This window comes from Saccostrea cucullata, unplaced genomic scaffold, assembly GCF_032062105.1.
Source record: "Saccostrea cucullata isolate Sc308-1 unplaced genomic scaffold, CSIRO_AGI_Scuc_v1 ctg7864, whole genome shotgun sequence".
NCBI classification, from domain to species: domain Eukaryota; kingdom Metazoa; phylum Mollusca; class Bivalvia; order Ostreida; family Ostreidae; genus Saccostrea; species Saccostrea cuccullata.
Window position 1 is genome coordinate 1 of NW_026932993.1, and position 54332 is coordinate 54332.

Below are 54332 nucleotides of genomic sequence, written 5' to 3' on the forward strand. Positions count from 1 at the left end.
CTCTGAAGATCTTGACAAAGATTCTCCAAATTAAAGTTAATGAAATATTCATCATCTTATTTTTAAGGAAAAAATGAACCGGATCCTTGATGACAGATTTTCCTGCACTCATATTTCCTTTATTTAGTCACTGCATGCAACACAATGTTAGGATTTTGCTGACAAAGTGTTCACAACAGTCTTGTCTTCGTTGTCCACTATGAAAGATACAACAATCACGAAAAATGATGGAAGTCAACTGCGGATACAATGTCAGCCAGAAGTTTTAAACATGTTACTCTCAAAGGCAACAGGTACATGTACATAAAATGATGGAGGCTTGGTATATAAATAACATTAAATCTATAAAGTTAGATTTTAAGCAGTAAGAATGTCATGTTGGACTCTTATTAGGGCCCCGCTTGGCGGGCGCCCTATAGTGATCAGTCTGTCCGTCCGTCCGTCTGTCCGTCCGTCCGGCTGTCAGTCCGTCCGTCCAAGATCTCTTGTCCGGGGCACATCTTCTCTCTCCTTGGCCCAATCTTGCTCATACTTCACCCACAGAGTGCCTTTGGGTAACCGGTGTGCAGTGACCTTGAACCAGGTTCTAGGTCAAAGGTCAAGGGCATAGCTGAATTATATGAAAAATCCTTGTCCGGAGCATGTCTTCTCTCTCCTTGGCCCGATCTGGCCCATACTTCACCCACAGAGTGCCTTTGGGTAACCGGTGTGCAGTGACCTTGAACCAGGTTTCTAGATCAAAGGTCAAGGTCATAGCTGAATTATATGAAAATTCCTTGTCCGGTGCATATGTTCTCTCTCCTTGGCCCAATCTGGCTCATACTTCACCCACAGAGTGCCTTTGGGTAACCGGTGTGCAGTGACATTAAACCAGGTTTCTAGGTCAAAAGTCAAGGTCATAGCTGAATTATAAGAAAAATTCTTGTCTGAAGCATATCTTCTCTCTCCTTGGCCAAATATGGCTCATACTTCACCCACAGAGTGCCTTTGGGTAACTGGTGTGCAGTGACCTTGAATCAGGTTTTTAGGTCAAAGGTCAAGGTCATAGCTGAATTATATGAAAAGTCCTTGTCCGAAGCATATCTTCTCTCTCCTTGGCCCAATCTGGCCCATACTTCACCCACAGAGTGCCTTAGGGTAACAGGTGTGCAGTGACCTTAAACCAGGTTTCTAAGTCAAAGGTCAAGGGCATAAGTGAATTATATGAAAAATCCTTGTCCGGAGCATATCTTTTCTCTCCTTGGCCCAAACTGCCTCATACTTCACCCACATAGTGCATTTGGGTAACCGGTGTGCAGTGACGTTGAACCAGATTTCTTGGTCAAAGGTCAAGGGCATAGCAGAATTATATGAAAAATCCTAGTTCAGAGTATATCTTCTCTCTCGTTGGCCCAATCTGGCTATTACTTCACTCATAGAGATCCACTGGTCAATGGATGTGCAGTGACCTTGGTCAAAGTTTCTAGGTCATGGACAGCATTACCCTTTCTGTTTAAAATCTTTGTTTGGTGCATAATTTTTTGCCTTTTAATTCCAGTAAATTTATATAACTCAGGATACAAGATAACTTCGATAAATAATATTAGTAAATTTGCAGTATCCATGAAGTCGTACTAAATCACTTTTACTGTATAACACAAATGTTCCTCTACAAAATAATCCCTTTTAAATGACCTTACATTTTCATGTTCATTGTTGAATGCGGGGCCCTTTGAGATGGCCACCATCTCAATGATATCTAGTTATAGTAATTGTTTTGTAATAATTTAAGGCCAGTGACATATTCTTCACAGCAATTGAAAGCAATCTGCATTTTTATTTACTTCTTTCCTTCAGATCCATCAGTCAAGAGCTTGGTTATGTTGAAACTTCTTAATCAAGAAACATCATGTTCACCATCCATCCATAAAGGGTCAGGTGACCAGCGCTCAAGGTCAAACTCTTCTGACACTTCACCATCATTAACTTCACCACCAGTGTCATCCACTTCAGCACCATCTTCATCCACTTCAGTACTCTCTTCATCAACTTCAGCACCATTGTCATGTCATCCCCTTCAGCACCATACAAGTCATTGGCTACATCTGAATCCCCCATTACATCTAGTGAAAGTAGCTCCAGCACACACACTTGGAAGGCAGAGGAAGAAGACTTATTGGTAAATCTGAGGCATGATAAGAATGACAAATTTTTGCAAAGCAAAAACCATACTGCCTTGTGGAAAGACATTAGTGCTCAACTGAATGAAACACTGAAGTGCAATGTTTCCCCAAATCAAGCAATGAACAAGTACTACAGTATGAAAAAATGGTGGAAAGAAATTATTGATGCACCAACTGGAACAGAAAGGAAATATTTTAGGCAGAAAGATCAGTTTGATGAAATGTATGGTACAAAAGAAAGCACAAAAACAACAGTAATGGTAGACACATTGGAAAAGAAATCAGAGACGCAAGGGCAAAAAAAAAAATAAAGTCTGTATAAAGTGTTAAAATTAAGCTATTCATTCTTCTTTATGAGGACATCTGCACAAAAAAATGTTTCCTTTAATACTAGAGAGGCAAATACAAGGAGTTTAAAAAAATGGAACAGATTCACTGCCGATAAAATGGCAAGACTATTGTAGACTTGAAATTTTACAATCTTCTCTGAAGCAGATATATTGAAACAAAGCAAATCCGATTTAAATAAATGTTGTCTGTGCATCTGTCTGTTTCATAACAAATTTTTGTGGCACATTTAACTAAAACTATATATGTAGATGCTTGATTTTGAACACAATCTTCAAGTTGAGGCATGCCATATGTTGTGATACATTCTTTTTCAAATTGGATATCAACTGCCATGTTTTTTTTTCCTTTTTCACAAATAAGTTGATATAAATTTTAATAGTTTCTCACTGTGCCAAAAAGCAATATGTTTTGTGATTTAATTTTTTTTGTTTAGGCATGCTACAAGGATTAAATAAAATGTTGAATCTGATATCACCTTCCTATTTTTCTGTGCATCTACCTGTAATTGAACTTGTGTTTATTAACATGATAGTGCTTATTTACATCAGAGCGGGGGTATTACTAGTGAGCATTGGCTCACAGATTTCTTGTTGACTTAGTGGGTGATATGCCATTATGGCATATTTAGTCAAATATGAACGCCCTACCCTATGTCATTTCATAGTAACCAAACATGAGGGTCAAGGCCAAGGGATAAAAAATCAGAATGCTCAAACACATCTTGTCTCAGAAAGTTCACTTGTCAAATATGATATCCCTATCTCTTCTCAATCAAAAGTTACAATGAAATATTTGTAAATTTTATTGCATTTGAAAAAACTCTTAATATTTCAATTTGTTTATTGTACACTGTACACCACTCTTGCACAAAATGTATGCAATATACCTTACATTAAATAATCACTTTCATATTGGCACAGAAACAATTCAATACAAATGTTTTGGTTTGGGCCATTGATATCGGCCTGGATAGCTCAATCGGTAGAGCACCTGACTAGTGATACAGGGGTCCCGGGTTCGATTATGCCAGCCATGCATTTTCTCCTTTCCTGTTACAGATTTGGTGCCGGACCACCCATGGAATTGCAGGTGAAAGTCCTGCTAGGGGCAAGTAGAACTTTGGTTTTGTCTTCGAGGGCGAAGACCACTCTTGTACAAAATGTAATTGTTTGCCTCGGAATATACTCAATCGGTATAGCAATAAGATAATCACTTGCATATTGGCAGCCAGAAACAATTCCAACACAATAATGCAGCAATTTGTGTAACCATGAAAACTATTATCAAGCTGCATTCTCCTTACAATGCCATTGTGTCCGTTTTGGTAAATATTATCACACTGGCAGTCATTTGGATCCTGTAAGTGTTCTCCACTGATGTAGTCTTTAACTTCTTCATCATTAATGATGCACTTGTTGTGTAATATACAGGCAGCCAAAATCATTTGGCAAATTTCTGTGGAGTTGTGTAATGGAATGTCCTGCAGCCGACGAAAACGTCCTTTTAAATGGCCAAAAGCACGTTCAACAACTTGTCTTGCACTTGACAGTCTCTTGTTGAAACGGACTTGCTGTGGGGTAAGATTTCCCAAGTTCTTAAAGGTGGTTATTTACAGTTCCTGAGAGGATACGCGCTGTCAGCAAGAATAAATTGATGAACAACGAGTACAAAGTTTCCTGCCGCAGCCTCTGTGTATAGAGATGAATTTGTCAAAACGCGAGCGTCATGCACACAGCCTGGCCACCAAACATAAATAGTTAATTTCATCTCATGGTCTACTACAAACTTGCAAAAATATTACATATATGTACATATAATCAGGAGAATGTTTGCAAAGGAGTGGAAAACATGTTTTTTTAACTGCCCTTAAAGAAAATCTCTTCATTTTGGTAGGCATGGACTTTATTTCAACATACTTAAATTTATTTTTTCAGGTAATCTATTTGAAGAATCACTAAAATTTTTACCGAAAAGTTGATGGATCATATATGTGATGTGTAGGAGATTATCAAAATGATCATTGATGTCAAAAGATGAATTTCTAGGGTATTATCATAGTACCATTGTTTTTTTACATACCGGTATTCATCTTTTGACATCAATGATCATTTTGATAATCTCCTAGATGATCATTGATGTTAAAAGATGAATATCGGTATGTAATAAAACAATGGTACTATGATAATACCCTAGAAATCACTTCTTGCTTATTTTAAGCTTATGCAAGTTTATGACATTAATCATTTATGAAAGCAAGATATTTTTACACTTACTGCTTACCTGTAAAAAAAAATCTTAATTCCAAATTCGAAGACTTCAAGAGGCACGATGTTCATGTTGATAGCTATTCTGGTGATACAAGTTGATGCGCGGTGCGGGGTGACAGAGGGGGTAGTGCAGTGTCGAGACTGGAGGGAGTTTGAAGGGGGGAACTACGTCATGACCAACGTCCTCATCCTGGAGAGGGCCATAAGAGAGATACACATTGAGGACTATCCAGCACTGACCAGGCTGATCATCCACGACCAACAAGCCAGTTGCAACGACATATCAGAAAGCCCCTGGACGACGGTCCGCATAGGCTTCCGCACTTGTCAGGCAAATACCAGCGAAAGTGGCGAAACTACCAGTACGCACCATCCGAACCATGGGAAGGGAGACCTTACCATCCTGCCAGCTATGGCTATAACTACAATTACTAAATTTTCTTTTTTATCACCATATCAGATGTTACTTATCAATTACACTGATGATATATAGAAACAATGCCATTCTCTTAATGATTATTTCAATATATGAAATTCATTCTCGAATATTGTACCACTTCCACTTATTGGTGCACCTGTACTCATAAATGTCATGTTTATTTGCAACTGATTTATATATATATATATTTCTTCTCACATATTATTACTACTGGATTATACATTGTATAAGATGTTTTGAAGGAATATTGTTACTACTAGATTATACATTGTATTAGATGTTTTGAAGGATGTTGTACCTTTTCTCTTGATTTGGGTTTGAAAATTTGTTTTTTTTTGTCTTAGAATGTATCAGATGTACAGAAAAAAATTTGTTAAATGTGCTTTTTGGAATGTTGGAGGATTGATATCAAAAGGTATGAACAAAATGGATGACGAGCTTTTCCTATCAAAAATTATAGATAACGATTTAATATTTCTTGTGAAAACACACATTGGACCAGATACAGTTGTATTACATGATGATTTTTACTGCCACACAATTTGTAGAAATATATCTAAAAATGGCAGATACTTTGGAGGGATATCAATATTAATTAAGCATGAGATTAAAGATCATGTTTCTGTAATTAAAAATACATGTAGTGAGTATCAATGGATCAAATTAGAAAAAACTTTTTTTAATTTTGAGAAGGATTTGTATATATGTACTGTTTACAACCCCCCTGAGGGATCACCTGTAATAACACAAAATAATGTTAATATTCTGGAACTCGTACAGAAGGATATTAATCAATATAAAGATTTAGGAAGTATAATGCTTTGTGGAGATTTTAATGCTAGAACAGGAAATGCAACTGATTATATACTAGATGATAATAACCAATATTTACCCTTATTTGAAACATATAAAATTGATAATGATATTTTCAAAAGAGTTAATAGAGACACTTGTGTGGATAAGAGAGGAAAAGAAGTAATACATTTTTGTATTGGAAACCAACTTCGTATTATGAACGGAAGATGTTTTGGTGACATTTTTGGAAATTTCACTTGCCATAATTATCATGGAAGTAGTGTTGTTGATTATCTTTTAACTGATGAAGAAATTGTACAACGTATTTTGTTTTTTGATGTATCAGATTTTATTTCCACATTATCTGACTGCCATTGTATGTTATCATGGAATATTTTTTCTCAACATGAATCTTCTAATAGAGAAAATAGTATAGATAATAATAATTACAAGATCCATTCGTCCTTTAAGTGGGGGGAAGACTCTGCTATTAAATTTATAGAGGCATTACATTCCCCCAAAATAAAATGCAATCTTGATAACACCATGAGCATCAATGACATAGAATCTATAGAATCAACAGTAAATAGATTAAAAGATTCCCTGGAAGCTGCAGCCATTATGTCATTAAAACCAAACTTACCTAAAAATAAAACATGTAAAAGTAATAAAAGCTCTGCTAAACATAAAAAGAAATGGTTTGATAATGAGTTGATAAATATGCGCTCAAAACTAGTTAGGAAGGGAACTTTATTTGGCCACTACCCCAGAGATATCAATATTAAGAATCAATATTATTACAAAGCATATAGAATATATAACAAACTACGAAAACAAAAATTCAGAACATACCATTCTAATATTATCAACAACCTAAATGCTTTAAATTCAACTGATCCAAAAAAATATTGGAAACTTATAGGCGAATTAAGAACTGGAAATACAAAGACAATTGATACATCAATCTCTAATAATGAGTGGTTAAACCACTTCAAAAAATTGAATAAAACTCATGAGGATTTCGTCGATCGAGATCAGTTTCTTAAAGACCAACTAAAACAAGCTGAGAAAACAACAACACCCATATTTAATGAACTTGACTACAAAATATCTTTCAATGAATTAAGTAAAGCAATCGGTAAACTTAAAAATGGTAAGGCAGCTGGTACTGATAGAATATGTAATGAAATGCTTAAACATGGTCAAACGGTCTTGGTACCAATATTACTGAAAATCTTTAATGGTTGCTTAACTCATGGATATTATCCTTCTTCATGGTGTGAAGGATACATTACTCCAGTATACAAATCTAACAACACTAATGATCCCAACAATTATAGAGGAATCACAATAACCAGCTCAATTGGCAAACTGTTTAATTATATTCTTAACTCAAGATTAGATAAATATTTAAAATGTAATGATAAAATCAATCCTTGTCAAATAGGATTTACAAAACAAGCTAGAACTTCAGATCATGTTTTTGTCTTGAAAACACTTGTCGAAAAATACTGCAAATCAAAACAAGGGAAGCTATACGCTTGCTTTGTTGACTTTCATAAGGCCTTCGATAGTATAAACCATGCTGGTCTGAAGCTTAAACTACTAAAAGCTGGTATTAGCACTAAATTTTACTCAATTGTTCAGGATATGTATTCTAAAAGCTATTCTTCTATTAAACTGGGTAACAAATTAATCGGTCATATCCGTACCTACAATAGGGTAAGACAAGGTGATAACATGAGCCCAAACCTATTCAAGATTTATCTCAATGATCTATCAAATTATCTGTCAAATTCTAAAAGTTTTGTAAAATTAAACAATGATTCATCTATGTCCATTCATTGCCTAATGTATGCTGATGACATGGTACTTCTCTCCCCAACTGCTGAAGGTCTACAAGAAAAACTCGATATACTAAGTAAATACTGTAAGGACTGGTGTCTCAAAGTAAATACAAAGAAAACAAAAATTATAGTCTTCAATTCATCTGGTAAACACGTTAAAATTCCCTTCCATCTGGATAACAACAATATTGAATGTGTTAAACAATACAAGTATCTGGGTCTGACTGTTAATGCATCTGGAACACTAAGTAATGCTAAAAATGATTGTTGTAACAAAGCCAAAAAAGCCTCTTTCAAACTTCAAAAAGACTTTCTAACATTTAATCCATCAATTAGAACTGCTTTAAATGTATTTGACCACACTATTAAACCCATTATCCTGTACGGTTCGGAGTTATGGGGTTCTTTTGACCCAACAACCTCTAAATTTAAGAGAAATCCAAATATAACACTAGACAAAATATACCAAAGCTTAGAAGGCGAAATTTTAAATCTTAAATTTTACAAACATTTACTAAGGGTTCATGGTAAAAGCAGCAATTTTGCTGTAAGATCTGAGCTAGGACGTTTGAATTTACATTTTGATGTCATTAAAAATATGTTGTTATACTGGCATAGATTAGAGAATCTACATGGTGAATTTCCCTTGCTTAGTGAGGCTTTTAACTGCTCTAAAACACTACACCAAAATGGTTTTACTTCATGGTATTCTTGTGTTAACTTCTTACTTAACCATATTGATATTAAAATTAGTGATTTCCTAGGTATGTCAACCCCACAATTTAAAATCAATTTGAAAAGAATATTACTGAATTTCTATAAATTAAAATGGGAAAAAGACATGAATTTACATAAAGATGGCAAATTGTCTACCTTTACCAGCATAAAGACTATTTTTTGTTTTGAACCTTATCTAGATATTCTCACAAACAATCAACATAGATCAGTTTTAACAAAGTTAAGAATATCGGCTCACAGGCTTAAAATTGAAATTGGACGTTACCAAAAAATACCTAGAGAGGAACGAATTTGTTCACTTTGTCATCACAACGAGATTCAGGATGAAATTCATTTTCTCCTTGTATGTCCTCATCTTAATGTACAAAGACTTGAACTCATAAATAATTGTAAAATTAAATGTAAAAATTTTCAGTCTCTATCTTATGATAATCAATTTTATTGGCTCATGACTAATGAAGACCCAGACATCCTTAGATCACTTGCTGGATTCCTTAGTAATTTACCTTAATTGAAGATATTGTGATAAGGATAAAAAAAAATATATACCTCTTTCCCAGTTTCTTGCCTGTAACTATATATATATATGTATAAATTATATATAATAGAATGTAACTTACAATACAATACATGTATGTATATTCAGTATATCTCTTATATACTTTTTTGCGTATTTGTGGTTGTTTTTTTTTTTTAACAATTGCTCTTTATTTGTAATATCATCATCATGTTTTTCTATCATTTGGATCCTCCTCCTTCTATTTGTAAATCTTTTTGCTCCTCCGGGGGCCCAAATTGGATTAATAAAATCTTGTATCTTGTATCTTGTATATTTGATATATATATATATATATATTTAGTTTTGTTATCTATGTCATAAAAAAAACAATAATTTTAATTCTCAAAAGAAAACTTGTAAGGGAAATCGTTAAGAATTTTTAATTGAATCGATGTTATTTTAACAAAATTTAAAAAAGTAAATTAAATTTGAAATTTAGGTTTCTATCTCTTTTTTTTCAGAACGTCCAGCACAGCAGTGAACCCAAAGACCACGCTCAGAACCACTGAATTGGCAGCTTTAACCTTCAGTAAGTTTTGAATTAAAAAATAAATAAATTTGAATAAATAGTATAAAGGATTATTTAAATTACTATTACATAGAAGTTGTTTCTAAAGCCACCCTATGTTTATTTAGACACATCTTAGATATATGTTATCCTTGGAGGGACGGGTGTAGTGATACTTATATTCATAGGGATGATCGTTTGTATGGTTAAAAGAAGGTGCCAGAGGAGACGCGTGGATCTCGAATCTCAATCCCTTACAGAATTCGATAAATTGTCATGCGGGATTTCAAGTGTGATTAACCTTTTTTTAGTGATCATTCTAACGGTTTGTGTAAAGATAAGAGGCCGTGAAGTACTCCCCCAGTCATGCCAGCGCTTCAACCAGCTCTACTCAGACGCTCAACCAGGCAGAGGCGCCCACCCATCAGACTGTCATATTGATTTGTAGTTGTCAATATATTTTTTCATAAACTTGTTGATTTTTTCTGAAATTCTTTATGTATTTAATAAACGAAATATAAATATAAAAATTTGAATTATTTGTAATTTTTGTATTATTGTGTCAGTGGATCTTTTGTAAATTTTGAGTACAATTTCTACAGTCTGTTTCAACCGTTTACAGAATTGAAAAAAAAACGACAGGTTGCAACTTAAACATTTTTATTTATACAAAAATGACAAACATTTAACTTCCGGGGGATTCTCCTCCCTGCCACCTCCTTTCTCAGCGCCTCCAAACTTTCTTCGAGTCTCTGCAGGCGTTGGTGTAATGAAGCCCCCTCCTCCCAGTACATCTTTTAAGGCCACGGTCCTGATGAGGGTTAGGGGTGAATCCCTCGGAAGCTTACACATTATTTTAAGGTCACCTGAGTAACTCAGGTGACCTATTGCTATCCGTTTTCGTCCGTCGTCGTGTGTCGTGCGTCGTGTGTTAACATTTGAACATTTTCAGCTTCTCCTTTCAAACCGCTAAACCAATTTCAACCAAATTTGGTATACAGCAATGGGTAATGGGGAACAAAAATTGTGAATTTCATGGTCCCTGCCCCCCAGGGGCCTGGGGGCTGGGGCAAAAACCACTAAAATAAGTGCAATCTTAAAAAATCTTCTTTACTCCTGGACATCAAGCAGGCAAATTGTTGGGATGAATGTAATGAGCATTGAGTCTTCTACTTAAATTGAGAAATTCGTGGCCCCAGGGTCAGGGGTTCTAGTGCTAGGGCGGGGCTTGATTATATAGTGAAAATGCATTTATTCTTTGAAAATCTTCTTCTCTGCTCCTGCGTATTAAATAAACTAACCAAGCACATAGTTATGATGAGCAAGGGTGCCTCTTCTAAAGTTGTGAATTTTATGACCCCAGGGTGAAGGGTTCTGGTGTTAGGGCGGGGCTCTATTGGTCATATAGTGAAAATGCATTTATTCTTTTAAAATCTTCTCTACTTTTTGGTATTGAATAAACTAACTAAGTACAAAGCTATTTATATGAGCAAGAGAACCTCTTCCAAAATTGTGAATTTTATGACCCCAGGGTCAGGGGTTCTGGAGTTAGGGCGGGGCTCTATTGATTATATAGTGAAAATACATGAATTCTTTGATAATCTTCTTCTTTGCTCCTAGGTATTAAATAAACTAACCAAGCACATAGTTATGATGAGCAAGAGTGCCTCTTTTAAAATTGTGAATTTTATGACCCCAGGGTTAGGGGTTTAGGTGTTAGGGCGGGGCCCTATTGATTATATAGTGAAAATGCATTTATTCTTTGGAAATATTCTTCTCTGCTTCTGTGTATTAAATAAACTATGTAATTAAATAGTTATGTTTATCAAGATTGCCTCTTCCAAAATTGTGAATTTTATGACCCCAGGATCAGGGGTTCCGGTGTTAGGGCGGGGCTCTATTGGTTATATAGTGAAAATGCATTTATTCTTTGAAATTTCTTTGCTCCTGTATTTTATGCCAATGATCCAAATATATATATTCATAATGAAGAAAAATGCACCTAGCAAAGTGGTTATTTTGTATGCCCCCGCCCCTTCCCTGGGTAGTGGTGAGGGGGGGGGGGGTTAAAGTCTGAAAATAAATTAATGCTTTGAAATTTGCTCTTTGGTGTTATTCAACCATTTTATGAAAAAAATTGCAAAATTTTGAAATATGTGGCCTCAGGTTTAGCGGTTTCTTTGGGATGAGGTGTACAACTGGTTATAAAGTGGAAGTGCATTTTCTCTAAATGTTACTCTGATCTACCTCTGTGTAATAAGTAAAAAGAGTAAGCATGCTTAGTCTATATTTATTCAAGCAATGGTACCTCTTTCAAAATTGTGAATTTCATGGCCTCTTGTTTAAAACATGAACCAAATTTAATTGTTTGAAAGTTGTTGCACAATACTCAGGTGACCTATAAGGCCCGTGGGCCTCTTGTTACATATAAGAAATGTTATTCCGGTGCGCTGTCCCTGGATCCGTCACTGTTTACTTTCGGATAACACATGATGAATTCAGTCATAACCCGGAACTCAGTCATAACCAGGAAAAAGATTATCAATGTAAAATAATGTAATACATGTGTATGACTAATGATGTACTATATAAGATAAGGCAAATGTACTCATTATTTAATTAGGTGTTCAATGCTCTTTTCCAATGCTCGCATTGCTTATCTTTCCCTCTGTCGTTCCCCTCCTTCAAGTTCCACCAGTCTTCGTTTGGCTATTTACCTGGCCCGTCCAATCTGATCCATGCTATTGCACATCCATGCCCGCAGCTCTTCTTTGCTGTCTGGCAGGGTAGGGAGTGTAAGACTGGCGTAGTCTCTCCAAGAGGTCTGAATGGACACGGTGGTTCCTGAGACTTCCTTCCTAGCCTGGTAATCATCCAGGGAAATCCTCCTCCTCTTCCTGGGCCCTCAAGGTTCCACACTGGTCGACACTCTTTGCTTGATCATCCTTGGCAGTATCGGGAGCCATCTCCTCAATCTCCTCCACTGTCGGGAGGACAGTCTTATTGGTCTCCGTGACGGATGCGCCTTTGAAAATGAAAGTCCTGGGTCAACGTAACCCCTGTTCTCTCGGACCACTGATTCACATTTCTGTAGTATATTCTCCACGCGTCGGGGATCCCTCTCATGCCTAGTCCACAAGTGGGCTCTCATATCTGATTTACGTCGGCACTCGGCCAGACACGCAGCCACCGGACACGAAAACTACTTGGACTGAAATCTGTGCCTTTCCTCCCAGTGTCTACTGAATTTTGTTTTTAAAACGTGGGAAACTTTATCCCTTCGCATCTTATCACCGGGCACACCATATCCTTAAGGTTGAACTTTACTTTCATAAAATTTGTATCACATTGTTTCAGTACTTCGTTGACCTCGTCTAGATCTGCGAACAGGTCAAGGAAATCATCTGCCATCTAAAATGAAGATTATTTTTATAATTTTATAAGTTCATTCATGTAAAATTTTACATGCTGAAAGAAATACTCAAGAGTTATATAAGTATACTACATGCATTACATGAAATGTGTGCTCAAAAAAGGTTCGCTGAAATCTTCGTAAAGTTGATTGCATCTAGCTATGTATTTTTTAATCTTACTCAGTCAGTCTTACACTGATTATATTTCATTTTACAATTCACATCATCGTTTGAATATTGGAATAAATATGACCTATATTTTCTGTCAATGATTTTTCATTTTTTTTTTGTGTGTGTTAATAAAATCACCTTCTTTCAATATATTTTCCCCTCCAATCTTCACTTTGTACGTCTGAGTTTGCAAAGTATTTCGGGTACATGTGTGCAAAAAAAAATTGTAAATCATATTTCATTTCAAAGCCGCTTACACGAAGATTCTTTTTTTCCTTGTGATATTCCTGTCCTTTTAAATCCTTTTTACCCATCTGTATTTTTTCCTAGTTTACAGCCCACTATCCTCGTTAAATGCTCTAAAGGATTTCAGTTATATAATGTACTTTAATTATTTCTCGTAGTTCATTTCCCCCAAAACTCTTACAACTAAAAATAACATTTACGTACAAAATTGTACAAACAGTAACGACTGTCAAATTTATAGAATGACTGTAAATTTTTAGTCTTAAGACGTTTTGTGGAAAAAAGGACTACTGAAAAAAGTTTATGCCTTCCGAAAAGAAGAAGTCGATGTATTTCAGGAATAATCTTTATCAATCTATATTAAGAAAAAAAGCAAAAATTCAGCTCGGTCCCTCCCTCAAATCCAGAATACACCCCCACATTTCCCTGTTAAAAAAACAAAAAAACATATTTAGTTGTATTTTAAACCCAGATTTTTAATTTTCATGGGAAATGTGATCTTTAATGTAACACGCCGTATTTTGGATCTTTCACTCTTTATTTCATTACAGAAATTTAAATGCTGATGGCCTATAATATAATATGAAAAGTAACAAGAGGCCAACGGGCCTTATAGGTCACCTGAGCATTATGCAACAACTTTCCAGTTACAGTGTATTGAATTTGATTCAATAACATGTTTTAAGCCAGATGCTATATGGCATTCACAATTTTGAAAGAGCACCATTGATCATCATAACAATAAATTAAGCAGTCGCTTAGCTTGGTTACTGAATACCCATATGCAGGGTAGGGGTACAAAAATGCACTCCAACTAATCAGTAATATTCATCAATAATCAGTAGTTCCCCTAACACTCTGACATAAACCCCTGACCCTAGGTTGCACAAATTTTTAAAAGGCATCCTTAAAATTGCCTATCAAAAGTAAATAAATGTTTTATAAATACAAAGGACCAGATTTCAAACAATTAATTCATTTCCAGTATATAAGTAGAGCCCCCCCCCCCCACCCCTGACCCTGGGGCCTTGAAATCCACAATTCACAATGCAAGATTAAGGCTTTTGCTCATCAGAACTATAAAGGTAGTTCATCTGCTTCATACCCAGAGACAGAGAAGAAAATTTTCAAAGATTTAATGTATTTTCACTATATAATCAATAGAGCCCCGCCCTAACATCAGAACCCCTGACCCTGGGGCCATTAAATTCACAATTTTGGTAGAGGCACTCTTGCTCATCATAACTATGCACTTAGTTAGTTTATATAATACCTATGAGCACAGAAGAAGATTTACAAGGAATTCACATATTTTCACTATATAATCAATAGAGCCCCCCCCCCCCCATATCACCAGAACCCTTGACCCTGGGGCCATGAAATTCACATTCGTATTTGAGGAACACTTGCTTACCATCACTATGTACTTAGTTAGTTTATTTGATACCTAGAAGCACAGATGAAGATTTTCAAAGAATTCATGTATTTTCACTTTATAAACAATAAAGTACCCCCCCCTCCCTGAACCATTGATGCTGGGGCCATAAAATTCACAATTTTTGTAGAGGCACTCTTGCTCATCATAACTATGCACTTAGTTAGTTTATTTAATACCTAGGAGCAGTGAAGAAGATTTTCAAAGAATTCATGTAATTTCACTATATAATCTATAGAGGCCCACCCTAACACCAGAACCCCTGACCCTGGGGCCATAAAATTCACAATTTTGATAGAGGCACTCTTGCTCATCATAACTATTTACTTACTTGGCTTATTTAATACCCAGGGGGAGAGAAGAATATTTTCAAAGAAATCATGTATTTTTATTTTTACTATATAATCAAGAGAGCCCCACCCTAACATCAGAACCCATAACCCAGGGGCCATAAAATTTACAAATTTGGTAGAGGCACTCTTGCTCATCATAACTATGTACTTAGTTGGTTTAGTTAATACCCAGGAGCAGAGAAGAAGTTTTTCAAAGAAATAATGCATTTTCACTATATACTTATTTAGCCCCGCCCTAGCACTAGAACCCCTGACCCCAGGGCCATGAATTTCACAATTTTGGTAGAGGACTCAATGCTGATTACAATCATGCAAATAGTTTGACTGCTTGATGTCCAGGAGGAAAGAAGAAGATTTTTAAAGATTTCATTAATTTTAGTGGTTTTGGTCCCACCCCTCAAGTCCCAGGGGGGCAGGGATCATGAAATTCACAAGTTTTGTTCCCCTTCACCCATAGATGCTTTGTGCCAAATTTGGTTGAAATTGGTTTAGTGGTTGCAGAGAAGAAGCTGAAAATGTTCAAATGTTAACACACGACACACGACGCACGACAACGGACGAAAACGGGTTTTCTCAGGTGACCTAATAAAATCTAACAACAATCATTATTGTGAAAATTGCATTAACAATTTGTAATGCAATTGCACAAATACATAACTTTCATTATACACAGGCATTTGTATAAATTGTTATGATTCCAATATTATATATGCCAATATTATATATAACAATATGCATGATCTTATTCATGGATAAAAACATACCCTAAGTAAGGGAGTAATCAAAAAATCCATGGATCTGGATCCGTCATATATCTGTTATTAACCTAATATAATAATATAACAGACCTTCAATGCATATTCTATTACTGATCATTATATTCCAAACTAAGTGTCACAATTACATAATTTAAAAAAATAATAACTAGTCCATCGATTTATCAACACTACAGTATTGTTTTACTATTCTATAATATTTGAAATAATAATCATTTAACAGAAATAATAAATTTGATCAATAATTTCTTTTGTAAAGAAGAGTTTCAATTGTAAACAATCAGCTCGATCATTGAATATACAGAATAAACTCTCAATATACTATAAATCAAACATGATTTTACAAGATACTGAATAGACAAATAATTACATAACTTGATATAACTTCTATGAAGATAAACTTTGATTAAATTGAATTTCAAATGCTTTTTGGTACGCAGTTATGATAAGGCTGTCCGAAGGCTTTCAATGCCTTAAAAATATACATTTTATTTTGAGCTAGATTTTCATTTCAATATGTAACCCTTGTTTGGAATTGCAGTCAACTTGAGATAATAGTTTAATTAGGTATTACAATAAAGTACTTTTGTCATGTCACATGACTGTGTTGATCACGTGACGGAGATTTCTGTCATTCCTAATTGGTGGACAAAAATCGCTTCGGCACAAGTGCAAAACAAAAATATTTTGCAAAGTTTGTTACATAGATCGATTCACCGTGATCTCTGGTACATAGAATGTGCTGGGGCATATTTAATTTTTACTCGTTAAGAAAATATTTTACGAGAAATTCAACTTCCCAACATAAGAGGGGTTATTCCCCACGCCATATCGCAATTTATACAAAAATGGATTATCTACACACAATCCCCCAGCAAAATTCAGTTAGAGGACATACTTGTCTTGAGATTCACGCAGAATATCTTCAATTTATCCTTGTCTTTCACTTGTGCAAGTCCAATACGATTCTTAAATTCTAACGCTGTCTACGGACGTTTCAGGGGAGCGTTTCATACATAATTTTTCTCTATTGTTTGATTATGTGAATATTAGACAAGCAAAAGAAATAAGAATATTTAAATTTCAAATGTTCCACTTCATAATAGCACATCGGAGCTTAAAAACAATCCGAACACTTGAATTAAACAACAAGGTCCCATTAAAATAAATCCTCATGCCATGTACAAATTATGACAATTTCCCCGTCATGTCAGCTCAAGTATGAAGTGACTTGACGTCATATTCTATTATGACGTCATATCTAGGTAGTTCAGAGAAGTTACTACAGTTTGAACAGTATGATATTTTACGGACAGCCTTATCCTAGCTGCGTATTAACAGTGCTTTTTATTGCAATGGCGTGTCTTATAATGAACAAAGGACGATTCAAACAAAGGAATAAAAATTATTATTTTAAGGAAACATTATTATTTCATTATTTTCCTATATTGAGATGGACATTTAAAATAAGAAACTTACATCAATCCAAAAATAATTTTTACATAAAATATTTATTGAAGAAAGTTTTAATTAATATCATGTCTATTTAAATGATTTATGACTGAATGGTCATATGACTCCGTGGTCCAGCTGATAGGCAGCTCGTCTCACAATCCAAAGGACCACGGTTCAAACCCAACCATGACCAAATTTTTTTAAACAAAAATTATTTTGTTTAGATACACATTATATAAATATAAAATGCATTAAAACAATTTTACCATATCACATACGGAACATATTTCAATTCAAAAAATGTTTTAAATACAATTAATTTGTTGAATCGTTTCTCATATTAATTCATTGAAATAGAGATATAATGAATAAACGAAAGAGATTTTATTTACAAAAAAGCCTTCCTTGAAGGTCTAGAGATGCAATTGTTATAGAAGAGTTTGATTTAACACAAGTAATTCAACAACCTACTAGAATTACAAATACATCAAGAACACTGATTGACCATGTTTACACTAATTTACCTGAAAACATGTGTGAAATTCAAGTGCCCCCCATAGCTCTGTCAGACCACTACCCAGTGTGTTTCACAAGAAAAACAAATAAATCCTTACATAAAGGAAAACACACTGAGATAACATACAGATGCTTCAAAAACTTCAATGAGCACAATTTTTTAAATGATTTAAATAATGCTAATTTTACAACACTGGAAAGCATATGTGACCCAAATGAATTTTTGAGGAAATTTTACATCCTATTTAACAAAGTTTTGGACAAACATGCAAAAATTAAAACTAAGCGAGTAAAAAACGACAATCGCCCTAAATGGCTAACACCAGAAATCACTAAGGCGCAACATACGCGTGACAGTTTCCATCAAAAGGGTGACTTTGAAAACTTCCGAATCTGGAGAAACAAGGTCACGGCACTTATAGACAGCGCAAAGATCAAATATTATTGGTCAACTATAGAGCAAAGCAAAAATCCAAAACAAATGTGGAACACATTGAATAAACTAGCATCAAAATCACATAATTTTGCACCGATAACTTTTTCTGACAAAAATAACACCACCGAGGACACGCAAGAAATAGTTGAGATTTTTAACAATCATTTCACAGGTATATCAGAAAAACTTATCTCGAATATCGAACGGAAAGATTTTGACTACGAGAAATTAATGCAATTTACAAAAACCAAGCTTGAACATGGTGATACATTTAGCATTCCCCTTATACATGAAAATGACGTGTTGGCTTTATTAAACAAACTTGATGTAAATAAATCGGCTGGTATCGATACCATAGGTCCACGCTTACTTAAACATGCTGCACCAGCGATATACAAATCTATCACCCATTTAAACAATGTCAGTATTTCTACAGGAATATTTCCAAATGAATTGAAATCTGCAAAGGTAACACCAATATACAAGAAAGGAGATAGACTTGATCCTGGCAATTATAGACCAATATCTATCCTCCCCACTTTGTCGAAACTAGTTGAAAAACATGTTGCTAATCATATCCGTAAATTTTTATCAGATTTTGATTTACTTTGCAAATCACATCAGGTTTCAGAGAATCACACTCGTGCCAAACCGCGCTTACTAAACTAATTGATGAATGGCTACAAGCATTGGATACTGGCGAACTTTTCGGCGTAACCTTTCTTGATTTTAGCAAGGCTTTTGATCTTGTGAATCATGATATTTTAATTAAAAAACTACGCTGCTACAATTTTGACCACAAAGCAGTACAATGGTTTGACTCATATTTAAACTGTAGGTTTCAGAGTGTTCAACTTGGAAATATAAAATCTGAAAAACAGTTAGTCACAGCGGGAGTGCCACAGGGATCAATTTTAGGTCCACTTCTTTTCTTATTTTACATAAATGATCTCCCATTATTCATAGAGAAATCAAGTATAGACTTATTTGCGGATGACGCTACTCTTCACTTTTCTGACAGTAATGTTTCTTCCATTCAAAATATGTTATCTTCGGATATAAGTAATATAGAAACTTGGTGTTCTCAGAATCAGATGATTTTAAGGTTTCGTGAAAGGTCAACATGTCTAAAAATTATTTTTACAATTGCTTCAAATCTATGTGTGGTATGAAGTCAAAACGCTTACACTTTGTAATTATATCACTGATTGATAGATAGAGAGTATTACTTGATAACAAATATTTTTAAAAAAAAAAATTTTTTGAGAAAAATTATATCAGAAAATGTGCATATTTAAAAAAATGCACCTGCTTAATTCCGTCTTTTTTTGTGAAAACCAACATTGTAGAAATAATATATGTTTATCATTGAAGGGCAAGTTGGACTTGAATGGACTCTGAAAGGCTGTTATTGAAAGCATGACATGTATAAAGACAAGACCCCTATAGAATCCGCCATTTGCAGTCTACTTTCACCTTCAAGTCTTAACATTTGGACAAAATAAACTGGGAAAGCAACTTTCCAGAGGCTATCCAAGTCCAACTTGCCCTTCATTGATAAACATATTCTGTTTCTGCAATGATGGTTTTCACTATAAGCATGGACTTAATAAGGTGTATTTTTTTGAAAATATATGCATTTTTAAGAAGAATTTTTCTCAATTGATATTATTCCAAGTATTTTTTTATCAAGTGATACTTTCTATCTGTTAATCAATGAATAATTTATAAACTGTAATAATTTTAACTTTATACGTTACATAGTTCTTGGGCTATTGTAAAAATAATTTTTGGACATGTTGACCTTTGACGAAACCTTAAACACTAGTAAAACAAAATGCATGTTGATAGGCACACATCAGAGACGATCGAAACAGACAAACTAAATATCTAAAATTAAAAATCTCAGTTCATTTTCTTGAGAGTGTCACACATGAAAAATTACTTGCAATTCATATTGATTATTCACTTAACTTTAATACACATATTGATGCTGTTTGTAAATCTGTATCTGGAAATATATCTGTATTACGAAGAATAAAGAAATATCTTCCATTGCATACAAGAAAGTTATTCTATAATGCTTATATAATGCCATCAATTGAATACTGTATAACAGTTTGGGGTAATGCATCAGCTTGTAGCCTCGAGAGGATTCTTAAGTTACAAAAACGGGCAGCTCGATGTATCTTAGATGCTGCCTATGACACGCCATCAAAATCCTTATTTGAAAAACTTGATTGGCTGTCAGTGCATGAGCAATTGACTGTAAATAAGTTAGTATTAATGTACAAAACGCAAGTCCAAATTACCTGTCTGAAATGTTCAACTACCAATCAACCAATTCGTACCATCTCAGATCTGAATCTAATTTTGACTTAAGTGTTCCAAAGCACAAAACCAAAATATTCCAAAATTCTTTTCAATATTCAGGTGCAGTTTTGTGGAACAATTTACCTTTAAATGTAAGAATGTCTCCATCACTTCAAAATTTTAAAATCAAGTCAAGAAAATTTATAATAGACCAACGTTCAACTTAAATTATTATATACAGTGAAATGATGCATGTTTTATTATTTATTGTATATCGAGTCATACTGTATATAACATTGTTGAGTGTACATGTACTATTTATCATTGTGTATTATATATATGTTTTTATAGAGGGCCTCAAGGAAGAATAGTGCTCGCACTAATCGAGTCACCCTCTTTAGATAAAGTATTATTAGGTCTTCCGTCTTCAGCGGAAGACCTTCTTGTTATTCTTCGGTTTCTTTTTCACTTTTTTTCTTACCTATTATTAAGGTCTTCCGTCTTCAGCGGAAGACCTTATTGTTTTTCTTAGGTTTCTTTTCCACTATTTAAGGTCTTCCGTCTTCAGCGGAAGACCTTTCTGTTATTCTTAGGTTTCTTTTCCACAGTTTTTATTATTTTTTTTCTTACATATTTTGTGCACGCGAGTTCTCGAAAACGCCTTGATCGATTTTCATGAAACTTTCAGGAATGGTAGAACATAAAAAAATCTAGGTATATATTTTTTTATTTTGATGACGTCACTTCCGGTTCGGAGATTTCTGCGATTTTGTCATTTTTAGAGGGTCACTTTGTCCGGCAATGTTCTGAAAAACCATTGAAGATAGAAGTGTGAATTTTTCAGGGATGCTAGAGCAAACTTTGGAGAAGTGCCTTTTGTATATCACAACTACCGGAAGTACGAAGCGCCGACGCTCGCTATGGCCCGAAAATAGACCTATCGCGAATTTCAAAATTTTTAACACGTTTTCTACGATAGCTTTTTACCTGGAAAATTTTTTTTAAAACATATAGAACAAAAGAAGTGTAGAATTCTAAGATCTTTCAAATGATATCTTGTAAAAAGGGCTGGCCCCTAAAATTAAGGGCGTAGAGGGGCCAAAAGTTTTTTCTTTATATCTCAAAACATATCGAGAATTTGTAATACATCAAAGAAGCAAAGTTGTCCAAAATGTTAAGCTTAATCTTTTGGCGTCTTCAAAATACGTCCGGCGTCGTCACTTCCGGCAAAACCGGAAGTGGTCGGAAAACGTGTATTTTTGCCGTTCTTGACAAGTTTTTGGGTAACATATGTCTCTGGGAGCATAAAAATTAATTTTCCGTCCGTCGTCGTCACTTCCGGTCAAACCGGAAGTAGCAAAAATGGCTTATTTTTGCATTAATTAACATAGCTTTAGATGATCCAACCCACTTTTAGGCGTTATTTCTCATTTTTGTTAAAAATGAAAGCTACTTCCGATCCAACAGGACGGAAGACCTACTCGTTGCTTTGCAACGAGCTTTGCTCTAGTTTTCTTATTATTATTTTTTTTCTTACCGATTTTGTGCACGCGAGTTCTCGGAAACGGCTCGATGGATTTTCATGAAACTTTCAGGTCTGATAGAACATCAAAAAATCTAGAAATAAAATTTTTTATTTTGATGACGTCACTTCCGGTTTGGAGATTTTTGCAATTTTGTCATTTTTAGAGGGTCACTTTGTCCGCCAATGTTCTCAAAAACCGTTGAAGATAGAAGTATGAAATTTTCAGTGATGATAGATCAACCTTTGGAGAAGTGCATTGAGTATATCATTTTCACCGGAAGTAGGTAGCGCCGACGCTCGCTATGGCCCGAAAATAGTCCTATCAGGAATTTCAAAATATTTAGCACCTTTTCTACGATTAATTTTTACCTAGAAATATTTTGTTAAAGCATGTAGAACAAAAAAGTTGTAGAATATTAAGATCTACCAAATGGCATCTCGAAAAAAGGGCTGGCCCCTTAAATTAGGGGCCTGGAGGGGCCGAAAGTTTTTCATTTATATCTCAAAAAGTTTTGAGATTTTGTGATACGTCAAAGAAGCAAAGTTGTTCAAAATGTCAAGCTTAATCAATTGGAGTCGTCAAAATACGCCCGGCGTCGTCACTTCCGGCCAAACCGGAAGTAGTCGGAAAACGCGTATTTTTGCCGTTCTTGATAAGTTTTTTGGTAACATATGTCTCTGGGAGCGTTAAAATTAATTTTCCGTCCATCGTCATCACTTCCGGTCAAACCGGAAGAAGCAGTAAATAGCTTATTTTTGCATTAATTAACATGGATTTTGAGGATTCAAACCATTTTTGGGCGTTATTTCTCATTTTTGTTAAAAATGAAAGCTACTTCCGGTCAAACAGGACGGAAGACCTACTCGTTGCTTTGCAACGAGCTCGGCTCTAGTTATTATTCTTTTTTTTCTTACCGATTTTGTGCACGCGATTTCTCGAAAACGGCTCGATGGATTTCCATGAAACTTTCAGGACTCATGTAACATTACTTGAACTTGATTCATTTTTTTCCATTTTGATGACGTCACTTCCGGTCCGGAAATATTGTCGATTTTATGATTTTTGAAGGGTCAGGTTGTCCGCGAACGTTCTCAAACTGGCTTAAGATAGAAACGTGAAAATTTCAGGTATGATAGTCCTTAGTCTATAGATGTGCAAAATGAATTTCATTTTTATTGGAAGTGCCGCGCGTCGGCGCTCGCTATGGCCCGAAAATTGTTCTATCGCGAATTTCAAAATTTTTACAACCTTTTCTATGATATTTTTTTACTTTGAAATATTTTGTTATAACATATAGAACAAAAGAAGTGTAGAATTCCAAGATCTTTTAAATGATATCTCGAAAAAAGGGCTGGCCCCTTAAATTAAGGGACTGGAGGGGCCATAAGTTTTTCCTTTATATCTCAAAAAGTATTGAGAATTTGTAATACATCAAAGAAGCAAAGTTGTTCAAAATGTCAAGCTTAATCTACGGGCGTCGTCAAAATACGTGTGATGACGTCACTTCCGGCCAAACCGGAAGTAGTCGAAAACCGCGTATTTTTGTCATTCTTGACAAGTTTTTGGGTATCTTACGGCACTAGGAACATATAAATAAATTTTCTGTCCGTCGTCATCACTTCCGGTCAAACCGGAAGTAGCAGAAAATGGCTTATTTTTTCATTAATTAACATAGATTTTGAGGATTCAACCAATTTTGGGACGTTATTTCTCATATTCGTTAAAAATGATAACTACGTCCGGTCAAACAGGACGGAAGACCTACTCGTTGCTTTGCAACGAGCTTTGCTCTAGTTATTATTATTGTTATTAGGACATGCTTTCCGTCTTCATTCAATCCGATGATGGATGCATTAGGAAAATGGATTTCTTCATATTTTCTCCAAAAAATTAACTTTCTCTCATTGGTGATAAAATTTCAATACTTTAAATATAACGTAATCTAATGACTTAATAACTACATATAATTACTATGTACATTTGGTTTGCAATCTTCATGGTATCTAAATAATTTATCTATTCAAGCTTCTTTACGTTTCTCACTTTTTCCTTGATCATCATCTTCATCATTTGGAAACGGTCCGATTTATTCTTTATTGTCAGTATATGGTTCGATTTCTTCTTCACTGTCAGGAAATGGTTCTACTTCTGTTTCCATGTCATCTTTTTTGCTTTTGCTTGAAATAAAAGCCATATCTAAGAAGTTACAAGAATTAATTTTGTACAACCTTGTAGATGTGTGAATATATAATGACTGCAAAATCATACGCATTAATACATATAACCCTAATTATCTTTTATGGATAAAATTTCCAAAAATTTTATATGGATATGACACTAACCTGTAAGAGAGTATGGTTTTTTAGGACTCCTTTTCAAACTTCCGACTGTTAATGTAATGTTTATGTTTTACACTTTCAAAAAGGAAATAGTTCATTGTACACATTTTCTTAAGCATGGACACGTTAATTATCCAGATCAAGAATAAGCCTAACTTTGGTCCAACGGAAATCGTTCATAAAATTCAAAATTCTTCTGAGAATATTTCGCGGATTTCTCTAAAACTATGAAAAAATGACGTCAGGGTTTAATTCGTAACGGTAGAGGAAAAAGAAAATGTTTAGTTTCTTATGAAAAATAAAACCAAAAAGCGGTTTTCCAGAAGAAAACTTCTGTGTCTTCCTTTTGAATGACTAGATTTACCATGTTCGGAAGATCGGCGATCGAAGCTTATAAACTGTGATCCCCAGAAAGCCCTTATTGCAAGAACAATCCAGAGATAATTAAGATGATCAGCAACTAACTTCATTTTATGAAATATTTTTGTTCACGGTTGTTTTCATCACAAATTTCATCAGAGCTTGTGGTAACACGGGTTAAAATTTACAACCGTACCGCACATTTCTTTCCAAAAAATTCCACGTATTGGCACTAGTAGTTTGACGTTATTTATTTCATACAACGTATGCAGGTTTAATATAAATTTAAAATTTTAACATATTGAATGGTGTTGTCAGAATACAATTTCTAACTTCATTCCGGCTTTGCACATACCGTTAATTTAAAACCAGCCAAAAATGCATATAGGAAAAGGGGTTTTGTAAAGTACAGACTCGTTCAAAAGTACAGATATATTTTTTAAAAAAGCTTTTAAGTAGGCCTACATTTTTCCGTCGTGAACAGGTTGAAGAAGTGTTAAATACCCCGGAACCTAACGAACAGACACACATACAGGAAGCTGAAGCTGATTTAGAAATTAAAACAGGGGTACCATCTAAAGCTGAAATAATCAAAGTAATAAAAGCACCTGGAAATGACCAACTGCCAGCAGAGTTAATTAAATGCTGATTTAAATGCAGAGGAAAATGTATATGTTATGTTTTTTATCTCTAGACAAGAAATCCAGCCCGGCCACCACGTCGGTCTCAAGTCCTAACACCCCAGTTCTGCTACTATGTCTGTATTCAGAATAATTTGTGATTCATGCTTATTTGTATATTTATGTATACGAGGGTTGTCCCAAAAAGTCGTAGACAATGTTAATAATTTTTTAAACATGCAACCATGACTGACCAAATTTTCAGGAACAGAAAAATATTTTCAAAGAAATAATGCATTTTCACTATATAATCAATAGAGCCCCTCCCTAACTCCAGAACCCCTGACCCTGGGGCCATAAAATTCACAAATTTGGTAGAGCCACTCTTGTTCATCATAACAATGAACTTAATTTGTTTATTTAATACCCAGGGGCAGAGAAGAAGATTTTTAAAGACTTACTGCATTTTCACTATATAATCAATAGAGCCCCTCCCTAACACCAGAACCCCTGACCCTGGGGCCATGAATTTCACAATTTTTGTAGAGGACTCAATGCTGATTACAATCATACCAACAGTTTGACTGCTTGATGTCCGGGAGTAAAGAAGAAGATTTTTAAAGATTGCACTATTTTTAGTGGTTTTTGCCCCACCCCCAGGCCCCAGGGGGGCGGGGACCACGAAATTCACAATTTTTGTTCCCCTTCACCCATAGATGCTCTATGCCAAATTTGTTGAAATTGGTTCAGTGGTTTCAGAGAAGAAGCTAAAAATGTTTAAATGTTAACGCACAACGGACGACAGACGACGGACAAAAACAGATAGCAATAGCTCACCTGAGTTTACTCAGGTGTCCGAATAAGGGTTGTTAGGTCAGGAATTCTTTTTTTTCTTCTTTTTTTTGCTTATGTATGACCAAACATCCCTGGACTGAATACCAGGTGTCATATTTCCTGTGGACACCAAACATGGCATCCAAAATGGCTACCCAGCGGCAGAAAAAAACAAACTTTCACAAAGTTGTAGGGGGAAATTGTTGTTACAATAATGATTACTCTTTATATTTAAGGTAATTTGTAAACTAGATTGACATATTTTATGTCTCAAGTTAGAAACAAGTTACAAATTATTTTTTTTTATCTAAATAAATGGAATTGGTTTATTGATTGTCAGAAAAAAATGCACTCAGGGATAATTTGAATGGGTAACAAACATTATTTTTTTAGTAGGTTTTAAAACAATCAAATAATATAGTAGGTTTTTAGAATTTGGCTAAACATATGACACAGTGAATAACATGTACATGTGTTAATCAAATATACATGTTTGTTTATATTCTTTCAGATCCTAATTTAATGTCTGAGACTTTAGTCCTAACACAAACCTGCAATCATCTTCAATCTCCACTAAATTCTTCACGAATCTTCAACTCTAACTTCAGCTTCTCTCGCCTCTCTTTTATTAATATGGACGCATGCATTCGAAAGCCGGAATATTCCGGGTTCAGCATTACCAGGGTTAACTGGTGATTCAGATATCCAGATGCTTCACATATCCGGACAAATTGACTGGGAACCAAAGTTTTTCAATGCTTACTTTATTTATGCATGTGTTTAATTAGGTATTACAGAAGTACAATGCTATGTTTGACCAGGACATCAAAAGCCTGAAACCTCTGCAACAAAAGTCGCTGGACAGTATAATGCACTGTGATACTTTATCTATCCTTCCGACAGGATATGGAAAGAGTCTAATTTATGAACTTTTACCCCTGTATCATTTCGAACTGAATAAAAAGTCCGCAGCTGTCCTTATACTTGAACCCTTAAATGTGATTATCGAACAGCAAATAAATAAACTTAAAGATGTGTCATTCTCTATAAAAAACACAACGACCTCTGATTGTTTGAAAGCTGTTGATACTGATAGAATTATGTTCATTTTTGCACATCCAGAGGCTGTGATTGGAAAGGCGGATACATATAAGTTTTTACAACATCTTTCTGAACGTAATCAAATGTACATTGTCGTGGATGAAGCCCACTGTGTATTAGATTGGGGGCAAGACTTTCGCCCTGTGTTTCGGGACATAAGGCAATTACGAGCTGTTCTCCCTTCTGCCAAAATTTTAGCTTTATCTGCAACAGTGTCAGTTAAAGGTGTAGACAGTATTGTAAAGTTTTTGGGAATGGTTGATTCTGAAATCATCAGAACGTCACCAATAAGAGACAACATATCTCTAATTGTTCTTCCCAGGCTAATTCTTCATAGTTGTGATGACTTTTCCGCTTTAAAGCAAGCTCTCTTAACATAGCTGTGGTTTTATCCTCATTAATCCTAATGTTTTCATCTTCCAAGGGACTTGGCTCACTGTAAATTTGATACCGTTAATCATGATATTAAGTAGTTAATACTTATTATACTACAAGTGTCTTTATATGTCCTTGGTACCAAAACATATGTACATTGTATGCAACTTTAAAAAAATCAGATTCTGAAAGTTTCATTTAAAATTGGATTTGAAAAAAAATAATATTTATAAGCTCTGTAAAAAGCACAATGAGCATGATGAGATGGGCTGGGAGACTAAACACTCATTAGACAAAATATACAAACCATAAATGTGTTCATAAAAAGTACAGTCGAACCTGTATTAAGCAGTCACCTACAGGATCTCTCAAAAGTGACATTTATAGAGAGGTGACCTTTGGATAGAGGTTCATCTTTTTTAAAGGAATTTATATGTCAGTTTTGTGTATATATATAATATATTTCACTACAAAATATACAAGAAAGATAGGTATTGGACATTAGTAATCTCACTTGAATTGTTACTTTTTATTTAGTAGATGCATTTCTTTTAATGATGAATTCAAACTAAATTAAAGTGATCCACCCAAAAAAAAAAAGAAAAAAATAATAATAAAATACCTGTATATTGAATCTTACACTTACACAATGTGTAGATAAACCGTAATTATGGCTTCAACAAATGATACAAGTTTCCTAGGTGTGAAAATTAAAATTCCTATTAAGCGTACATAATACATTTACATCTCTCAGAGCATGCAGAGTTGGGCACGATATTGACAGTGCGTAAATGGTAAACAAAATTATATTCATTAAAGCAATATGAGCTGTATCTTCGAAAATTTTATTTTGCTGGTAAAATATGCTATTATGATTAATTTGTATGTAATTTAAACCCTAATGACCAATAAGCCCAAAATAAAGTTCAAAAAATGTTTCAGATGAAATATTTCTGTACAACCAAACATACAGTGTTATATAAGAAATAATTATTGTACAGGACGACAATAATTCAATTTTGCTTCAATCAAAGCTAATGAAAATTTTTCCATCGCAAATATGAACAACTGAAGTTTATAAATGATTTATTTTTCTATCATTAAATTAGTTAATCACAAATTTGCAATAAAATTTTCCGATGTCAAAATTGCAGCTCATATTGCTTTAAGGAAATTCCACCCTCACAATTCTATAGGTTCAAAGTACAAAAACTGCATATATTTTCATTCAATATACATTAAAGCAATAGCTGCTATAACTGACGGTACAATTTGAATGGGAATTTCAGCATTATTTTACATGTACCGATACAACTAAGATAATAACGAAGTTTGGGTAAGAAATTTCTCACAATAAACAAAGTATAGGATGTTTAATATTGCACGCATGCTGTGCGCTGTCTTTCAAACGGTCATTGCCTAATTATCTCTCGGGACACTGTAACGATGATTACCGAACCCGAACGGGATGCTGATAACGAAGTTGTACGAAGATGGAGTCAGACGTGAGTTTCTGTATTTTTCATTTATTTGAAACAGTTATACCATGTCATGAATGAATAAAACTTTGAAAAAGTTTAATAGGCGAATATCAACTTAAATATACGCTCACAATGAAATATGGAGCCCATAATTTTTCAAAAATTGGCTGAAAAACGTATTTAACAACTTGAGGCCCCATAGGGGGTTTTTTGTTTCACAGTAAAAACGACTAAGAAACTTCAAATAAAAGTCAAATTAACCTTCGGAGGTAAAATCTAGCAAATAAATTATGAATTTTATTATTAAAATTACCTTTGTGCTGTTTTTGCAGAGTGCAGATAGATCTAGAAGTGATAATTCACCTGGTAGTCGGTCTGATATCAGTGATGATGAGTATGTAACAAACTACAGAAGAGGGAGAGGTCGAGAGAGAGACCGTGTGCGTGGAAGAGTTAGACGGGTTTTGAATGTAATTATGAAGCCTAATTATTATTTTATTAGAACATTTTTGAGAACATATTATTTATTTCCAAATTTTGCTAGACACCCCCCCCCCCCCCCGAATATTACATGTACCGGTAGTTGTTGCCTTGTACAAGTCAAATGCTTATAATGTGGGATTTCATAAACTGTAGACCCCTGCAGCTGGAGGTAGAGGTCGCGGTGGTTCCAGGAGAGGAAGAAGAAGAGGGGGAAGAGGCGGCCAAGGACCAAATCGGCTGGAAAGACGAGCTCATGTGGAGGTAGAAAGCTAATGTGCAATACCAATCTAATGATCTGTATGTATTAATTAGTGGCATATTTTTTATATAATATTTTTTTAATAATATTTCATACGTGCATTGCATCATTAGACACTGACAGCCTCAGAGCTATGCTTAGATTGGTTTGCTCGAAGCAACCTTCTTTCATCTTGGACATCCTTCACACAGTTCAAGGTGAAAGTCCAGAGCATCGACCACCAACAAGCAGTACAGTCCCAAGCTGGTGCATTTGCACCTATTGTAGGGAAATGCCCTTAGAGAAAGAAAACGTTTGCTGCAATAAATCCAGTCAGAGCTGTCACTCTAGATTACCTGTAAGTATCATTTCTTCCAGCATAAATTGCATTATTTTCTTACTATATTTGTAAAACCCTGAAGAATATAAGGCCAACAATTAAAAATTGTTTTTTTTTATGTACTCCGACAGACAGTGACACATCAAAGTCGCCCTTGCACAATTTCTCAGCCCTCTTAGTTTGTCATATTTTTTTTTAGTTTTCACGGTACTTATAATTTCTCTAGGATGCTTTTCAATTTGAAAATTATTAGCAATAAATTATACCCAGTAAATCAATATTAGCTATCCAGTGTGTACATTAATAAATTTTTGAGTTTGATTTATATGACCGGTATCATTTTGCCCAATTCTGTAAAGCAACAAAAAAAAACTTTATAACCTAACTTGCCTTGGAAAAAAGTGGGTTCGGAGTACTTCAAACAAAAATATTTTTAATGATGGCCTAAAATTTTGCCTTATATTTATCTCATTTTCGTTTTAGGATTTTCAAACGATTGTTCTGGATGAGCTCGTGTTGAGGTACCACAATGATGTCCTGGCCGAGCCTAGGGATGAGAACTTTAATAGATCTCGCAGACACACAGCCTATCGGCAATATATAATGTGGATACATGGGAGACTCGGAGCAGGAAATCGTAAAGTAATACCAAGTTGTTGCGTGTGGAAAATTCGGGATAAATATCCCGAGCCATCAGGACAGTATGTTGGTTTCGTAGAAGGGGTGCTTTGATACTAATCATGTCAAATTAAATCAAAACACATTAATTCAGTAACAACACATCTTTTACTTTTCATTTCATGAAATCTGAATTTGAGGATCAGAAAATCTTGACTTTTTTCCAGCAACTAGTTCAGCTGTAGGTGGAGGGGGGACTGGTGCTAGAACAGAGGATATTCTTCTTGGATCCTCAGCACTGAGAACCACTGGCTGGTTCATTCCTACTCCATCCAGTATTCTGTTCTCCAAACAGGCTCTCATCAAGGTTTCAGAGTAGGGGTACACTTTCTCTGACTTAACTCCATAGACAGACCATATCCCACTCTTCTTGCTGTAATAGCGTTGGTGTCTGAAAAAAGGAATAAAATATTGCATAAAGAAATATATTTATATTGAAAATAAAATGTGGAAACTTAATGGATAGAAAAATTAGAAGCCATGTACTTGAATTTCATTAATAGTTGAATACTGATACCTTTGTGAGCCATCCTTCTTTCTTAAAATTTCTCGACCACAATTGGTCTAATGCTGCAATTAAGTTTCTCGCCTTGTATACTGGTGGGGAATATGAATATTGTTTTGATGAGTTTTTTAAAATCAAGTTTTGAAAATTTTCCAGTACAGCTGTACTTCTACAAAAGAGAGAAGTTTGCAGTGATAATTATGTCCGAAAAAATTTTTTATTTGACTTGAATCTTTTATTCACAGGATGGTATAAAAATAGATAAACATGCACCTGCAATTCAAGTAATAGGGAATTTTCTTTTGCAGTCTCTTGTCTCGAATATTATCCCTCAGAGCAACATGAGCTAATGACCCTGCCTGTAACCAACCTCCCTCGCGCTCCTCTGTCAGAGGTCTATGCAGACATGAATTCTGTGCACCTACATGCCCTTTAAAAATTTAAAGCATAACAGAACGGCTTTAACACCCTTCCCCCGTTTCAACTGATAAAATATCTATGTGGTTTTTGGAGCCCAGGTATTCCAACAATCTATTGGAATTCCCATGGGTACAAATTGCCCCCCGTTATTAGCAGACTTATTTTTATATTCATATGAAGCAGAATTTATACAAAATCTTTTACGTGAAAAGAAGAAAACACTTGCTGTGGCCTTCAACTCGACATTTAGATATATCGACGACGTCGCAAGTGAGTTAAGGCTAAGTATGGGTTTTTCTATGCAAATGAGCTAATAAAAATGCATAAATTGTATATTTTATATACAGAGAAAGTTCAAATTGATTTTCTTACACATACTTAGTACACACAGTATATTATTGCAAATGCACATTATGACGTCATATTATGACGTCAGAGTTCTTCCCCATTGAAGATAATAAAACACATCAACAAAACAACGTCGGCGCAAGGGCATACTCTATTTAATTGAAAAGAAAAAAAAGCATAAAATTATGGAGAATATTATTAAAATTGATAAAATTGCTGCACAAATCCTATCCTCCTCTTCAATCGATAAAAAATTTACTAAACTTACACTGGACTGTTCATTTTTACCCTGTTTAAACTTAGAACTGTACGAATAGTATCTAAACAATTGCAGTGTCGAGATTTGTGCAGCAATATCTTTAATCTTTGGAATACTTTGCTTTTCTTTATACCTTGTTTCTGTAAAACAAAGTAAGGTATGCCCTTGCGCCGAAGCGATTTCGTTGATATTTCTCATAAACGTGTGTAGTAAAGGTTGATGACGTCATAATATGACGTCATAATGTATACTGGTAATCGCATATCGTGGGTACCAAGAATGTATTAGAAAACAAGTCTTAACAACTTCTTTGCGGTATGTAAGGCAATTATCTGTCTTAATTAATTATTTCGCATAGAAACCTCCATATGTAGCCTTAACTCACCCGCGTATTGTCTATTAATAATGATAATTTCCATTCCTACGTCGACACGATATATCCTGGTGAGCTTGAAATAAAAGATACCACAGAGTCCGACACTTCTGCTTCATACTTGGATATTTTACTTGAAAAAGACACTAATGGTAATCTAACAACCAAGCTATATGATAAACTTGATGACTTTAACTTTTCTATCGTCAACTTCCCTTACTTATGCAGCAATATACCTTCATCACCTGCATACGGAGTATTTATATCTCAGTTGATTCGATATGCAAGAGCATGCTCTACGTACGAACAATTTCTTAAACGAGGTAAATTATTGACAAGCAAGTTGATGAAACAAGAATATCAGCGGTCTCGTTTGAAGTCATCATTTCATAAATTCTATGGTCGATACAATGACCTTGTCAGCAAATACAATTTATCATTGAATGAAATGCTGACTGACGTTTTTCATACCAATTGTTAGTCCATTATTTATACACTGAATTGACCACGGATTTTTTTCCGTTTTATCCTGATTATGACAACGAGCACACGGCGGGTGTGACCGGTCAGCAGGGGATGCTCACTCCTTCATGGCACCTGATCCCACCTCTGATGTTTCGGGGGACCGTGTTTGCTCTGCTCTTATTTTGTATATTTACCTACTTAGGTATTTAAACCGGTAGTAGCTTTATTTCCCTACCTGATATGTTTTTAATAAAATAAAAATGAAATTAAAATAGTCCCATGAAAAAACTGTGGGTCACGGGGGCTGGAAAGTGAATGAATCTCACATATGAAAAACATGATATAAAAGTGCTGCGATAACCTGTTATCGTCAGTATTAATGAAGGATTTCGTGCAATGAAGTCGACAACAATATGTTTCTGAGTGTCTTCTGAGATAAAAGTGATAAATCAAGCCACCAAATTTGCCCGACTTCCACCTCTTGTATGAAAGATGCCTGCATTGCAACCCGGAAATTGAATATGGTAAGGAAATGATGATGCGAAACGGTTAAAAGTGATGAGATCCAAAAATGATGTTATTTGTATGGAGCGCAGTTGGCGTAATAATTTAAATACAAATTATCGCTTATACTATCTAAATACAATCCTCTAGATAGTTTGACATATAAACTCGTAGTAAAATTAAATAATTTTATTGTAGAAAAAATGCCACCAAAATACATATGCAGCTGCAAATTACATGATAAAATGTCAGAGAAACCAGGTACAGTTGTTTACAACATATCAACGAAAAAATTTAAGAAATGTATTGTTGAGGCTCTTTGTAGTGCAGGTTATCTTCCATCAAGAGCATTATATCTCTGCACTGCTTGTGCAGATTATGCTGAAAATGAATGAGGATGTTGAGAGAGATACAGAGGAAAAAGTGAACGAAGTTATCGATTAACAATAAAATTTTAAAAGGGAACTTGGAAAAATTAACAAAATGTATAATTCAAAGTCAAATCCAGGAGATGCACAAAGACTGTATTGTTGTTCAAAAACAGTACAAAGACTTCAATTTTTTAAAAACAGATGTTGTGCAGTAGGTGAAGAACAGGAATTATATATTATTGACAATACTTTCCACACTTTTAGGTTGCGAAATACATAACCTGTCTGCGAGTTATTTTATATTTTTGGCTTTTGCCATTGAACATATGAACAGTCTATTAAAGAGGAACATTGTTTTGCCGTTTTCTTTTGGTAAAAATTTGTGTCATATCATTTCTCTACAAACAAAAAATATCTGTGCGTTGAATTCAGCATGTGGCCCTACTGGTTCTTACGGTACAATTGTCAATTGGATCATTGATAATTCCAAAGAGTGTGTTCAAGTCCCTGACAAAAATGATGTGTTAACTTTTTTTGATAACAATCAAGTGTTAGCTAGAAACTGGAGGGTATATTATTACGCCGAGGCAGTTGTCCACATATTTATTATTATAATGTATAATGAATACATGTAAGAGGACAAAAATATAAAACTTATTTTATTTATGAAAAAAAATATATTGTATTTTATATTTAATAATTTTTTCTTTTACTTCGTGTTTACATTTATGTGATAATATACAGGTGTCAATAATATTCCTCATCGTGTGTATGTAAAATGTTGGACTACACTTTGTATCAATATTATTGTAGTCCTGTTTAATATGGAGCGAAATGCTCTAGAGGCGAACCGAATAGGTTTTGATCTTCACATCGCAGTAAATGAAATGTGCAATGCAGACAGCAAACGATTAAAAGTAGACAACAATAAACAGGTACACATGTATTTAACGATGCTTGCGATGGTAATCATGGGTTTACATGTTTGTTTTAATGAATTCAGCTTATGTCATCGGAATTGTAAATTTGCAATCAAAGAAAAAGATGCCGATAAATCTGAATGATTCGAGTAAACAAGGTAAACAAATGTTGAATGCTTTCGAATTTTCTTGCGTAAGACGAGTAACAACAGAAAAAATACTTAGTTTCTTTCCTTTAATTGCGAGACCCCCGACTTCCAACCCTCCTTCGATACCGACGAAATTTGGGGAGTCGCCATGTATTTCGAGTATATCATTTGTGAGACAGCATCAATACTAAGGCCAGGCGGGCCTCCTCCTGTCTTGGCTCTATATGTTTTCTGGGATATTATATCACTTTAGCCTTGGAACAAACCTTCCTGTATTTTTCCATGACTTGGTCCACCGACCTACACACCCCTCCTCTAGAATTTACAGGATAAGTGATTTTTTTCCATACTTCAGGTTTTTTGGCATTCGTTATTTGATTAATTTGATTTGATAACATTGATGTTTTTTTTCCACTTCATCAATTAAAAATAAAACGTCATCGACCGAAAAATTCTCAGACAGATACTAAAATATTACCATAAAATGTTGAAACCAGGTCATCGTGATCTATATTTTGGTTGAAATTTTTTAAAGTCACAAGATGAATCTGCTGACCAAGTTTGATGATCCTACATCTAAAGCTAATCAAAAGAAGCCTTTTAAACAATTCAAAAACAAATGCCTACAAAATTCAAAAAGTAGGTCACAGTGACCTACTTTTTCATAAAAATGTTTTAAGGTCTCAAGATGCATCAATTTACAAGATTTGATGATTCTAAACCTCTCAGTGTCTGAAATAATTGGATTAATTGATTTAAAAAGAATTAATCATAAAGTTCAAAAAGTAGGTCACGGTGACCTACTTTTACGTTGACGTTGTTCAAAGACCCAAGATGCATCAACTGACAACGTTTGATGATCATAGGCCTTAAAGTGCCCGAAATATGCATTCAAATCAATTTGAAAACAAATGCTTACAAAATATAAGAAGTAGGTCACCGTGAACTACTTTTGAGTTAACATGATGTGAAGTCCTGAGATGCATCAACTTACAAGATTTGAAGATCCTAGTCCTAATAGTAAGCAAAATATAATCGTTTTCATTAATTGTAAATTTAGGTCAACTTTGAAGTGACCTTGAGACCACGCCCTTTGCCCCAGGGTCATGCCTTGAACAATTTTTAATCTTCAACATATCCTGATCATTGTACGTAAGTTTGGTGAAAATCTGCCTGGTGGTTCTGGAGTAGATGATTTTTTTGCAACCAGCACTTTTGGTTTTATTTTCCTGATTATTTCCCCTTGTTTTAGGGTCCCAACCCTTATTTTAATATAAATGGTAGCCCTTGGGCCAAGGATACCCTGTGACAAATTTGACACAGATTGGCCAAAGGGTTCTTGAGTTATGGCCCATATTCTGAAAAGTTACCGCACACCGCACGACGCACACCGCACAAATGGCCATAGCATTAGCTCTTTGAGCCTTTGGCTCAGAAGAGCTAAAAATACGGTTAACATTGTTACAATTGCAGCTAACTATATGCATACATAAAGGGTCTGTTTGTCTTTAATGCCTTAAAATGTCCCTTTTCTTTACAAGAATTAAATAATTAGTCAGCTGAGACTTATACACAAAAAATAACATCATCCATAATCCATAATTTTCTGTCTTTTTTTCTTCAAATTACCTCCCTTTGGTAAAGCTCTCTAACATAGGAGGAAAAATCGGTATTTTGCTTACATTGTTTTCAATAACAGTGTACAGAAGACTAGAAGAAAATTACAAACTTGGAGCAGTCTGAGCCTCAGTTTTGGCGTTTTCATAAGTCTTAATTACGGTTAGTGACTGAATTTTTTACAATTTACTATAACAACAGTTTCTGAAGAAATTATAACAAAAATTGACCGTGCAGGGAAATATGTAACGTGTTTTTTTTTTGCACATTTCAATCAAATTCTGATTGATTATATATGTTAGCATTACTTTAGTATTTTAAAACCTAAAAAAAAAAAGATTATGCATGGCCTGAGGAACCAAGAGGAGGGGGTATGCCCCTCCCCCTCCCCGATAATATTGCCGATATTAAACTATAATATGATACAATGAAATTAAATTCCCCAACTTCGATTGTTTCTGCGGGCCGAACGAGAAAAAGTTGGTCATGATCAGTTACATAACTGTATCCAAAATTATAAATTTTATTTGAATTTAGTTTAATTTTGATTTGTTGTATTCATTTAAGATAATACCTGCTTTTTACATAAAAAAATTTGAATTTATGAAAATGAACACTATTATGAAATATTTTAAAATGGAATGACTTTTGTTATGACGTCGTAAAAAAAGAAGAGGGGCAGGGTTTAACTCTGTACTTAATATATTTTAGTTTAGGAAAGGGGATTACCTTGGAAGTATTGTGATACAGACAAGTACATAATGTAGTGGACTAGTGGTAACTGAATTGTATATATACCACAGAAAAATTATAAAATAAAAGGTTTTTGCTATCATCCAGTGTTTACTTATGAAAGAAAATTCATATTCAGCTAACATTTTCACCGGTACCACTGTACTAATTTAATTCAACTAGGTTCAAATAAAAAATATCATTACAATCACATAAATTTTTGAAAAGAATTTCTGTACTCTATTTTTTCTTGGGGGGGGGGGGGGGGGTTGTTATTGGAAAGAAATGAAAACCACAATTTAGATTTTTAACAAAACCTAGAACCAATTGACCTTTTTTGACAAAACCTAGAACCTGACCCTTTTATCACAAGTTTATAAAGTTAAAGAATATCTAAATCTAAATCAATACCGTCTCAACTTTGTGTTGTATACTTCTGTTTTTAGAATGAAATTCGCCACTTTGAAGCCAAACTTGGAAAGAAACTGACTTGGATGAGCTGATATAGAATTAGACAGGAAAAACGTGTAAATAATACATTAAGTAAAAACGTTAACTTTTTAAAATAAAATGATAAACTAAACCAATGAGATCTCTTGGAATTTAATTGATTCCAATAAACATGCTTTGCATCCATCATCATTGCTCAGGCTCAACTAGAAATGCTTCTTATTAAGTATCTGAAGGCAAAGCTGTATAATATTATTACATTTTAATTTTATCACTTTTTCAGATTATCATTATGAGAATACATCATTACAGTACAGACCATTGATGCTGGAAGTGATAAAGTCCAAAAGTAATATTCTTTGTTTGTCTGTTAGCATTTTTTTATTGATGTAAATCTAACATGCTAATTTAGAGAATTTGTGTCCCCCGCTTAGGGAAAAGTAAACCATGCGCAATTCGGGGCGAAAGGGGGGGGCGGATCCCCCTAATTGAATTTGTAGAATTTTTAAATGTATACATGTATACTGAAGCAAAAAGAATGTCAATATTGATATAATGATTTAATCAAGTGTATAGAAGATTCTTTTTATGTGGATTATTTATTACACCGTAATGATGCATGATTTAAAAGAATTTCAGAAAGGAAAAAAATTGATCGTCAGAGAATCGAGTCCGTGACCTCTCGCATGTGAAGCAGGAAACATACCACTGCGCAACGGAACTGCTGTACAATTTTGACAATTATATGCAAATATGAAGTCACATACATGTGTATATTCACGTTTGATATCGTCAAAAATTTACACAAAACATGGTGTCTAATTCAAACTTCATTAAAGAGTTCTGGTAGATGTGATAGGAATATAAATTCTGCTGAGAACCTGTTTTATACGCAATAACTCTCCTCATGCCCCTGTGCTAAAAAGAGCGACATGTTATACTATAAATACTAATAAAACAAACGGGGCGGGACACTTTGAGAGAGGTCCTAGGGAGTTTTGGTATAAATATATTGCGTAAGCTCAAAATCTTCTTGAAATATCTCCCGAAAATGATAGTGTTACACATAGAGAGAATGTATAAATTTACGACCTTTAACTTTGACCTTTTGACCTCAAAATCAATAGGGGTCTTCATAAGGCAACGGGGAGTTGTTATGTTAAATTTTATTGCAATAGCTCAAATGCTTCAAGAGATACTGTGTGGAAAGGAAAGTGTTATAACAGACAGAATTCGCTTATTTATGACCTTTGACTTTTTGACCACAAAATCAATAGGGTTCTTCTTTAGTCCATAGGGAGTAACTGTTGCTATGCTAAATTTCATTACAAAAGCTCAGAGGGTTCTCGAAATATCGTGAGGAAAAGAAATCCTTCCAGACAGACAGAAAGACGGACGAACAGAAGGACAAACGGACAAACTCGGGAGGGGGCGTGGTTAAACATTAGGGTACGTTGAGAAAGCAGTTGGGTGTGGGATGTCATTCCCCCCTTCCCAACCCAAACCTGATGCTACAATCCTGATTGACATGGTTTTACTGTATATTTATGTGAGCTGTCATAGTGACTTTCTTTCATAAACAAGAATTATTGTGAGAAAGCTGATAAAATGATACCAACCCTCCTGCTATTGCATTAAATTTTTTTATTACAAAAAAGGTCTAAATAATAATTTAAAACCTTGTAAAATTTTGGTAGTGCAGATATACGTACCAAAATGACTTTGACAAATACTCAAGTCATAGGTAGTAAAACCGTTGTATTGAGCACAAACTTCCGATTTCCCTTCAATCGAAGTTAAATATGTAAATGTGCCAAATTCATATAAGTATACTTTTACTGCAGTGACCTTGAAAAAGCTATGTCCTTGAGTTAAGGGCAAACATGTTTAAATGAAATTTGGTCAAGGTAATGAAAAAACCTACAGCTTAAAAATAATTCCCAAAATGAAACCAAGTCTTTTCATTAGAATGTTACAGAATGGGCAAAGGTTGCACTTTTCTTCTACTGATGACCTTGAACTTGTTCAAATGACCTTGAGTCAAGTTTTTGACACATCTCTCGATTGCAAGCAATCTTAATATCAAGTATGAACTTTCAGTGGCACCTCATTGAAATGTTATGGACAAGTCAAAATTTTGCATACATATGGTTCGGTAAACAAAATGATTCCTACCCCCCCCCCCCCCCTTTTCCAAGTTTCGTTTGTGAGAAATATAAAAATTCCTTTTGAAATTGAATGTGCATTTATTTATTAACAATAGTAAATTCATTATTATGCTTTGATCAGAACCAATATGGCCAATATAATGGACACTGAACATGTATTCAAATTACCCCCACCCCTTCAAAAAAGCTTATAAATGCCAGATTTTAACACATTTTAACCATTTGTAGCTTTTGTCTGCTAAAGTTGCCTGCAAATTTTATTGTATAGATATGACATATAGACAACCCCTAACGAGATCATACCATTCATTTTTCAAACAGTGGTTGTAGATTTTCTGAATAAAGTGATAAGCATATGTAACTTTTTTCAAAATTAATAAGCATTGACGCCATGTTCTTTTTCCGTTGTCATGGCAACAATATCACTTCAGAAATTTTGTTTTCCCTATTTTTGGAGAATAAAGTGATTCCATCTTTTAACAGTTTAGGTAACCAAAATACCTTATCTTATCACGTTCAGAAAAAATATTCGTAGAAAAATGTCTAAAAATCATTGATTTTCATAGGGATTTATGCACCCGTTGCTAAGGAAATGAATTTCCTTGGATACCAGTCCCTTCATATGTTCGAAAAAAATTTTAATCGTGTTTTAGCATTAGGTAAGACAAAATCTTTCCTATACCAAAAGCTTTTGAAAAAATAAAATTTTGACTTTCCATTCAATGCTCGATGCTTGCTGATTTTGACTCTTAAAAATCTGCTCGAAAACAATAAATCCTTTATGGATACTGATATGGAACATTTTAAAAATGTTTAATTTAAGCCCGTGTGTAAACTTTTCAATGCTGAATATATTAGTGCCTTTTCCTCCCTACTTTAACCAATTTTGAAAAAAAATACCTCATTGAACACCAGAAATCAGAAATACGTTTTCTGGATCAAAAAGAGAAAGAATGCAGCAATTGTTTAATGGGGGAGACGCTTCCCTCACAGTGGAGAGAGATCCTACCAGGGATACTTGGCTGCAGTGCATAAGAAAGAAATTCAAGACAGCCTTCACCATGAAGCCTATGGGGCTTGAGAATTAAACCTATGTAGATTCGGTTTGGTTCAATTAAATATTGTTTGAATACTCTTTAGAAATAGTTTTGAAATCCTGATTCAGTATCCTGAGACGCCCAGTATATTTTTCTTTAATTACGCCCTTGAAAATTTGTTGTTTCTTTGCTTTTAATCCCTTCGAGATATGTCTGGACGACATTTGAATATTTCCCCATTGCTCCAAATTTAGACGTACACTGGATGAAAAGCATAGTTTCCGCAAAACTGAAACTATGCGGAAACCTTGATGAAACTTGGCGTTGAAGTTTCCTGTATGGTTTTCGCAATGCGGAAACTATATAATAGTTTCAGTAGCTTTTCCGTATACTGAAACCATTAGGTTTGTTTCCTAATAGAATCGGCAAAACGGAAACCAATGTAAAATTTAATGAAACGTCAATTAAACGATACATTTTAGTTTCAGTAGGTTTCAGTTTCTGGAAACTAATAATTTCGATTCCATATGGTTTCCGCATGCTGAAACCGTACTGAAACTTTTTCTTTTTTTTCAAAAATGGGTAGAAAAATCAACTCATATGCATATTATCTTTTTACTATTGATTTCGATTCCATATGGTTTCTGCATGCTGAAACCGAACTGAAACTTTTTCTCTATAATATTTTTTTTCAAAAGGGTAGAAAAATCAACTCATATCATCCTTATATTTATTTACACATTTAAAAAAAATGGTTTTATTTCTAAATATCTAATAGTTCATATTCAGATTTTGAGATGTGCCTGCTCTGTGTAAACTTACACATACCGATATTGATATCAATGATAAGCATATTATACAAGATCCTTGCCTCATATTAAATGTTTTTCTGTGAATTCTTGGATCCACGCCTCGGCTGCAGAGGATCTTTACACAATAATTTTTTGTGTCACACTTGCAGCTACTCTGTAGGTTATGGTTCTGCTAAAAAGACGATCCTTTTGAGCCTTTGATGCTACAGTTTTGTTAAAACTTTCATTTGATTGGGTGCTGCCAATGTTTGTTAATTTCTGGGAATGTTTCTTTAACTTGTTAAAGATATCTTCCAAGTCTTGCTGTAGAGCTTTATTCTCCAATGGTCGACCATATGGGAGTGATATATATTTTGTAGTTGGATCCCTTTTATGGTGTCACCAAACTTTATCGCATTCATTATGGTTATCAAAAGGATGAGAGGACAATGCTGTCAATCCTTTTTTAATTCCACTTGGGCTGCCCTGGTTCTGTGAAACCATGTAATTGAAACACTTCTTGATGTACTTGATAACTTTTGTAGACAGGTTTTGAAGACAGGTTAGAGGAAAGTAGGAAAGATTAGAGGTCAAGAAACAGATCACGATCAAGGTCATTGATAGGTAGATTAGAGAAAAGTAGGAAAGATTCAAGGTCAAGAAACAGATCACGATCAAGGTCCAGATCAAGGTCATTGATAGGTAGGTTAGAGAAAAGTAGGAAAAATTCGAGGTCAAGAAACAGATCAAGATGAAGGTCCAGCTCATGGTCATTATCAGTGAGAGGTAGTTCAAAGAAAAGCAGGGGTAAATCAAATTTAAGGTTGTCATCAGTACAAGCAAGGTCAAGACCATCCATATTGAAAAGGACTTCAGAAAATTCAAAACATAGTGAAAAATCATATTCAAGATCAAGGTCATTGTCTAATGAAGTTTCATCAGATGATGAAAGAAGCCTATCATGTTCAAGGCTATCATCATTTCTGCATGATTCATACGATATATCCTAGTGAGCTTGAGATAAAAGATACCACAGAGTCCGACACTTCTGCTTCATACTTGGATATTTTACTTGAAAAAGACACAAATGGTAATCTAACAACCAAGCTATATGATAAACGTGATGACTTTAACTTTTCTATCGTCAACTTCCCTTACTTATGCAGCAATATACCTTCATCACGTGCATACGGAGTATTTATATCTAAGTTGATTCGATACGCTAGAGCATGCTCTACGTATGAACAATTTCTTAAACGAGGTAAATTATTGACAAGCAAGTTGATGAAACAAGAATATCAACAGTCTCGTTTAAAGTCATCATTTCGTAAATTTTATGGTCAATACAATGACCTTGTCAGCAAATACAATTTATCATTGAATGAAATGCTGACGGACGTTTTTCATACCAATTGTTAGTCCATTAATTATACACTGAATTGACCACGGATTTTTTTTCCCGTTATTTCCTGATTATGACAACGAGCACATGGCGGGTGTGACTGGTCGGCAGGGGATGCTCACTCCTCCATGGCACCTGATCCCACCTCTGATGTTTCGGAGGTCCGTGTTTGCTCTGCTCTTATTTTGTATTTTTGTTTAATGGACGTTGAGATTGAATACTGTTCGTTATTTCCATATCCTTCATCGAGAAAACGTCAGGACTCGAAAGACCAGAGTAAGCATAAATCTTCGTCAAAAGAGACAAGAAAGTCACCTGCATGGTCAAGGTCATTAGAATTGTCTACTTTGAAAACAAACCCAAAGAAATCAACGCCCAAAACTGGCAAAAATACATAAAAATTGTACCAATGAAATGAGAAGAACTGAGGACAAGTTTCTCATGACAGAAGCTAGTAGGTGACTGGAAAGAAAACAAATTATACTGAACAAAAAAAGAAACGCATAATCAGAATAATATGAAATTCTAAGTTTTCAGTTTAAACCTTATATTATTTAAGCGTTTTTAGAGTGTGTTGTGATAAAAATCAATATTGCAAATTGAAAAGTCAAGTTGATGTCATTTTCATTGCCCCCAAATTCAAGGGGCATAACAATATGTACTGTTGAAAGTCTCAATGCTATTGGATTTCCAATGTACGGATATTGTGGAGGAATACCATCTCATTTCAGTCTTTTGTGAACAATTTATGCATTCTTATGCAGATTTTATCATCCAGCAATTATAGCAGCAGTTTTACAGCAAGTTCTAAATCGCTTGAGGTGATGAAGGGGGGGGGGGGGGTGTCTGACGGTCCAGTTTGGTTGTGGTTACATGCGGATGGCATGATAGTGGTCTTCAGACGTTAGTTTTAAGGTTTCAAAGCCCATTGATTTATTTCAAATACAGTTGCAACTTCCTGTTGCGTAGCTCCATTTAATATCATCGTTAGCCTGGTTGTATTCATGTTTGTTTGGGCGTGGCATTGCAGTATCAACACTGCAATCAAATGTTAAATATGGGTTTAATAGAAGTGTGAAAAGTTTCTCTAAATCCAAAATATAAATGAAAATAGACAACTGATTTAGAAGAAATCATGAAAACCACTACTTTCATAACCATGTTTAATCAACGGAGATAATTCAACACTTGGGTTTTAAAAACCCCGTGTTGTCCTTTAAATAGGTCACAGGTATCCATTGATATAAAAAATAGTTGTTTCATGTACCTTCTAAAAATTTCTTTGACGAGTAAAACAATATGCGTTTCTTTTTTTGTTGAGTATATATATTGTTTCACCCCAAATTCATGTTGTTACTGTTGTATTTAATATAGTAATGAAAAATTCCTCCAGAACAAAAATGATTTCGACTAATAATTTGTTCTAAAACGTAAATAAATCTCTCAGTAGAAATGAACATGTTTGATACACATTGAAACTAAAGGTTTTTAATTTCAGATCATTTATTATTTTTTTCATTTTCAGAATTTCAGAAACGTGTGCTATATTTATTGAGTGATTTGAGGCAAGAAATAGCAGATTTAAAGAAAGACAGAAGAATGGAAAATACTAGCACCAGTGCCTTTAAAATTACACAGGCAACGAACTAGATGAGTTTGTCGAGAAAGACGGCAAGCTAAAAGAACCTGCAAAACGACAACAAAGGGTACAATTTACATATTTATGTACGCTAAAATACACTGATGCAATTTTCAAAACTGTTGTCAAGTATTGCTTTTGATTTTTTTTTAAAGATTCTTTCTGTACCTTTACCCTGGCCTAACATTTTTAGTAATATGAAACAAGAGAGAAAAGAATTTTTAAAAGAATAGCTTATATGTAATGTCATTTTCTTTCCCGCTTTACGATGTACAGCATATCTAGAAACTTGGCAAAATTATTTATAAAAATTGTAGTAATGTATTTGAATTTAATTGATACATAGCTTGCCAATAATTTGCTGTCAAATAACAGATTTGTTTATAAACATTAAACAAGATGCTTATACTTCAAATTTAATATCCGGGTGTGGTACGATAAAGATCTCCTCCTGCTCAAAGGTCGTAAGTGTCGTGCAAAGGCCCAAATTTGCAGCCCTTCACAGGCAATAGTGACGTTTCCGTATCAGTAAAATATTAACCTTGACTTGTACATCCTGAATAATTTAAATAAATTCGTTATGTTTAGCTCTACTGGTCAAAGACAAGTTCTGCAAAGGTTTAATAGGTCTATACACAAGAAAAGATGTGTTGCAGCAGACGGGACAACCGAATATCCATCTCCATGCAGAGAGGAGGGAAAAAAACGAAGATCACTTATGTCTAATTTTAGACGACTTGTTCATATTTGCTTGAAAATTCAGAAAATTATGACTCAAGGTAATCCATCCATCAGTTTGAACTCTTGTCGGGAAATGTTTAATCGAGATTATAAACTTCAAATTCAAACCATTATTATAGCTAATACAGTAAAGATTGATGTGAAGGTTTCTCTTCGTAACCTTAAAACAAACATATGCAAATTTATGAAAGCAAATTGCTATTTAGCAAGAGCCGAAAAAGCTCCAGAAATGAACATTTTTATTGAAGTGTTACAAGTTGTCTGGTCATCCAAGAATTAAAAATGATCAGGTATATTCCTAAAAAAAAAAAAAATTGAAAATTTTCATCATATGTTTTCAAGTTAACATTTTAATAAGTTAATAGATGCTGTTGTTTGTAGATTAACATTTTTTAATGCAAGAAGGGGAAGTTTAATGGAAGTTTAAGATGACCTTTCGCCAGAATATATTCCAAACGTTTCTTGTGACCAGAATATGGATTATACTGAGAAAAGCGATTTGTAGTTCATCTGATGAAGAAGAGTTTGAGCCATAACAAAATTCCGAGGATTGTAAATAAACAGAAGAGAATTTGTGTGTCAAGGACATTAATGAGAAAGAAAAAGACTATGTTTCTGTGGAAAAGAAATCGATTACAATCCAGTTAATTCATAGAAGAATTTAACACCTTGATGGACTTTCGGAAATCGTGAAAGCAATAAACTTTTCTTTTTCCAAAGAAATGAAGGTGCCGGTGATGGACTTGATAACCAATTTCATGGACGATTGCTTAGACAAATGAGAGCAAGGAATGATCTGTGACAGTGTATAAACTTGTAAATAGTAAATGTTCAAGCTATATGATAAACGTGACGACTTTAACTTTTCTATCGTCAACTTCCCTTACTTATGCAGCAATATACCTTCATCACCTGCATACGGAGTATTTATATCTCAGTTGATTCGATACGCTAGAGCATGCTCTACGTATGAACAATTTCTTAAACGAGGTAAATTATTGACTAGCAAGTTGATGAAACAAGAATATCCACAGTCTCGTTTAAAGTCATCATTTCGTAAATTCTATGGTCGATACAATGACCTTGTCAGCAAATACAATTTATCATTGAATGAAATGCTGACGGACGTTTTTCATACCAATTGTTAGTCCATTATTTATACACTGAATTGACCACGGATTTTTTTTTCGTTATTTCCTGATTATGACAACGAGCACACGGCGGGTGTGACCGGTCGGCAGGGGATGCTCACTCCTCCATGGCACCTGATCCCACCTCTGATGTTTCTGAGGTCCGTGTTTGCTCTGCTCTTATTTTGTATATTTGTTTAATGGACGTTGAGAATGAATACTGTTCGTTATTTCCATATCCTTCATAGATTACATTTTAATGTTGTTTCTTTAAATTCATCATTTATGAGCATTTTTGTTGAAAACTGCTATCATTGCATATATGATGATGTATTATTTTCATTGGTTTTTTTTTTGTTTGAAAGGCTTTCATTTATTAGGTCACCTGAGTAAACTCAAGTGACTTATTGCTATCTTTTTTTGTCCGTCGTCGTCCGTCGTGAGTTAACATTTAAATATTTTCAGCTTTTTCTCTGAAATCACTGAACCAATTTCAACCAATTTTGGCATATAGCGTCTATGGATGAAGGGAAACAAAAATTGTGAATTTTGTGGTCCCTGTCGTCCCCCTGGGGCAAAATCACTCCTCTCTTTCCCTTTCTTTCTATGTAGCAAATTATTTGCTATACTTGTGGTTCGTTAAAATGGTCTTCAGTCAGATGTCTCGACATACTTGGCAATCATGAGCTTTGATACTGGACACTTGCACAAAAAGTAGGACGAACTGAGAAAACTATTCAAATCTAATTTTGAAGAAGACTGTTGTCCCAAACAATTGAAGATAGAAAAAAAAATATGAAAAAGCTAGGAAAAAGGGTGGGGCTTAACGACTTTCGTCCAAGGGACAATATCAAAAAGAATGTTAGTGGGATGTTGGTCAATATGAGGAAGAAAAAGATGGTTAAAGAAAAGGATAAAGAAAATTGAAGTGGGTGAAGAATGGTGTACGAGAATGTTTGAACAATATCATTTTTGCAATACAGAAATCGAATCCTTAAAGGAAAACCCTGTCTTTTCAACACTGCTCGCTTACTTCGATTCACCGTCAGTTGTGAAACACACTGTGGCCAAGTTACCTCACTACATCCAAGAAAAATGGGTGACGGAAGCAACAAACTACAAGCTGAGGAGAGGAAATCCATATCCTACTTTTACTGTGTTTGTGGCATTCCTGGAGAAGACCACAAGGATGAAGAATGACCCTAGTCTACAGTTTGACACCTTACTTGACGCTTACAGAAGTGAACAGCAGAAGGTACACCTAGATAAACTGTAGGGTCTTAAGTGTAACTTTACTGCATCTTCGCTAGCCAAGGGTTTCTGATACGCTACTCTTCTCATGAACCCTTGGCCTACGGTGAAGTCAAAAGACGGGATTGTTTTCCGTCACGTGATCTCGAATCTATAAGGTACGCACAGAGTGCGTCATCGCCAGAAATAAAGACACGTGTAAAAAAAAAATGAAATCGAAGTTTTTTTAAAGAATGATTAAGAAGCAATAATTGAGTTATGTTTATTAATTATCTATAGAATAAATCTGAAGCTTCAAAATAGATTCTTAATCACATATTTAGAAGATATTGGATGACACCATGGCTATTCATAGAATTGAATGTTATCTTACGGATCGTTGTTTACTTGCGTTTTTCATTTCCAAGATTAAAGAATAAAGATGTATCCCGAACGCAAATTTCGTCATTTACAAAAAACAATTGCTGATTGGTCGACCTGGGTGTACTGAAATCCAATTAGAACTCTGGAAAAAAAAATCCCCATTTCTATGAACACCGTAGGCCAAGGGTTCATGAGGAGAGTAGCGTATCAGAAACCCTTGGCTAGCGAAGATACTTTACTGTGACTGCATTTAAAACTCTAGTACAAAGCTCTTGAACCTTACTTAAGGACAGAGCTTCTTTGGACAGGTACCATATTCAAGAAAACTCGAAACACACATTAAATAAGTGTCGTTCATTTCGTGCCCGACCATTAGATGAGCATTCTTAAAGCTGAACACGACTCGTAAATAGGCATACGCCATTTTCGATAGTATTATCTACGATACATCAAAACTAGGGTATACTCGTCGCATTCGTTACACCTGACTGCTTTATTAGGGCCCCGCTTAGCGGGCGCCCTAATAGTGATCAGTCTGTCCGTCCGTCCAACCGGCTGTCCGTCAGTCCGTCCGAGATCACTTGTCCGGAGCATATCTTCTCTCCCCTTGGCCCAATCTGACTCATACTTTACCCACAAAATGCCCTTGGGTAACCGTTGTCAAAGTCATAGCAGAATGTGTGAAAAATCCTTGTCCGAAGCATATCTTCTCTCCCCTTGGCCTAATCTAGCTCATAATTCACCCACAAAGTGCCCTTGGGAAACTGTTGTGCAGTGACCTTGAACCATGTTTTTAGGTCTAAGATTAAGGTCATAGCTGAAAAATTCTTGGCTGGAGCATATCTTCTCTCCCCTTGGTCTAATCTGGAAGGATATGGAAATAACGAACCGTATTCAATCTCAACGTCCATTAAACAAATATACAAAATAAGAGCAGAGCAAACACGGACATCCGAAACATCAGAGGTGGGATCAGGTGCCATAGTGTAGTGATCATACCCTGCCTGTCGAACAATTCTTTTCTCGGCCACCGAGATTTGCTTTTCCCCATACAAGTTTATTTCTAAAGAATCCTGAGAAGGATGAATTCTGTAATGGCTTTTTCAAAGTTTGACTGTGGGAAGCCCAAACCATACAAATCTACCAAAAGGGGAGAAGCAGCAATGTTCCAGGCAACCTGTGCAGAAATTACAAAATACAACAACTTTATTTTTTTGTTCATATTTGCTATTAAAGAACTTTTCATAAGCTTACATTAAAGCAAAATTGAATTATTGTCGTCCTGAACAATAATGATTTCTTATACAATACTGTATATTTGGTTACAGAAACATTTCTTCTGAAAAAATTGTTAACTTTATTTTGATCTATTTGATAAAAAGGGTTTAGATAACATACAGATTAATCATAATAATACATTTTACTAGCAAAAAAAATTCTCAAAAATGCAGCTCATATTGCTTTCAGAAACCGTTCTATCATTTACTTGTTGCAAATTTTAGACGAGGGGTTGCGCTCTACATTAAAAATTGGCCGTTTTTGCTGAATTTTTCAGGATGTGGAGAAAAGGGCGCATTATGTGACGTCATATTGCATGGGCTAACCAGAACATTACATCCATTTATAGAAACGCAATCGTCAAAGATCCCGATATTCAATGCATTGTTGTTAACTGAAACTATAAAGCAGTTTTTCAGAAATTCACAGGGTCAAAAAGGCAAAAGTGAAGCTTCTTTTTGAATTTTAAATCTTTGCTAGATCTGAATTATTTGCGAAATTAGTTTGTATAGGTCCATTCTCGGTAAGAATTATAAATTTAAAAAAAAAGAGAATGTTGTTTTATCAACATTATCACTGGCTTCCGTTTATGTTCTCATCTTCTCAAATCAAGAATTTGTCAACCATTCAAGCCAACAGTAAAAGCCACAAATATAATCTTAATGTCACAAAGATCGCTAGTTACACTGGAACCAAAATTCAACTGATTTTGTGTAGAGCCAACTTTCATCTTCTGCATACCGTCAACAATATCATTGTAGAGCTGATTTTTGGCAGTCCTTGTATTCTAATATCATTGATCAATTTATCTTTTTTCAGCTATCAAAACATACTGTATGTTTAACATACTCTTTTTGTAGTATTATCTCAGTACTGACAGGTCAATTTTTGGATATACATTTTTTCTTTGGTTCATATTCTAGTTACTAAGTCCTAAGACAAGTTTTTGCTTAACACCGCTGTTATAATCAATATGTAACAATATTTATTTAATAAGTATGCAACATAAAAAAGGCAAAACAATATTTCGCACTTAATCTACTTCATTGAAGCACTTACACACAGTATGCAGAAACGTTAAGGCACCGTAGAATTAAAATTGACAACGTATAGTATTGCATTATCCTCCACTCAAACGAATTCACAGAAAGACACCGTTCCTGAGAGTTCACACTATTTAAGAAAATTTCTATCATTTAATATCTTTTCATGTGGAGACGAGGTTTTCTTTTTGTCCCGCTAAATCCTGCTGCTGGAAAAGTTATCTCGCACTCCAGTCTATCTTCCTCCATATATGTAAGTTGGGGTTGAGATTAGGATGACAAGGGGGCTTACCGAAAGTGTCTGTGCATTGCTGACAATAGTCACATTATGTCTCATTACATGTATCCTACAGTTTGACAATGAGAGAAGGGCACATCCAGTTCCGGTTCCATTAATTTTTCTCGACCAACTCTAGAATAATTGTGTCATGTTCCTTTAAAATCAAGCGATTTCTTATTATCAAAAGGGATTCAGGTATGCTTCATTGGTTAAAAAGGTTTTAAGTAAAATAAAGCCATATGGTGAAGGGAAAGGGAACTCTCGTTAACTACGATCACTTTGGGTTATTTCAACCCCCTTTAACAATGTTGTGTAGACACATCCCATCAGGGAAAGGGAGCTGTGAGAGATAACATATTATCTCCAGTGGACGAGTGAAGCCATGGAAGCCGATGGATGAATTAAAAAAAAACACTGGGACTTAGCAAGACCATAAGCATCCTCAGACAGGTTCATTAGCTCAACCTCACCATCAGTAACTCATTACATCCACATACAGATGTCTTTCAACCACAAAAGAGAGAAGGTTGTCCAATATGGAAACACTTGTTAAATAAAAAATAGTGATAATAATAATATAAAAAAAAATAATGTCAATTATTAAATAAGAAATATTAACGCAATTCATAATAATTGATTTTCACAATTATTTGTGTACAGGAGAGTGAACCAAAAGAGCCACCTGCCAAGAAAGGAAAGTCGGCACCGAGCGTTGAGAAGAGACTACAGGTACTGGAAAAAAAGGAGAAAAGAAGAAAATGTGAAAGAAAAAGTGAGGAGTTTGGTACTTAAAAGCAGCCCTGGTATCCCTCTTTTCCTTGTTACTTTGGATGAGCTCGCCAGAATAACCAAGCGGAAAAGCAATGATGAGGCTATGTTCGAGTGTCCTTGGAGGCAAAGCGTCTAATAGGTTAAAACTTAGGTGAAGCGCTGTCTAAAGCTATCAAATGAAAACCCGAAACAAAACCTTCAGAAACGGTGATGATAATTCCAACTTCAACTCAATCTCCACTATTGACTTCATTGGATATATTTCACCACACTACAATTTTGTACTTGGTTCGCATGGAGTGGGCACTCAGTATGGGTATTGAACAAAACACATTTGCAGCGTTGCATTTGGCATGGGTGTTCAAATATGCGATGTTAGAGTTATTATTCACTGGAGTGTGTCTAAATCATGTCTTTCATACAGTCGTTTGGCCAGTTCCGGATTTTGGCCAGTTCCGAATAAAAAGTAATGTAAGGACTGATAATTGATAAATTCAATGGTGTAAAAATAAATTGTTTCGATAATAAGAAGGCGTATTTATAAGTGTTTGAATTATGCGAAGTTTTGATTATTTTACCCTCAGTTTGGTTTCGTTATCGTACTCGAAACAGTCGACATATTTTTACAACGCAATAAACGTGAATCATCGCGACGCGCAAGTCTGCAGAAAAACCTCTGTAGATGTATAAATTTTTCACATAAAACTACGTTCCAGGTATCAAAATGAGTTTCATATGTACTCTAACATATACTAAAAACTTGTCAAAAATAAATATTTAGAACACTGTAAGATATTAAAATATTTTCGTATTCTTATTTTACCAGTTCCGAATACCCATTTTAAACGTTATTATAAATTCACTCTTCGTTATTTTCTTCACTGTAAACCTGATTTATTATACCCCCGCTTGTAAAACAGGAAGAAGGGGTAGATAGTAAAGGGATATTTGTCCATCCGTCCGTCTTAATCTCCATCCGTGCGTCCAGCTGTACGTCCGTCCGTCTGATATGCTCTAGGAAATCCATTTCTTATCTGCAACCCCTCTTCTACCACTGAATGAAGTTTAATGAAGCTTCACAGAATTTAATGAGAATTTCACAGAATCTTTGTTTTACAGTGCTAAAGTAAAACTATTTTATATTTGGATCAGGCACATAATTTGGGCTCCCTGAGAAAAACATGGATACTGCTACTCTTTGTAATATTGAAAGGTTTATCCATCTCTAATCCGCAATTCCTCCTATACCACTGAATAAGATTTAATGATACTTTCACAGATTTTTGATTACATTGTGACATAATGAGCTTTTATTTTACTTTTTTATCTAACACTAATTTCGGGTCTTCCAGAGCAAAACATGGAATTTGTCTTAAATAATCATAAAGAAGTTGTGGGGTCTCATTAAAATGAGCTCAGTGCCCACAATACCTCTTCAACCTTTGAAAATAGAAATGATTTATTGGTAAGAAATTAATGTAACCTTTATAGGCATGCCAATGGATAACATCTGGGATGTATATTTTTTTTAATTTAGGGTTGAATTGAATAAGAATCTCTGGGCTATCCAGAACTCGTCGGCTTATTCGTAACTGGCAAAAATGACACCTATGGTAACTTGCGAAATAAATCTTTTTTGAAGGCAGGATGAATTTTTATGAAACAATATTTACATCCACAAGTCATCGAACTACCTTGACAAAACACTTAAATTTTGAAATAATGTCTAGTATATTTATAGATTTTTCCTATATCTTCCTATGTAAAACTTGGGTCGGCCATTTTGGCCCCACCCTAGCCCCGGGGGTATTGATTTGAACAAACTTGAATCTACACTACCTGAGGATGATTACATATGAATTACATCTTTCCTGGCCCAGTGGTTCCCGAGAAGATTTTTTTAAAATGCCATTAATTTTTCTCTAAATCATGATCATCTCCCCTTGGAAAAGGGCGTGGCCCTTCATTTGAACAAACTTGAATCCCCTTTACCCAAGGATGCTTTGTGGCAAGTTTGGTTGAAATTGGCCAAGTGGTTCTTGAGAAGAAGTCGAAAATTTGAAAAGTTTACAACAACGACAACGACAGACAACGGACAAATTGTGATCAGAAAAGCTTACTTGAGCCTTTGCTCAATTATGTTAATAATACCAACCATAAAAATGTCAAT

General features: G+C 34.7%; 2 protein-coding genes and 2 pseudogenes across 2 annotated transcripts; 3 read left to right on the forward strand and 1 right to left on the reverse strand.

Annotated features, from left to right (window-relative positions):
- The first annotated feature begins 199 nt into the window (after window positions 1-199).
- On the forward strand, window positions 200-2473 carry LOC134236815 (uncharacterized). Its single transcript, XM_062718953.1, has 3 exons — window positions 200-293; window positions 1837-1976; window positions 2072-2473. Exons 1-3 carry the CDS (start codon window positions 200-202, stop codon window positions 2471-2473), a joined length of 636 nt encoding a protein of 211 aa, XP_062574937.1.
- A 2368-nt stretch (window positions 2474-4841) lies between these two features.
- On the forward strand, window positions 4842-9966 carry LOC134236816 (uncharacterized; annotated as a pseudogene).
- Window positions 9967-30144: 20178 nt separating this feature from the next.
- LOC134236817 (P2X purinoceptor 7-like) lies at window positions 30145-31209 on the forward strand. The gene is made up of 2 exons (XM_062718954.1): window positions 30145-30495; window positions 30961-31209. The coding sequence occupies exons 1-2, from the start codon at window positions 30292-30294 to the stop codon at window positions 31207-31209; spliced, it is 453 nt and encodes a 150-aa protein (XP_062574938.1). The 5' UTR covers window positions 30145-30291.
- A 66-nt stretch (window positions 31210-31275) lies between these two features.
- Window positions 31276-32710, reverse strand: LOC134236814 (uncharacterized; annotated as a pseudogene).
- Window positions 32711-54332: the final 21622 nt, after the last annotated feature.

Excerpts from the sequence above, each read along its gene's own strand:
- LOC134236815 (XM_062718953.1), top strand. The coding sequence starts at position 200 with ATGAAAGATACAACAATCACGAAAAATGATGGAAGTCAACTGCGGATA. Across the intron at positions 294-1,836 it reads GTTACTCTCAAAGGCAACAG|ATCCATCAGTCAAGAGCTTG; the intron begins GTACATGTACAT and ends TCTTTCCTTCAG. Across the intron at positions 1,977-2,071 it reads CATCATTAACTTCACCACCA|TCATTGGCTACATCTGAATC; the intron begins GTGTCATCCACT and ends GCACCATACAAG.
- LOC134236817 (XM_062718954.1), top strand. The coding sequence starts at position 30,292 with ATGCTTAGATTGGTTTGCTCGAAGCAACCTTCTTTCATCTTGGACATC. Across the intron at positions 30,496-30,960 it reads GCTGTCACTCTAGATTACCT|GATTTTCAAACGATTGTTCT; the intron begins GTAAGTATCATT and ends TTTTCGTTTTAG.